The sequence below is a fragment of the Cajanus cajan genome, chromosome 7 (assembly GCF_000230855.2).
Source record: "Cajanus cajan strain Asha chromosome 7, NIPB_CcT2T_4, whole genome shotgun sequence".
Classification (NCBI taxonomy): Eukaryota; Viridiplantae; Streptophyta; class Magnoliopsida; order Fabales; family Fabaceae; genus Cajanus; species Cajanus cajan.
The window spans coordinates 39885192-39947086 of NC_138523.1; the positions used below are offsets into that span (position 1 = coordinate 39885192).

Genomic DNA, 61895 nt, shown 5'->3' on the forward strand with positions numbered 1-61895 from the left:
GTGGATTTATTTTGCAGGTGTTGAAGGCGTATCATTTTCCGGTGACTGTGACTCTCACGCAGTTTTCCGTTGGGACTGTTATTGTGGTGTTAATGTGGGGTTTGAATCTGTACAAGAGGCTGAAACTCAGTGGTGCTATGGTATTTTGGACTTTGATGTGTTGAGTTTTGTGTGTTGTTGTGTTCTGTTAGGTGTTTGTTGATGTTGGATTTTCTTGTGTGTGGCAGCTTGGAGCGATTTTGCCGTTGGCTGCGGTGCATACTTTGGGGAATCTTTTCACTAATATGAGTCTTGGGAAGGTGGCTGTGTCTTTCACTCACACGATCAAGGCCATGGAGCCTTTCTTTTCGGTCGTCCTTTCTGCCATGTTCCTTGGAGAGGTTAACTCGTGTTGCTTATTGTGATTGATCTAAAGTAAATTTTTATAATGATTGCTAGCTGCTTTTGTTGCTGTTTAAATTTAGATTGTATTTTTTTTGGCTAACGAATTATATTGGTATGTTTCTCATGTAGTTGTCTGTGAGTTGCTATGTATTGTGAGCAATTCCTTTGAAGGGGAAATAAAATTGGCTAACGAATTTTGCCAATTTCAGCTCTTGAATTTACTTGTAGTCTCATAATATGAGACAAAATCTAATCAAAATATTATTGGATATATAAAACTTAAATTAGTTTGAGTTTACTACAAAATGTATTAAAAGATTTTAAGGTCCCCAATGCAGCCCATTTCGTCCTTTTCTCCATAATATTAGTTTTAGAAAGTAGAAATGCACTATAAGTCTGCTTGGATACAAATTTAAAAATGTTTTTGAAGGTTTTTCTATTGAAAAATGCTATTTATTTTTTGGTAGAGAAACTCTTAAAAGTATTTCTAATTTATATCCAAAAAGACTCAGTTTATAACTTTGGTTTAAGTGTGTAAGTAATGTCAGTTTAGCATATAAACATCTTGATAGTTGATTCTTGTAGCTAGTGCCTAATCTTTGCCACATAAATTGCTTCTTGATATAAATCAAAATTTCATGCAGCCCATTAGATTTTTTTTCTTTCTTTTCTATCTGTGATGTCTAGTTCCTTGACATCCAAAGAACTCTTTGTAAATTTTTTATGTTGAAGCCTTGATGTTATTCAGTATCAGGCAGGCATTTTTACTGTGGGGGGTATTATCATAGTGAAGTTAGTTTGGTTAGTTAAATGAGTCATCTAGTTACTTACAAATACACAAGTGTTTAATTGTTATTCTTTTACTTTCTAGTCTTTATAAGCCATGTATTAGTATTGGATCACACGCCCCTTGTTAATTAGCTAACTAAAGAAGCTTTTACAATATATTGGAAATTTATATAGAAAGTTATTGATGTTTAGTTTGAAACAGGGATTAATGGGGGAAATTATTGACAGGACACCTTATTCATTGGTCCAAGACTGAAGGTATTCTCAGAATGGCTACTGAAATACATGGTTTCAGGTAACTTGGAAGCAATATTTCCAGCTGTTGCTCGTGAATATGCTCCACTGGTGGAAGAACTGTGGAGAGATGCAGCCATTCAGGCCACATATAGTAGGAGAAATGAAATAAAAAATTTACCAACAAATGTTAATTATTTTCTAGAGCGAGTAAGATTTGTTTTGCTTTCTTTATATTCATCATCGCATTATAATTCATTTGAACTCACATAACTCATTAATATTTAATGCAACTTTTTTTCTTTCTTTTTAAATTATTCTATTTTTACTTTGTTTCCATTTTCTATATCGTTCTGTTTGTCAATAGAGTTGGAATAACTGATTTGACACAATGTAGACTGTTTATAATGGTTTATCACTGTATAAAAACTGTTTATCTTTTCTTTTCTTTTCTTTTTAATCCCATTTGGATTCATGAAGTTTCTTCCAATAAGACACAGGATTTCCACCTTAATCACTTTAGTGGGAATTTTGTGTGGATATTTGTAACATAGGATTACCTCAATCACATCAGAATCTAAGTATTTATTCGGATGCAGGCTGTTGAAATTTCCAGCAAAGATTACGAACCCTTGGACATGGACATCTTGTATTCTGAGGGGATAACCTTATCCAATAGTCTTTCTTCTATGGAATTTTCATTTACTGTGTCAGGCCATGAAGACTCATTGGACCCTGCATATCAACATGATCCTTCACTCAGGTCACCTTTCATTTCATTAATTTTAAACATGATAATATATTACTTTTGAATTGAGCTCAAGTCTAGTGAACATCCAGTGATAACAATCTTCAGCTTTTAAGTAATGCATAGAATCTTTTTTTAATTACAAATCTTTGGTTTCTTGTTTGGATTATGTTATGAGTACCTCCTTATTTTTTTGTATACATGTTAAATGTAATTTAGATTAAAAAAATAAAATATATTGTCAAATAAAAAAAACATCATTCAAATTGAGGAGGTCAAAAACCCTCGCTAAACAAAACGCCGCAGAATGGAAAAGGTAGCAGAGGTTGGTAAAAATCGTCGTATAATGCTAGTGGTGAACGTAACTGCGGCGTTTTTATAAAACGCCGTTACTTATTTTGAGGGGGGCGAAAACCGCTGCAATATGAAAAAAAAACTGCCGCAAAATGACGAATTTCATGTAGTGTTTTCAACAAAACATGACAATGGTTGGATATGTTTTTACCTACAACTATTTGGATGTTGCTAGGCCATTAAGAGATCCATTCCCTTGTTAAAAGCACTCTATCAATGTGGCCTTTTGATTTTTCATTAGGTCTAAATAAGGTAAATTTTCTTCCTTCCATTGGAATATTATCAAGCCATATATCCAATAAAAATTGTTAAAATCCTTTATGTCTCCCTTATCGTATGTGCCTTTATACTATCTCCAATTCTCTCTAATGTTTTTCAGATACTATTAAAATCTCTTAGCACACACCAATAGTTGTTGTTAATGCCCAACAATTTTTGTTTTAAATCCTCCCACAATCTATTTTTGCCAGAGTTATCACAAGGTGCATGTATATTAACTATTGTATACTTCATAAGCTCCTATTTTCATTTTGTTCCAAGGATGTGAAACTTTGACTATATCCTAGCCATTCTTGCATGGATCGCACCATATATATACCAGATATATTAATTAAAAATTGAGTTAAGAAGAAAAAAATACATAACGTTCACAATTTAGCTCCAAGTGTACAAAGAAATTACCATATAGGGACACAATACTTATTCCTAAAATTACTTTTACTTACATTATATATACAATACATGTTAATATATTGTTAAAATATAAATATAGATTATAATGACACAAAATATTTTAATAAATCTTATTCAAAATCAATATTAAATTGTATGTGATTACATATTAAATAAATTTATATTTATATATATTGTATCTATAATAAAATTTTGTATGTCACTTTATGTAACATTTATTGCAATAATGAATTAGTTATATAAGATTATCCACCATCAAGACAAATTTGTTTTAATGATTAAATTTTCTTTATTTTAATAAAATAAACAGTTTTCTAATGTATTTTATTTTTATATATTTTTATGTTTAGCCATACTATTCCACACTTTGATAGGTCCTCTCAAAGCTCAAATCACGTGACGGATTTTATTTCTCTATAATAGTCGTTGGATGACACCTCAAGTACCCAAGGTTCTCAAACGTTCAAAGTTTTCATACTACAATTCATTATTTAAATTAGTTATTCTTTCTCATTAAATTCTAAAATCATTATTGACTAATCAGGACTGTTAGCGGGATTAACCCCTAACTGTTAGCGGGATTAACCCCTAAATTCTAACTAATTTGTTTTGGTTGAACATACTGTTACATTCCATGAAATGATGTAACATTAATGAACGAAAAGCTATACCCGGCCGAAAAGTAAGGAACGAAAACGAAATAAAGGAATGAGTGGGTATTATGTTGAAGAAAGTTCATACAAAAGCTTAATCTGCTGACTTCTGTGTGATGCTGATTGTTCAAGTGTCTAAATTGAAAACCGACTTATGATATCTTTATACGTAGACTTTGTTAATTTGGATACTGTGGTGGTTATATATTTAAATAGTCACTGCGTTTTTGTTTTATTATCTATTTTTATATATGAAGTTAGAATATGTAATGTATAAATGATATCTATGATTGAATATTTTAATTGTCAAGTGGAATAAAAGCAAGAACCGGACTTAATTAATTGAATTACAAATCCGATGGATTAAAACAGTAATTTCATTTCAAATCCAGCTGTTGAACTCTCAATTTACTATGTATTGCATAAGAGAATAATAAATTATGTAAAATTACTGTATAAACTATAAACATCTATAACACTAAACTAAGAAAGATAAAGTACGGGAAAAAAACTATGAAAGATAAAGATATTTTTATATATTTTTTTTTTATAAAAAATCCATTCCTATATTAGGTAACATCAATCAAACTAAAAAGGTTGAACCATATCACTCCTAGCTAGTTCAGCATACAAACCATACATACTAACTAATTAGTGAACACATTCACACCACCAATATAGGTATGCTATGAATTCAATCATCTAACATTCAAATTTGATCATCACCACCAAATTAATGTTCATTTCTTAGGCAAGTCTTTCTGGTAGGCATAGTCATCACAATCAAGAAGGTCCTCTAACAATTGGTCATCCAAGCACTCAAACTCAATAACTTGTTTACCGTGATCATTTTTAACCGTTGTAGAAGAAGAAGGTGCTAAAGATGAAGAGGAGTTCATAGAAGAGCATGAAGGATACTCATTTGGAAAATTGAGAACGGCTGAAGCACGTCTCATCTCAAAGGCAGCACGGTCATAAGCCCTAGCTGCCTCCTCCGCCGTGAGGAATGTCCCCAGCCACACCCGGGCACCGTGCCGAGCCGGGTCCCGAATCTCGGCGGCGAACTTCCCCCACGGCCGCCGCCGCACTCCTCGGTACCGTGGCTCTTCCTTAGTGTCCTTTTTCTCCTTTGACTCCTCTTCCATTGTGTACCTCACCAAAAATTGGTGCTATTTCTCCTCTATGTACCATTTATTTATACTTGCTACACATTAAGCACCTAAGGGTCTAAGACCTAACTTGTTAGTTAATTGGGTAGTGAGTGATGCAATGCCAAATTCACCATAGGTTCAATGGACGGGGAAATTTATGAATATGCTGATACCCCATGATTAAGATTGTTTTAGAGAGTTCAACGTATGTGGATGCATCACAAAATTTGGTGATGGCTAAAAGGCCTGCGGAGGGTCACCTCAAGAAGTTTTGTTTGGAATTATTCATAATGAATGTCGCCACATACAATTCTGGTTCTCAACCAGATTCAAGGTGAGGTCATAAGAATGATATATTGGATAAGGGCTTTTATTTTATATATCCATTAACTTGTTCGTAATTGGTAATGCTCACGATTAAAGACTAATCTATTTGCAAGTCATGACTCTTTGGCAAATACTTAATGAAATATTGGAAATAGAAAAATCAAGTAATCATTAATTCATCCTCTTTGTTGCAATGAATTGACGAACCAACGGTTCTAGACACTACAACATCTTTCACATTTAACAACATTTAAAAAATGTTACCAAATTAAGAAAAATGTTACCAATTATAATTAGTAACACTTTTACAAATGTAGTATAAAGTCCATGTTGCTAAAAGGTTTTAGCAACATTTTAACATACCAATTGTAACATTTTATAAATGTTACAAATTGACATCTTTTGTAACATTTTAGCATATCACTTGTAACATTTTATAAATGTTGTCAATTGACACCTTTTGCCACATTTATCAAATGTTACAAATTTGTTTTAATCATCTAAATCATAACAACTTTGAATCCATTACTTCCTTATTAATTCAAATAGTGAATTGAAAACTTATTATATTGTAACACTTGCAAGCATGAAGTTATGTATTTAATGAATTAAAATAAAGATAAACTTCTTATTTAAATCTTTTTTGTCCATCATGATATCATTCAAAAGGCAACACTAATTTGTCAAGTTTGCAATAACATGTAATTTCTTCTGTCAAAGATAAAACTAAAATCATCTAAGTTTTACTGTTGCATTTTTCTATGAATTCTCATTTTGAGTTGTGTAACTTCCATATCAAATAGTATGATGTTTCAATATACACACGATCTAAATTGCCACAACCACCACCACCACCATATTCACTCTAAAACCTGCAACATAAACAAAATAAAAGAAGCAATTATGTTCCTTGATCTAATTTCATAAAGAAGCAAAAATAGCCACCTAAATGTCTTGATTAATGTTTACTTCTACAATTCTTAATTTTAACATTTGTATGAGTGGCAGTACCTAATTATAATAAAATACATTGTAAAGGTAGAATTATATCTTGTAATTTTATTTTATTTTTTATTTTTATTTGTTGCTAGGTACGTGAATGTTTGCAACTTGGTTACTAGAGACAAGATTTGTATACTTAGAACAGTATCCAGCACTGTTGAAACTTAATTATTTCAAAGGACAGTGTAAGTCAAAATAATGTTAAGTTTTCTCTCTCTCTCTCTTTTTTTTTTTTTATGTGTGGCAATTAAGCTATTTATTTATTTATTATTCTATAGCTAGTTGTTTTAAAAAAATCAAATACAAAACTAAAAAATCAGAATGTGATCAACTAAATTGAAATTATTTTAGTTTTTTACTTGCGAAATGGACTAGTTTAGAGGTGCTTGAGTATAAAGTCCCTCTTTTTCTCTGAGTTTATCGAATATGCAAAAAGACACTTTGATGATAAAGTTAATAATAACTTCTAGAATCAATTGATTATCATCATCTAGTGAACGACCAACCCAAGGAAATTCAGCACAAGTTTAAGTAGTAGTTTTAAATTTAAATATTCAGCACAAGTTTAAGTAGTAAATTTAAATTTAAATAAAATTAGAACAAGATACTAACCTGAATGGTTTTAGCAAAATTTTCCTTATTCTGAATGTCTAAAGAAAAAGACAAGAATGAAATAAAAGAGAATAAGTTTCTTCATAAGTCAAAATAATATAACAAAATAAAACCACCAAGATGTAACTCTTTCAACTTACTCTGCTTATGTTGTTTCTTGTGAGTTTTTCCCTTTTTTGACTTATCCAAGTTAGTCATATCAAAATGAACTTTGGGCTTATGTTCTCTTTTCCCCATTTGTTTTACTTGAAAATCATTGATTGTTCTACTTGTGCCAAGTGGAGTGCATTTACCTATTTACATCATATATCCATATAAACAGGGTAAAAAAGAAAAACAAATGTAGTTAATTCTTATAATGTATACTAATGCAATTTCTTATTCTAGCTCACTTCATTGTTAAAAACTTGATACAAATTAAAAGTTAGCAACATACCTATTTGATTAGACTGAGCCAACCTATTTAGAATCAACAAAATCAAAATAAAAAATGTCATAAATCATAATTTATGTGAATAAAAATTATCATAAAACAATATATTATAAAAATAACCTTTCATTTAATGCAATATGCTGCAATTTCTTAGTCTCTGCGTTGAGTTTAGCTGCTGTATCAAAATAAGTCTTTTTTTCCTGATTCAATTGTCATAAAAAGAGATTTAATCAACAACAAATTACTTTAAAATGAAAATAAGGCTTAGACTTACCTCATTAGTCATGGACTTCCATGTTTTAACAGCCATTTTATTAACCTATATTTTTTAAAATAAATATCAATTAGTTTATGGCTAAATAAAATCAAAAGTAATTATATCAATTTAATAACTTTCACTTACCCTTTCAACATTTTCGGAATCAAGATTTGCTTCATTGTAAAGTTTTTTAAATTTTTGCCTGTAATAAAGATTATTGCTGAATAAAACAATCAAAAAAATAGAAAAATACTTTAAAGAAAGAAGATTACAAGAAAAGGGAAAACGCATTGAGTGGACACTCCGACGTATTAGGATCTTTTTCAACAGCAGCTTCTTTAGCCTTTTCTTCATTTGATTTGCTATATAAAAATAACAGCATATGAACCATACTATAAAAAAAATCAAACAAAAAAATATATATATATATAAATAAAAAATTCAAAGACTTAAGCAAGTGAGGTGCATGCATTTACCTTTTGACTAACTTCTCAACTTCAGCTAGATTTTCCACAATTTGAATTTCTAAATTAAGCAAGATAAGAAAAAAGTAAAATAAATCAATTATCTAAAAAGTAAAATTTGAATTTGATCATGACAAAAGGAGCAAGAGGTATCATCCAAAGCCAGGTTCCTACTCAAAGCATCAACAATACATTGTATGATATGCTCACGGCAATATATATAATACTAAGACTATATGCTTTTAATAGACTAAACTCATCAAACTAAGATAGATACATATTAACTAATGCACTATATGCTAATTTTACTAAATTATTGTAAAATTTGATCCATGTTAGTTACCCGGTATCACATTTCACATGTGATTTTTTCGTGCTAGTTAATTACTTTGAGCAATACTACGGCCAGGTTTGAGCAAAATCAGTATGAAAGGTCTAGATGCAATAAAACACTTTTTAGCAAAAGGTTAAAGCAAAAATTTAAAGCAATTGTAACAACATATTAAATGACACATTGCTCCAACCATGAAGATTCTTAATATGAAGTAGACGAACAATGATTGATAACTTGGAGAAATTTTTACAACCAGGGTATACTTCTTGGTGGGCATCATTTACCAATTTGCAAAACTTGGTAGTTTCTTTATCAAGCTCTTCATTATCTTCATCTATAATGTCATCAAATTGTTTTTCTCCTAAATCTGTCGACATCATAAAGGTCTCCTCTAATAGATCATCTAAATCATCATGCATACTAAATTTCTCACATTCATTATTATATGCTTTTTTTGAAGATCCACTTTCTCCATGAAAAATCCACTTGTTATAATTTCTATCAAATCCATCACAAACTAAATGCTCATGCACTTCCTCTCGATTACCCCATGAACAATTGTTGCAATTCTTGCAAGGACATAAAATTTGATCTCCTTGGGCAACATTTTGAAATGCAAAGTCTAGAAAATTTTTCAATCCATCCAAATACCTACTAGATGATCTAGGTTGTTGTATCCAACTCTTATCCATAATTATTCTCTCATGAAAAAATCAATATACCTAAAAGAAATAAGAAAATTCAATAAAGTACAATACAACAATTATTAGAAAATGAAAATTCTTAAAAAATTGAAGATGCATGATTTTGGTTAAAAAATTATTAGATCTCCTCCCACCCATTAAAGAGCACCAAACAACATTGTTAGTGGCCAAAAGAGAAGGGTTTTTGTCTCTGATGCAACAGCAGCTTTGATTCACACTCAGGCACAACAATGGCCTGTGACATGATGGGCTTCCACAGAGCAGCCCATGGCCACATCACTATGTGACGCCACTATAACAGTGTTATAACGCACAGATGACCAATCTGATTGATACCAAAATGGGAAAACCATGTCACAGAAGCTAGCTGTTGTATTTTGAGAACCCAAGGCCTTAAAAACTGCACACTATATTCTCATACTTCAAAGTGAAACTCATGTCAAATACTTTGCAATTGGAACCTAAAATCATGTTAACTTGTAGACTTCCACGTAGGACCAAGTCACTAGCCTAGATATAGAAGACTCCTACTTGCGACCTACAGTAAAAGTTAGTAACAGACTCTGGACAACAGAGCCCCTCCTAGACTAATAGTTTCTTCGTTCATTCCCCCGATAGAAGTCTGTCCTTTTATAAGGCTACATATAAGAAAGGGATCCTAATTGATTGGATCATAACTATAAAAAAATTAAAAAAACCAGAACAGATAAGGATTCTGTAACTTAGAATCTTATCGAGACAAAAAAACATAAACAAAATTCAGAAAATAAACTAATCCTGATCCTAATTATCAAAAATAATTTTAATTAGTTAAAAACTACGTTGTTTTTCCTCAGTTGATATAGTTTCCCCACCAATGCATCCACATTAATTGAATATTCCTTTCTCACATCATGTTGAAAATCATGAAATGAGTTATGAATCTATCAACAGGAAAAGAAACTTTAGCAAACTAATTTGCAGCTATATATATGGTCTTGCTGTATGCCTTGTGAACCTAGCAAACTATAATTACATATAGTACTAACATTCCAAGGAAACATTTATCTTCAGGCAACTGAAATCTAGCAAGCAATTGTCCATGGTGACAACTAAAATCCAAGATCATTAGATTTTTACGAAGAACAACATGAACATTAAACATTATATAGTTTACCAAGGTCCAAGGGGTACCTTGTCAGGGTTATTTTTTGTTAGTACAGCTCCAACTGCACTACCAAGTGATCGTCCAAATACAACTATTCTAGATGCGTCAATATCAGTCCTTTGAGAAAGATGATCCAATGCAACCTGGGAAAAAGAAGTAATAAAATTGGGGGGAAAATATTAGTAAATAGTTTGACAACCGAAATCAGGGATTAATGACATGTTTTTGTTAGTAAATAGTTTTCAAAGAAATGTTTTTGTGTTAAAAGATAAAGCTTTTAGTGAAATTCATCTTATCACTAAATCAACATTAATACTTATTAAGAGGTAAATGTAATACTGAAAATAGAGAAAAAGACCTTACCACAGAACCAATCCAACTTCTTCCAACAGAGAACACACTGATTCTTAACTTCAACACAAGTACTTCTTAGGCGCAGCAGAAATAGCGAGACAGCAATTGTATAGTTCACATGACAAAATGTTTAGACTTTTTTCAACTATATATGAAAGAAGAACTGGACAAGAATCGTAAGATGTAAATATACTGTTAATTTCATGCTCGTTTATGAGAAGTTTAATATGCCATAATTCTTTTGACTCATTTCTTTATAATTTCATGCACTTTCTGAGAAGGTTCTTCCTAATGGAGTCTAAGATCCACATACCAACACGCTCCATTAACTATATTTTGACAACACAAAAGCTTGAGTACTATGCTTTTTCAAATCACTTCTTATTGCTAATTGAACTATGTACACCTCATCAAGACATACACCATCAATGGGTAAAGCACACCAACAATCAAACATATCAAGATCCAATCATCCTAGCTTAGTTAAAGACCCTGTAGACACACCCGTTGCCACGATGTAAAGTGAGCAACTGAGCATTACTTGGCCTATCAAATTTGCCTAACTTAGAAAATTGATGAACTTAATTGGCTAAGAAAAACTTGCAGGACTAAAACTGCACATTCTAAATTTTAAATTAAAGGATCAAAAATCTCTTTGATATTTATGTTTCTTTGATATTCCATAGCATAGCATTCAGATTAAGTAAAACTAGAAAGGGATTTTGCTAGCTATCAATATTATTAGTTTGTATAAAAATCGAAAATAATGAATCTTACATGGCTTTGAATCAAAAAGATAATACAAAGAATAACACAATAAAAATCCAAAATCATAAGGATAAATATATTTCAAAACTCCTTTCTCTCCAACCTAAATGAAAAGTACAATGAACTCCAGTTACTAGTTGTAAACTAAGAAAATATCATCCAAAAGAAATAGTACCAAAATTCAGGCAAGCAAATTATCCATTCTAGCACATAGTGATAACCCGCTTCAATTGTAGCAGTTTCCCCCTCACCTTCTCCAAGCTGTATAGAACAAACAATAGGGAAAAGGAAGCAGAACCAATAAGATATCTCGCTCACATCCTTAATTCAATGAACAACATTTGGGAATCAAAAGATCCTGGTTACTCTAAATTAAAAATCGTAAAACTTACTTTAAGGTTTCGATAACTAGGTCAAATGAGTATGGCTTCCGATTTTGAAGAATAAGAGAGTAGAATCAGAGATGAAAAGAACAAGGTCAATAGAAGTGTTTGTGGCTTCTGAATGTGAAGCATAAGAGAGTTGAATGAGAGAACGTTGCCATTGCTCAGTCTTCCGATTTTTCTGAATGATGCGGAAGGGCTCTGTTTATCTCTCTTGGTGCGAAAGGGCTCTGTTTATCTCTCTTGATGCGGAAGGGTTGTTTGCACGTTTCTGCTAGTTTAAGCAAGTATTTTTTTTTAAATAAGAAAATAGATTTTAAATAAAAACTAATTATTATTTAAAATTAGTAATTAAGCAAATACTAGTAAAATCTATTATTAAAAATGTTTAAAATGTTAGATAAGTTAATAATATTTAATGTTAGAAAGTAAAAAAAAATATATAATTTAAATAAAATAATAACATTTATGATTAAAAATGTTACTAAAGAGTATAATTCAAATTAATTGGTAACATTTATTGTTAAAAATGTTACAAAATATATAATTAATAGAAATTAGTAACATTTTATTACATGTTAGCAGATAAATGTTACTAAATGTGATATATGTAGTAGTGAGAGGATTAATATTGCTGTATTGTTCTGATTGGCTGACCTGATTATCATATGTATTCTTTGGTTTTGGTAAATTAATTATAACTGATATTATATTATTGGGAAGTAGATGGACACAGACCAAGAAATTAAAATATTAACTTTGGTCCATCATCTGGGTAATATTATTCTAAGGTGAAACATTGAACTTCGTTAGCTGTAGCATCATGCCTTACATAATCATTGGATTTGGGTGTCGTGGTGGTAGCTTTCATCTGCGATCGATATTTTGCTGTCTCTAAAGTAGCTTTACACAAGCAAGCAAATGCACTGACAAATAAACTTGTCCTCAATTTTAAGCAATATGGTTTGTGTCTTTTGATATCGAATATGAGTGTTCATTTATCTGAATAAAATTATTTTCCCTTGTGAGAGTCAACATTGTAAGTCAACTCAACTCCCTAGCTATATGCAAGTTTGAACAGTGGAAAATTGAGGATTGAGATAAAGGGTGGTTCGTGTGATAAAGGATGGGCCATTTACGGAAGAAGTACATTGTATGGTCCTTGCAAGTTTCAATATTGTCCACAAATTTGGCCTTCATTTTCTATCGTTCCTGGCCCACTAGAGGCGACAAGAAAGCCCTACTATAGGGCTACTCAACCAAGTATGCCACAAACTTTAGTCAAAAAGAATCGGGAAAATGATTATAAGGAGACCATTAGAACACAAAAAAAAAAAAAAAAGTGATAAGAAAATATTGAATACTAGTATTTTAACTTGTACAGTACATATGATAATCATTTATTTGTTGTATTTAAAATTCATAATATATATTATATAACATGGTAAATAAAAAAATATATAATAAATTTATTTATTATATAAATTTTATTATAATTAGAATTTATAATAAATAAAAAAGTTAACTTATAAATTATATTTTAGAACATTGTAGTAATAAGGTCGCTGCACCTAAACTAGAAAACAAAAATTGGAAGTTGGGGTTGTTCGGATATGCAAGTCAAAGTACACACAACGACACACAACGGCAAGGTAGTTGTTAAGCAATTTATATCATAGAAAATTCTACTTGGTGCTGGTAATTAATGTTATATTTACAAATACAACTACTTTTGGAGACAACTCTGAAGCAACTTTGACCTAATCCATTAGTGTCACTTATTTGATGTATTTTTTTTTTATTTGATGAGTTATTATCATAAGGAAACTCGATAGATTAAAAAAAATTACTCTTAACTTTGACTACTAAATCTCTTGTTAGTGTCAATATTACGATAAGTTTATTGACAATGTTAGAGTTATCGCATTTTGATGTTCGCTTTGATAGTTGATGAGTTGTCACAATTTTATTTTTAAAATATTTTTTAGTGAATTAAGGAAAGAAAGTATTTAACTACATTTGTCCAATAATGTGAAGTTTTTTGACATACCAAAATACAAACAATTATTGATAGCTTGATTGTAGTTAATTAAATAGAAAATACTCTCTCCAGCAATTAATCAAATTGTTGATAAATGATAAAAATATCAAAAATTCAATTGTCAAGCTATCGACGACTATCTTGTTGATAAGGATTTACCAATTACTACCAAGAAAACTTTATACAAAGGATAACCATACATAGATTTGCAATCAATTTCAATGCTTAATACTCGTTTGAATTGATTAGCTAATTGAATCATTATCTCTGATACTAATATTGTTGAAAATTTTAATCTTTATTTCACTATTCTATATTTTTTTATGCAAAATCCAAAAACAAAAAATTGCAAGTCTATATCCTAGAACAATTCACCAAAGACTTGAGATCTACACAAACATGTTTGGTTATTAAAAATAGGATAAATATGTAGATTCATCATTGATTTCTAATATAAGCATTCTTCCACTGTTGCAGAATCTTACTTTGTGCCGACAATTGATTGAGAGCATGAACAAAGGAACTAATATGATTTTATGATTTTTTCTCAATCAAATCTCTTGAGTTAACCTTAGCCTCTTTGGATTGAGAGAAAGAAGTATGAGTTTTCTATAATTTGGTATATCGACTGTCATAATTTTCTTATACTGTATTAACTTAAAATGATTGTCATTATCTTCTAATCTACTAACATTGACATCCACTCATTTAAATCTATATTATCTATTTTAGTAATCTAATAGACTTGTTTAATTTGATTACATAAAATAAAATTTTACTAGTAATAAATAATACTAATATGATTGTTTTACCATATTCACGTTAATTATTTATATAAGATTCGTTGATGCTTGTAAATAATGTTTTGAAAAATATTTTGCTTTGACAACTCTCAATGTAACGATAATCGTAAGGTTAATTATATAATCGTAAAAAACTAATATTTTGGTGAAACTTAATTCACAGTATGCCAAACGGGGGAACTTAAGTGAAGCCAAACAATTAGAAAGATGAAGGTTTCTCATCATTACATCATGATAAAGATAAGTAAACTTGACATATACATTTTGAAAACATTATTCGGTTTTGCAAGTTTTTTTATTTATGTTACTGAATACACACATTTCTATTTAAGGTAGGACTTGTCACTCACTTGTAGACACAAACACTTTTGTTTTCAACATTTCACTTAACTCTTTTGTGCTTCAAATGATTTCAGCACCACTCCCATATCATCAAGTTTGGCACGGTAGTAATAGAGGAACTCCTTGTATTTGAAAGACCTAAAAATGGGAGGGTGATGTTCATCAATGAGAGCTTCTGCTGGCCCTACGATACAGTCATTTGAAGGACCTACCAAGAATGCAGCAGAGGTGCGAGCATCACTTGAATTTGTCACAGCCCTGTGTGCAGCACTTTGTAGCTTCCCATTACTGATTACCTGCATCCCAATATCACAAAATCACATCCTTCTAATTAAATTAGTACAATTATAGTACTCAGTAGACAAAATTTATGAGGAAAATGAACAAAAATATTTCTCCATGGCTCAGAACTATGCTGTTGAAAGTAATTGGAATTTGGAAATTAGCAATACAATTGAAACATCTAGAACAAATGAATTCAATTGATTAATTTAGTTCATTAATTGAAACAAAAATCCATATAAAACTCAATAAGGGAATTGTACCTGCAACTGGCAGCCTATGTTTACCACAAATGCATTAGGAATAGGCTCAACAGTGGTCCACTTTCCATCCTTGAATATTTGAAGTCCACAAACATGATCTTGGAGTAAAATGGTTATGAGATTTGGATCTGAGTGCTTAGTTATTCCCAGTGTCAAACTGGGTTCAGGGCATGGTGGATAATGATTAACATTCAAAAGCATTGATTCAGTGAGATCGTTCTCAAAATATCCATTCTTGAGACCAAGCCCTTCACTAATCAAACTCAAGATCCTCGATGCCAACTTTTTAACTTCAATTGAACACGCTCCAACACACTCTCTGCCAAAAAAGATATATATGTTAGAACTGAAGGTGTAGAGCGCATTAAGAATGTCGATCAGGTCTTTGGCCAATTGATCGCAGGCTAAGTACTTAGGCCCTTTGTATCTATGGCATTTGAGCTTGAAAGGTTATGTATCATCCAACCTTTGACGGAAAGGTATTCAATAATTGAATCATTAATTGTGTCACTATTAGAATTTAGAACAAGGCTCAATTGGTAGTGAACTATTTTCCAATATGATAAAAGTGTTGAGATTTACTAGATCATATATAATAATAGTTATAATGACATAATTTGTGGGATAATAGTCATAATGACATTATTTATGAGATTATTAATAGTAATGAGTAATGTTTTGTGGTTTACACAATCATAACAAAAAAATAAGAGATTTGGATCTATAATATAACTATAGTATAAATAGTACTTAGATTCTTCTCGTCTATATTACTTGAGTTTAGAAAACTTTACATATACTGTTCAGGCTTTTGGTCCTTAGATTAAACAATCGAACCCTTGTGTCACTATTAAAAACGAGGTTTGGTTGGTGACCGACTACTTTCCACTAATAAATGAGATAAGACATTGAGATTTATAGGATCATACATGATAATAGTTAGAATGACATGATTTGTGAGATAATAATTATAGTTACATGATTTATGAAATTATTAATGATAATGAGTAACGTTTTCATGATTTACAAAATCACGACACGAAATAAGTGATTTATGCTTAGAACATAACTCTAATATAAATAGCAGCTTCCGACTTAGAAAAAAGATAGTTTGACACTCGGAATATTTTGGATCTAGTACTCACCACGACTTTTTAGATAATATTCCATACTGGAACATAAAAAATATGATGAAAGTAGAGTCTTCACTCTTCACCATGTGTTAGATTTTTATATTCACTGACCAACGTTATTACAACTCGTTAATAAGACATACATGTTTTAAAAATTCTTTCATACCTGTATCTAGTTGGATTTTGAGGCCATAGGTGTTGCCACTGCTCCAAAGGATGACATGGGTGCAAAAAATTGTCCCTCCACCGATGAACGTTTTCAGTTGCATAATTGATAGTGCTAGTATACATCCTGCATGCTTTCAAAGGATCATCTGAATACAGTTTTTGTTTTTCCTCAGCTGGCATCTCAAATAACTCCTTCAAAACACTCCTTACTTCATTCATTTGATTCACCGAGATTCCATGATTGATAACCTGCACTCATCTCACGTCAATTTCCATTTAACATTACCATAGCAAAAAGCATGTTCTAAAATCTATAAATGTTTACCTTGTGCATAGGAAATCTTATTGTTTACCCAAAAAAGATTTATGATAATAATAATAATAATAATAAAAGTAATAGTATGATCACTAAACCTGAAAGAATCCAAACTCCTCAGAAGCCTTGATAATTTTTTTAATTGTGTTAGTTCTATGATCACCATTCTGTGCTTCATCAAGATCAATCACTGGGATGTTGCTGAAGGGGATTTTGTGGTTTCCAGGTCTTAATTCTGGTGGAAATATGTAGTCTTCAGGGACAGATCCGTTATTGAACCCATTTGAAAGAAGTTTATCCATCCCTTTTTAGTAGCTTGACTCTGTTTCTTCACTAGTGAGACTAAAGGCAAAATTGGATTGGTGTCTTGATCTTGAAAGAGAAGGATAAATATATGTTGGGAACAACTAGTATATCACTTTGATTTAATACTATAATCATGAAAGTGTTGATCCTATTAATTTAAGACATGCTTACGCTGATGTGATAAATAACTATATTAGTGTACGGATGATCAATAATGTAGATGTTGTTATATTCGTGTTTGAAAAATGAATAATTAACACTGGCCTGTTTGGTTGATAATGAGAATACTATAATTTTTTTTGAAATTTTTGGATTCTGTATATTTTTATCGTTATATATACAAGATAGGAGCCGTATGAGATGAAATTTTCATGTATGATTTTGGAGTGGAGATTTAATTGCTCATTTGGTTTATATAATTACACAAATTTTACATATATTTCAATTTTTTTTTGTCTCATTTGTGAAAAAAAAAAAAAGTTAACGTGGTTAACCATAGACGACGTGGCGCTGACATGTAAGTGATATGGTATTGGGTGTGTTTCGTTTTACGATCTGGTCTACATACTTGCATAATTTTTACATATTGATCCCTATAGTTATATTCTTTGCCATTTTAGTTTTTATACTAAAAAAGTTATTTATTTTAATTTATGTGTGGGCCTGTGTATATGTGAGTAAGAGAAAGAAATGATTTATTTATTTTAAAAATAAGTCTTGATAATCTTACTTTATTCAATAATTCATATTTTATATTAAATTTCGATGATCTAATTATTAAATTAAAATTTTTAAATACATAATCAAATTTATAAATTTTTTTAAAATTTTAAAATTATTTGATACTTTGTTTAATTAATTCAAATTAACGAATAATCTTTAAAACATTTTATACGTTAATTTGAATATATATAACGAAGTATATATCATATGATTTTTAAATTTTTAAAATTTGTAAATTTGATTTACACTTTATAACTTTTAATTCAACGGTTGAATTATTAAAATTTGATGTAGAATATGAATTATTGAATGAAGTAGGTCTAACAAAACTTACTCTTGAAATAAATAGATCATATATATATATATATATATATATATATATATGAGCAATTATTTTTTATTATTTGTAGTTTCTACTAATATTTTCTCTTCCGTATCTTCCCTCGTTGTTTCCTTATCAACATCATTTTCCTTTGTTTACCTTGAAGCACTTATTGCAATGGCAATGACTTGCTACATCATTTTAACTTTATTTTGCACAAATGCTTGAAAACATGAAAGATTATATTTAATAAATTTTATACATTATGTTAAGTCAAAAGACGATCTAGATCTCTTAAAATTAGAGTTTTAATATTAACAAACAAAACATTTATATAAAGAAGAAATGTTTGCAAAAACATCTATGAACATATCTTTGAAAAACTTGTTAGATGAAGTGTAAGATACAAATTGTATATAAGATATTGTAAATCAAATGAAACGTATAGTCTGTCTTATATACATTAAATATTTATCATTTATTGAGATTAACGATAAAGTTTGCTTTAAATATTTCATTTCTTAATAGATCGAACCAAAAAGTCATCTTGAAACTCACAATTCTATTAAATAGAAGAATCATGCTTTCCGTCAAAACCAAATCCCTAAAATCATGGAGAAAAGTAAATAAAGTTACTACTATAGTTGTTTTACGCTGACATTACTTCTACAAACTCCATTTGATATGGAAGTTGATTATTTGTTTCCTTGATCAAATAAGAGATATTATTTGGTGAAATGTATTTAATATTCGTATTAAATGAATTGAACAGTCACCTGTCAACACAAGGAAAGGCGATGAAGACAGACGAAACAAACTTGTGAGTTGAACTCAAAGTGTTGCAACAATCATCTTCTCCAAACTATTATATAAGAAGATCCAAAACTCAAGAAAGATATATATATATATATATATATATATATATATATATATATATATATATATATATATATATATATATAGGAGGGTTCAAACGACACCGGTGTAACTTTTACTAAGTGTTACACCGCTCAATAACTTTATATTAAATATGAACACTTTGATTACCTTCAAGTTGTTGTTTAATTTTAACAAAATTTAATATAAATATATAAAATGATATGAACTTTCAATCTAAAAATTGGATTTACAAAATTCACATTTAATATAAAGTTATTGAGCGATATAATACTTAGTAAAAGTTACACTGGTATTATTATAACTCTCCTTTCTCTCTCTCTCTCTCTTTATATATATATATATATATATATATATATATATATATATATATATATATATATATATATATAATTTATGAAAAAGATGTAATATATACATTTGTACAAAAACACTATTTATAAATCTATTCTTTCTTGTAAACAATCATTGTTCTGTATTGGTTATAATATCTAAGTAAGATGAACATAACACTTGTGTAACTTTCATAACCATTGTTATAAGGTAGAGCTTGGAGAAACTTGTCTGAAAAGGAATGTTTGTTTTGAGCCTGGAGAGGCTTGACCATAAAATAATACTTAATTATTAAGTTTGAAGAATCTTATTGTTAAAACAATACTTGGGTGATTGCTTAAGGAGGTAAGTAAAAGAATACTTACAGTATTGAGTCAGAAGTGACTTGTTAAAAAAATACTTGTATCTTTGTTTAAAAATAGTAGAACTCAATCAAATTGAATTGAGAACGGAACGTAGTCTCGATGGTTGAGACGAACCAGTATAAAAATACCTATTGTTCCATCTAATTGCTTTGTGTGCTTCATCTGACTATTATAACTACTTCGCTGCAAAAAAAAAATGTGCAAATTTTTATACACACCATTCACCCCTCTTCTATTATTTATCTTTTCTTCACACATCACATAATTTTTTCATCATGCATAAAGTGCCAAAAATTGTCTTAGGTAACAATGTATGACAAAAGCATTTTAATTCATTTTTAAATTTAAATATATTTTTAATCTCTCAATTATTGTAACTGTGCAATTTTAGTTTTTAAGTTTTAATTGAACAATTTTAGTCCATCAAATATCTCAATAGTACAATTTTAGTCCCTTCCATTAAAAGTTTAAAACATTTTATAAAAGAAATTAAATTTCTTCTATTATATATATCTTATCTAATATATTTATAGTTTTTTGCAAAATTATATTAATATATAATAATTTATATTTATAAAATTATTAATCTATAAATATTCTAATAAAATTATTGATATTGATTTATCAATAATATTATAATACTATTAATGTATATAAATTTTATTTATTTAATAATAATAAATACAATATATATATATATATATGATATAATATAATATCATTTTATACATTAAATATTATAATATATGTTAACTTAAATAGGTGAGCAAATGTATAATTTTAAAATTATTATATTTTTAATGGAAGGGACGAAAATCATGCATCTGCATCATACAATTTTGATGCTTAAGAGTTTAAAATTATTCAATTAAAAATTAAAATATCAAAATCACACAACTACAATATTTAAAAGAATAAAATTACACAATTAAAATCTTGAAGACCAAAATTATACAATTATAATACTTGAGTGATTAAAAACTTAATTAAGCCTAGGTTTTTAAATTTATAGCATTTTAACAACCCTCAAATTTTCAATTTCTTGGTATTGTTAGAGAATATAGAAATGACACGTTTACATGATAATTGATGACGAATATTAAAAAATAAAAAATTGTCCACATAATAGTGATATAAATATCCAAATATTTGATGTAACAAAATTAAAATGATTATAATGACGCACCAAGGATTTGATGCATACCTAAGCATTTTAGCTATTATGATTAAAATAATGCAAAAGTTTTAACAGTTGTAAAAAGTGTTAACACAAATAATCACTTCCAAGCATTATAAAAAAAAATAATGTTATATAACAACACAATATATATTAATATATTATTAAAAAGTGTAAGTATATATTATAATGATATATAATATATATAAATAAATTTATATCTACATATATTATATAGTAATATATTTTAGTACGAGAGGATTTAAGAAAAAATAAAAACAAAACCCACAAAATAAAAGGATCGAGAAGGGAAAAAAGGAGAAAAAGGATTAATAAAAACTAAAACATAAAAATTAGTTGCATAAAAACTAAAATCAGCAATTTTTAAATGTAGATAGTAAAAGAAAAAAAATTGTGCAAGTATATAAGAACCAAATTGTAAAAAGAAAAATGTTAAAAAGGAAAATGTTAATAATGTCCTAAGGGTGTCAAATAAGAAATCAAAAGTAAAAAAAAAAAAAAAAAAAAATATATATATATATATATATATATATATATTAAAAATATATTTACACATTCTTTTATGTGATTTTATTATAATTTTTAATAAAATCTTTCTAAATATTGATTCTTTAACCAATGATTTTAAAACATTGGTTAGCAAGACTCTTCTAAAAAAAATAGTAAATATGTGAACTAAAGCATAAAACATAACGCATGTCAATATCACGTCATCCAATGTTAATATCAATAACTCTCTTTTTTTTTTAACCTGACCAATATTAAAAGGAAATTGGAAGTGTTTGTATAGAAACTAATATGAATAATTTTTTAAATATAAGACTCATTGGTAAAGTTTATATAAACTATAACGATCAAAAGAAGTAATTTTTAATATGTATGTTATTTAATTTAACTAATATTTTAATTTATGTAATATACAGGATAAATATTTATTATATACAACTATTTTTTTAAAAAAAATATGTACATAAATAAATATTATGTTTGAATATATAAATTATATTTAAAATTTGAATAAGTAGATATATTTAAATATATGATTATATTTATGATAAATAATTTATATTATAACATAAAATTACTTTTATTTATTGATAATTTATTTTAAAATATTAAAATTTAATTTATAAATAATTATTATAAATAAAAAAATAATTAGATATGAAGTTAAAAGAAATTTTAAAATCTTTTAATAAAAAAAAATTATTAAAACTTCTCTTATACAAAAATAGTCATTCATATATATAAGAATTAATTAGTATGAGTTAACTTTTAACCAATGAGATATATTTTAAGACCTGTGCAGTATTATTTTATTATCTTTTGTATTAATATGATTTATTCTGTATGTTTGAGAGACTATTGTCATCCACCTGCTCCCTATTGTCTAATAGTGAACAATTATATTATTTTGTCATCTGCATGTTTCATTGTTACGTAATTCATTTGTGGGATTAATATATTAATCCTTGATGATGTATATATGCTTTGTAATTTAGGTGGAACGAGCATTTCAACGGTTGGTGATGCTTTGTCTCTTTCTCTGTCTCATTTTTTGTGTTCCTACATGTCAATCATTGATGTGGCATTATAGATTTTCAGTGTTTGATACATCAAATGTGAATCCATAATATCAATCGTTATCAAAAGAAAGAAAATTATCCAAATGGGATGAAAAATTTACTAATTTTATTTATTAGACGATAAGTTAAGTATAACAAAGTAAATAATATACAATATTAGTATATTTATTATTTAATATATATATATATATATATAATATTAAAATAAATAATAAAACATTAGTGATGTATTAAAAAATGAAGAAAAAAAAATAAAGACAATAGTGATTGTATATTTATATTTATTGTGTAAAAAATATAGGTTTAAATATATTCTTGGCTTATTAAATATCATAATGTACAAATTTAGCTTTTTAAATTTTAATCGAATAATTTTAGTAATTTAAGTAATATATTTATATAACTTTAATTTGTTTCATTAGAAATATAATTTTTTATTGATGTGATATTAATGAATGACATGTCAAACAATATGACATTAATGTGATAAGTGATGAATGCAATAAGCCAATAATGCACTAATGATATGACATAATGATAAGAATGTAAAAATAAAAGAAAATTTTAAATATCATATGTAACACCCCAATTTTTATAAAATTATATTAATAATATATAGTATCTATTTTAATGTTTTAATGTGTTCATTAGAAATTTTTTTAATATTATTTAGTTATTTGATATGAACTTTATTTTTATATAAAACATATGTTATTTTTATTAAAAGAGAGAAGTATATTTTATATTATTTATCTATTTTATGCCTTGAACCATGAGAAAGAGGTCACCAGGGAACTGTACGGACTTCATCTTCTACTTATCAAGGTAAGGGGGAGTGAGAAACCTTGCTCAAGGATGTGAGAATAATTGTTGGCCAGCAGGACTGGCCCACAATCCTTGCCTAATGCATGCTTTAAGAACAGGAAAATTATATAAAAAAAAATTTGTTTTAATATCTGAGTTTTCTGATGGGTTTTTGGTTGGATGTGATGTGTGAATATGTGTTTGATTTCAAAATTAGATAAGTTCTGATATGAATTAGAGTGTTATGTGAGTTCCTGTGGGAAACCCTGTGAGGAACAAATAGGGGCATGATCTTTTGACGAGAATTGAGGTATTTTATGTAAAATTGAGTATCGATTTATGTCCTAAGTTTTATTTGGAGGATTTTTACCAATTGATTTATATGATTACATGTTTTTTGTGAAAAATCGTTTGATTGCAAAGTGTAGGATCGCACTAAGGGCCCTGGGCACAATTCTTTGCACCCGGCGCAAATTAATAGTTTCCCAGGAAAATTGAACCGGACTTAGGAAAATTGAGCCAGACTCAGGAAAATTGAGTCGGGCTTAGGAAAGTTGCACTAGGCGCAAGAAAGCCACACCGAGCGCGTGTGAAGCTGCATTGGGCGGGATTCTTTACTTTAAGCACGACATTAAATTCGCTGAGTGCGTTCAGGGCACATTGGGCATGATGCTCCGTTTTTGGTACGGAAATTAATGCATCGAGCGTAAGTTGGGGTGCGTCGGGCATGATCCCTATGATATTTTATATGTTTTATGTCTTATTTGATGGTGCAAATTGTGTGGGAATTGCCCTATTACTGTGTTAATGTAAGTGATGTGTTTTATGAGCATGATAAGGACAAGAATCTCCAAATGATGATCTTATGAGTATGAATATGAGAAATGTGAAATGTGAATAAGTGACATGATGTGAATTACGTGCTATTGTGAATATTTTGACTATGAGAATGTGAAACATGATGAAATGAGATAATGAAATTCCATGACAAGTAAAGTGATGAGTCCATGAAGTGTAAATGTGTGTGACATGCATCATGTGCATCTATGTTATGGGTACAATATGGAGTACACCGTTAGGGAAGGCCCCCCTTGTGTAATAGCTTGAGGGAGTCCTAGGGGATAATGCAGTTTGGATGTCTCGATTCCACTCGTTTGTGAGCACGAGACGTAACTTGCACAGCTTCGCTATCCCTACCAGACCCTAGCAGTACACCCTTCTAGTTGAGAGTGTATGGGTAGCTCCCTACATGTACTCTTAGACTACCTTAGGTGTGTTGTTTAGGCAGCACACCAGTGATATGTGATATGTGACTGGCGCCACATGCATGCATTTGTGAGTTGAGTCCATGACATCATTGTATAATAAGTGACTGTGTATGTGCTACCAGTATATGTATGACTTGAGTTGTGCTTGATTAATGTATGCTTTGTGTTGTACTTTGTTATGATTTGTGTATGTGTTGCCTGATTGTTATTTTTACCTTAACCTGAGTGAGATGTTTCTCACTCCCCTATTTGTTCTATGTGTGTCTTTTACTATGTTGTAGATGACCATCAAGACGAGGATGTTGGTGATGAAGATTAGGCTTCAGTTGGGCGTGCTCTGATAGGATATGTGACATCGGGGCGTAGTTAGGAATAGTTTAGGATGTTATTTCCATTGAACTATTTTGAAAACCTCAATTTCTTTCCTTTGTAATTGTTGCATTAGAGATATTGTTTATGAGTTTATGAATGTGAATCCTCTACATAAGATATTTGAGATTCTGGTTTTATTTATGAAGGATTTTAATTATTCTTATTTATTGTGTAATTATGAATGTGGGGTAGAGGGTGACACATCTTACTTTCAATAACACTTTTTTTTATGAGACTTGGAATCCTTAGCCATTATAATTTCTTTAAAATATAAATGAAAGTTATAAATAGGAGACAAAACTTTACATATATTTATTACTATTAAATAAAAGGTTAAATTATACTTATAATTTCCTTATAATATCAAATATGTTATTTTGATCCTTTAATTTTTAATTCAACGATTTTGATCATGTTATTACATGATAATTAATATTTAATAATATTTAGATCAAATTGGGCTTTTAGTTCTCATTTTTTATCTCATTTTACTACTTTTATGAGATAAAAATGATAACTAAAGGAATTGTATTATAAATTTATAATAAGCTTAAATATGTTTTTAATCTATTAAATTTAAGGTAAATTTGTTTTTAGTCCCTCAAATTGAAAATTAATCTTTTTAGTCCTTCTAATTTCAAAAAATCTTATTATACTTAAATTTTGTAACATAGTGAGTAGATTTCAGAGTTTAGTTAACTCTAGAGAGAAGAGTATATAAGGATTTATCTAAGAAGGGAACTTCATAAGTTCATTCTCAAGAAAAATTAGAGAGAAGTTTTAGAGAGAAGGACTCTAGGTCTGTGAGCTCCTTTCTCTCCCAAATTTCTCTGTTTAGTTCCTCTTCTCTCCTAGATTAATCTCTTCTATCTTCTCTTGGAATTCAGACTAGAAAGCTTATTTTTGGAGGATTGAAGTCTGCGAGTCGAGCTTCAGAGGAATTTCTTTGCTTCTTCTCAGTTCTTGTCCATTTTGAGCCAATCTTCAGGTGAAGGAAGCTAGAATGTATGTTGTTTAGTTGCATGTGAGTTTAGGAACTCAATTGATGCATGGTTGGATTGGAGAAACTTCTCATTTTCGGGGGTTTGGGGAAAATGAGGGTTTTTGATGATTTTGATGTATATGTTAGATGCATGTTGGATCCGAGGTTGTTTTTGAGTTGTATGGAGCCCATGCATTGTATTTCTTGGTTTGCATGTGGTTGGATTTTTCTAATTTTCAGGTGTTGGAGGAAATTTTTGAAGTTTTGGAGGCTGCTATTTAAATTTGTGCTAGGCGCAGTTTTTGACGCCAAGTATGCATTCATTAGAGGCAGCCATTTCAAACTCATGTCAGGCACGAGGCTAGTCGTGCCAGGCGTGAATTGGAATGGAGGTCTCTGGATGAGTTCGCGCCGGGCGCGATATCAAATAGTGGCTGAATGAGGAATTTTTACTGAGATGGCGTCGGGCATAGGGTTGATGCGTCGGGCGTGGAGACCCTTTTGAGGTCTCTATCTGAGTTGACGTTGGGCGTAGAATGAGCGCACCGAGTGTGGAGACTCTTATGAGTCTCTATTCCAAGGACGCTAGGCGTGAGAACTTCACGCCGGGCGTGGATGAGTTTTAGGACTCTCTAGTTGGGTTTAGGTCGGGTGCAAGTTGAGCGCGCCGGGCGTGGAAGAGCTTAGGACTCCCGGGTTGGATGTTAGGCCGGGCGCGAATTAGTTGCGCCGGGCGTGAATGTGCTTGATGTGTTTGATTGAAAATGATACTTATGCATGTTAAGTTGAAGATTTGATCATGTATGTATGTTATATGATGTATGGTGGGGTATGATTCATATGTATGCTTGGTAATGATATGTATGAATATTTAAATATGATATGACATGAGTATATGCTCATATGAGTATGATTATTGATCATGATGTATGATGCATTATTGCATGTGATGCCTTATGGCATGTGTTTAGCCTAGGACTTGAGGAGAGGGAAATATTTTTGAACTGGAATAGCTCACATAGAATCTCTTGAGAGTGGTGCTTGGATAGGCCACTGATATAAATGAGAGTGGTGCTTAGATAGGCCCCTGATTTTGGGTGAAAGTGGTGCTCAGGTAGGCCACTGGTTTGGGTGAGTCTCCTCTAAGTCCTTAGCTAGTGTTGGAGCGAAGTATGAGGTCGTGAGTTATTCCCTTAACCCAAGTACTAGGGAAGGTGCGTGGTTCCTTGCGGATAGTCGGTGGGTGAACTCCACAAATGACTTGGTAATGCATGTCAAGGTCGTGGTAAGCTTGTACACAGTTGTGCTATACTTGACGGTGGAACTGGACTTCTAATCGTGTAAGTGACATCATCTGAGTAAACCCAAGTGAGGATTTATATCCTGTTTAGCTATGACCGAGTGGGCGCATTGGGCATGAAAACGGTTGGGGTAGTTTCGGTAGGATTGGTATGTCACTTATACTGTTCTGCTGTTAGGGAGATCTCCTAGGTGTATACATGACAACGCATTAGATGATAGATATGCATTTGATATCTTTCATGTGTTGCTTAATTGCATGAATGTTGTATGACAAAGTGTATGGTATTTGACTTCATGATTGGATGATTTGATAGTTGAGTAGCATAGATATTTATTCTTATGCTTGTATGACTATTTTTGAACTCTAGCTTACCCTTCTGTTTCCATGTGGTTGGACTGCGATGATCATACTTTGTATGGGAGCAGGTCAGGGCCAGCTTGGAGTTGAGGTGACTATTGCTAGCTGAGGAGTTTTGTCTTAGTGTTAGAGTTACCTTCTTAGGTAGCTGTTGGTTGTGCTTGACCGACACTAGGGTGATGTTATTTTGGATGACTTTACATATATGATTTTATATTTTTGACATAGAAACTTAGTTGTTTTTTTTTTAATTTATTCTTATATATATGTTAGTATGTATGAGTTGTCCAATTTTAATATTCCACTTGGTTCACTAGTAGTAATGTGATTCCACTAAATGTAGAAACCATGGCGGATCGTTACAAATTTTGTTAAAGAATCTATCAAATATTGTCGCAAAAAATCTATCTACTAGTGTTCATATCAATAAAAACATCACATTAAATCCAGTTGAAATGACATTATTAATATCTTAACCTATCACTCTCTGATATGTTATCGGTAACTTGAGAGATTAAAAAAAAATTTTAAAAAATTACATAAACTAAAAATAAGAGTTTTAAACTTGAGAAACCAAAAAAAAAATTATACTAAATTTGAGAAACTAAAAATATATTTAAACTTTAATAATATATATTTATATATATATATATATATATATATAAACTAATTAAATATAGAAAATGTTATTGGGGCAAATGCCCCCATTATAATACATGTGAATCCTTCATTGCTAATAATATTAACTATTAATAATATTATTATTATATTAATAGATAAATGAGTAATTTAATAAATGTAAATATATTAGAAGATGGTTAATTAAAAATATATGTTATAAGTATTAAGCGTCTAATTTATATATTTTAGCCACTAAAATTTATATTTGTATTATATATTTTTAATTAATATATCATTAATATTATTTATACTAATGATATAACATAATATATATTTTATTTAATATTAATAAAGAATTTTAGTTCTTAATGAAGGTATTATTTAGTGATCATCTGTTGAATTTAATGTTTGATGTTTTGATAGTTTTTTCTCTTATTTTTACATGTCACACAACCAAGTTTTGCTATCAATGCATGTCTATCTTATCCTCTATTTGTTGGTCATCCATCAATAAAAAATCGTTAGATTCTTAATAAGATGAAGTTAAATTGTAAAATTGTTACATACGATGCGTTGAAATTTCTCAATTGATGACCAAAATTGAATAAATATGATACTTTAAGGATAAAAAAGAATTAGCCAAAAAACAAAATAATAAATAATAAATAATATAATTTATTTACTAAAAAATTATGTTTTATTATATAAATTTAATATCTAGTAATTTTAAACTATATTAATTTAATATTTAATAAAAAAATTTAAAAAACTATATGTTCTCGAAATCTTCTTTAGGAGTATTTGTGAATCATTTTGATTTAAATTTAGAATAAGTTAAAGTTCGAACCAATCAATTTTGATTAATTTGATTTAGATCAACAATAAATTGGTTTAGTCCAAATTAATCGATTTTCTTGGGAAAAAAAAAAACAATGGTAGATATTTATTTTTTAAAAACATAAAAATACATTAATTTATCCTGAATTTTAAATAAAAACCTATTAATAAATGAGTGTAAATAAAATTTTAAAATGTAAATAAAAAAATTAATATAGGAAATATGAAATCAAAATAGTTTAATATTTGAAATTAAAGTATTTCAACATTTAAAATTAAAGGAATTTCTCAAACATATCTAAATTATATAAATTAAAATTATTATCTAAGAAGCTTTCATATTGTGACACCCTCTACCCCAACATAAATATATAATAATGATAAAAAGAACGTCTTATTGAGTTAAAAATCTTTAAAATTAAAAACAACAATTCTAATAACATGAGAGTAGAGAATTCACATTCATCAACTTTAAAACATGATCAAATGCGGAAAAATAAAACATGAGTTCTTCCAAAATATAATAATAATGAAATCCTAATTACGCCTAACTATGTCCCGATGTCACATATCCTATCAGAGCGTGCCCAACTGAAGTTTAAGCTTCATCACCAACATCTTTATGTTGATGATCACCTGCAACACAATTTTAAACACATACAAAGAACAACAAGGGAGTGAGAAACATTTGACTCGGTTTCAAGTGTAAAATAACAGTTAGGTAACACACACACATCATACAAGCATAGTCATAACTACACATTATTTAAGTACAAATTCAAATTATACATACAACAATAACACATGCACAGTCATTCATCATGCAATGATCTCATGGACTCGACTCATAAATGCATGTGGCGCCAGTCACGTATCTCATAATCACATTTCTCATCATTTCATCACTGGTGACCCAAGGTACACCTTGTTAGCTTGTTACATCACTTGGTGACCGAAAGGTACACCTGATTAGCTGGTTACATCACTTGGTGACAAAAAGGTACACCTGGTTAGCTGGTAAATGCAAATGATGCATGTCACACATTCACGATTTCATTGACTCAACATTTCACATTTCACATCTCATCATATCTCATGTCACATTATTTCACAATGTCATATCACAGATCATACGTTCACCTTTCACATTCTCACGTATATTCACATAGTCTCATACAAGAAACTTCTCGTCATCATATACATCAAAATAGTACATAAATCATACCAAGAACTTATTCAAAACATGAAGCCATCATTAACTTTACATATAATGCCTCAAATCATTCATAGATCATATTCCTAATTTTACTTCTTAGGGTTTCTCAAAAGAACCCACAGAACACTCTAATTCATATCAAAACTTATCTATTTTCAAAATTAATCACATATTCATACATCTCATTCAATAGGAGTACAACAGAAGAATCAGAAATCAAAATAGAAAACATTCCTATTTTTCCTGTTTCTCATATAGGGTTCTCTCAAGAACCCACATAGCACTCTAATTCAAATCAAAACATATTTAATTTTGAAATTAAATACATATATTCACACTCTACATCACATAAGGGACGCAACAGAACATTCAGAAAGCAAAACAGAAAACATTCATATTTTTCCTGTTCCTAGAAGCATGCATCAGGCAAGGGATTGGAGGTCAATCCTACTATCCAACAATTATTTCCACACCCCCGAGCGAGGTTTCTCACTCCCCCCTTACCCGGATAAGCAGAAGAAGACACTAAAATTGGATCTTGCTGGTCTCTTCCTCTAGGCTTCCTTTGCTCTTCAGAGAGTGTAGAAGAAAAAGAAGTCAGAAATGAAAAGTGTGCTTTTATTAGGAGTGGTAGAATGTGCTATTTATAGACTTTAGAAGTGGCCAGAACGGCCCGTCTCAAATCCGAAACGGCCCATTCTGGACTCATTCGTCATATTCAAAATTCACATCTAGAACGACCCGTTCTGGGATTACATTCTAACCCATAACGACCATATTTGGAACGGCCCGTTCCAATCTTTAAAACGGCTCGTTCTCAACTAGGGTTATAAGATATTTTAATAGTTTAGAACGACCCGTTTTAGACTACTAAAATTCAAAATATTAAAAAATAAGTTTTGTAAATATTTATTATTAAAAATCTCTAAAATATTCTATAAAACCTATTTAATTAATTAAAATAATTATAAGAAAATAATCTCTATAAATATAAAAATAAATAATAATTAACCATGGTATTAGTAGAAAATTTTGGATGTTACACATATGTTCTTTTCCCAATTTGAATTCCAATCTAAAAAATAATATATTAAGTAAAAATAAATGTTAATTTCTTTTTAATACTTAATTAGTCTAATGGTTGGACTAAGACTGAACAATAACTTTAAAATTAATTAGAAAGTGACAAAATTATGTCATCTTTAATTATTAAAAAAAACTATATATTTTTCGTTAAACAATACAATATATTATAATAAAAGAAATTAAAAATATATAATGTTGACAACAAAATGAAGCCAGTTGTTTAATAGAATAAAAAGTGAGTAAAAATACTAATATTTAATTAAAATATTTAAGAATTATAAATATTTATGAAGTCAACTATAGTGTTATGTTTGGTTTTTAACTAAAATTTAAATCTTGTGTTTGTAAGAGTAGTTAATTTTTAATATTATTTTTTATTATTTAAAATTAAAAAATAAAATTATCTAAAATAATAATAATGAATTTCACGGTGAGGGTCATGATTCGTATCAAAATTTTATACATTTATACAAATTACTATATTTTTAAAATTAACCTTAAACAAGAACAATTTTAAAGATTTTTTTAAATTTTTTATCTATCATACTTATTTATAAATTAAAATATATTATTTTGAAAATAAATGATCAATAATTAAAGATAATTTTGTAAAACAATATAAATTATTTATCTCAAATTTAAAATATATTTTTATATTAAAAATATTTATTTATAAAAATTTCAGATATTACTTATATATTCAAATATAATATTTAGTTATATATGATATATTATAAATTTTATTTATATAGTATTAGTTATAATGAAATCACTTTTGACATTATTAAATCTTATATCTCTTTTTTCATGTCAACCCTATATCACTAATTACGTGTCGGTATTACGCGGCTGGCACGTCACAAATAATATTAATATTTAGTATCTATAAATTGCAGAGAGTGGAAATATAGTGCTTCAAAATAGGAGCAATTATTTCATAGTATACCATTTATTTCTTGAAGGATACTATTTTCTACGGTTCTACCACAAAAGAAGCCAAAGTTTCCCTTTATTACATCATGGAATATATATACCTTTTGCTTTCCACGTTTCACTTAACTCTTTTGTGCTTCAACTGATTTCAACACTGCGTCTGTATCACCATATTTGGCAAAGTAGTAAGAGAGGAAGTCCTTGTATTTGAAAGACTTAAAAATTGGGGGGTGATGTTCATCAGTAAGAGCTTGTGCTGGCTCTATCATACATTCATCTGTAGGAGCTACAAAAAAGGCAGCAGAAGTGCGTGCATCACTTGAATTTGTCACAGCACGATGCTCAGCACTTTGTAACTTACCATTACTGATTATCTGCATCCCAATGTAATTGGAATTACTCAAGAGACAAAATTCATAAGAAAATAAAATTTGTCTGTTGCTAGGAAATAAGCTGCTTGAAAGTAGTTGGAATTTGGAAACGATACAATTAAAACTGAATAAATGGGTGTAATTGTATTAATTTTGTTCATTAAACCAAGTTTATTGACCCATTTGATATAAGGTTTGTCCTGAGATACAGAAAATCGACCTGGTACTCTCAGGATCGATTTTCAGTATTAAAATAATGTTAAACTAATAGAAGTCACACCTTGTAAAAACAAAAGATACTTACGTGGATCATATAGACAAAAAAAAAATTAGTTTATTGATTGTGATGAAAATGTTCCATAGAAAGAAATGTACCTGCAACTGGTGGCCTATGTTTACCACAAATGCATTAGGAATAGGTTGAACAGCGATCCACTTTCCATCCTTGAATACTTGAAGTCCACATACATCATCTTGGAGTAAAATGGTTATGAGATTTGGATCAGAGTGCTTAACTATTCCCAGTGTCAAACTTGGATCAGGGCATGGTGGATAATGATTGATTGAAAGAGTCACTGATCCAGCAAGATCGTTCTCAAAATATCCACACTCGAGACCAAGCCCTTCACTAATCAAACTCAAGATCCTTGATGCCAGCTTTTTAACTTCAACTGAACTCGCCCCAACACACTCTCTGCTAAAAATGATTTGTTAGAACTACAGGTGCAGATTGCAGACTTAAAATCATGTATTAGAAGAGTCTGCATATTGGATCAAAGTATCAAACCAATAAATCTTTTCAAGTTGAATGAAGCAAAATAACTATTTAATTTAAATGAAGGATTAAATGCTCATCTCAGCATAAACTTTATACCGTCAATCAATACAAAGTCATTGTTGATATAATTTTTAAGATAAACTGTAAAAATCAACAAACTTACTATTGATAATTATTTATGATTGATTAAAAATGTAAAATTATTTTACACTATTAATTATTAACGTATAGCTTTTTTTTTTCTCTCTAATAAAGAGTTTAATGATTATGTATTATCGGTGTAAATTTTTAAACTAGTGTTAATAAAAAAATTGTTGCTATAATTTTTAAGATAAATATTATAAACTAATTTACCAAACTTACTGTTTTGAATGAAAACAAGACAATTCTTCGATTCAAATGAAACAAGATATATAATTAATCTTTATTTGAATGAATCAAAAGAATTTTTCATATTGAATAAAGAAATACAACTTGTAAAAATTCCACATGCATTTTTACCTGTATCTAGTTGGATTTTGAGGCCAGAGGTGTTGCCACTGCTCCAAAGGATGACATGGGTGCCAAAAATTGTCCCTCCACAAATGAACCTTCTCAGTTGCATAATTGACATTGCTAGTAAACATCTTGCATGCCTTCAAAGGATCATCAGAACACAACTTTTGTTTTTCCTCAGCTGGCATCTCAAATAACTCCTTAAACACACTCCTTACTTCGTTCATTAGATTCTCAGAGATTCCATGATTGATAACCTGCAATAATCTCACTTCAGTTTCCATTAAACATGAGCATAACATAGCACATGTAAGGCTCAATAATCTATAAATGTTTAACCTGTGCAGAGGAAATCCTTTTTACATATTGTTTGCCCAAAAAAATTTGTAAGATAAATTTTTTGTTGTCAGTTTTAGAATGTGTGAATTATGTCAATAAACAAAAAATAATAATAATAGAAAAAGAAATAAAATGAACTATGAACCTGAAAGAATCCGAACTCCTCAGATGCCTTGATAATTTTCTGAATTGTGTTACTTCTATCACCATTTTGTGCTTCATTGAGATCAATCACTGGGATGTTGCTGCTGAATGGGATTTTGAGGTTCCCTGGTCTTAATTCTGGTGGGAATATGTAGTCTTCAGGGAGAGATTCGACATTGAACCCATTTGAAAGAAGTTTCTCCATTTTTTTTAGTGGTTTGCCACTGCTTCACTTGCGAGACTAAATATAAAAATGGATTTGGGACTTGGCTCTTCATGTTGAAGGAGAAGAACTATATATATATATATGATGAATTTCTATTTCTATGACTTTTTAGGATGAAAGTGCCTTGACCCTGTTAATTTAAGTACTTTACATGCTGATGTGATATAATGTAAAATAACTAAATTAGTGTACCAATGTTAAATGTAGATTTGATTATATTAATCCTTGAAAAATGACAAATGAAAAATTATCTTGGAAATTTTTAATTATGTTATTCAATTAAATTAGTCGTTTGAGTTAATAGTATTAACGATTAAATTAACCATTGAGCTACATATTTAAAGACCTGGTGTGTTAATTTCTATCTTTTATGTACCAATATGATTTATTTTGTATTTTTCATAAACTAAATTGAGCGTTTGTACGCTTGTCATATGCCGGCTCCCATTGTGAAATACTAAACAATTGTATTATTTTATGTTTAGAAATTAACTAGCGTACGTGGTTATGTTATGTCATTTGTGAGGCATGTTTAATTGATTGAAAATTAGTATTACCCTCGATCCTTTTATTTGGGTGCACGATTGATACTGTCCCTAAAGTAATATATATTTTTTTCAATAAAATAATATAAGTAAGGTTTGAAAATAATCTGAAAATGTTTGTGAGGCCATCAGACATATTCAGTTGAAGCTGGCCGGCGCAACCCATGTAGAATTGAAGAGAAAAAAACAAGTGCGGGTTGTAAGAGTGAGGGATGGATGATATATAGAGACAACCTTGGACTTCTTGCTGTCTATCGCAACAAATAAGAATTAACCTTGTTATATATATATATATATACACACAAATAATTTTTAAAAGAAAATATTATATATGTCAAAATATAATGCATTTCATTTCTTTGATTTACACATTTCACGTTAGCACAACGATGTGATTTAATAAGAATTGCTTTAAAATTTAACTTTTTTTTTTAAGAATTTCAAATGTTTTCGGAAGAAAGGGGTTTTACAAAGAATTTTAAATTTAATTATTTGTAACAAATTTTAAAATTTTAAAACTTTAAATTCTTCCTTTCAAAAGAGTTAGAATTTGAAATTCTTCTTTTTCTTTTTATTCTTACCTTCTTCTCCTCTCTTTTAATTTTTTTTTTTTGGTACAACAGGAAATTAAAGAAAGAAAGTAAAGGAAAGAAATAAAATAAAAAACAAATCACGGAACCCCAAGACATGCAGATTACGTGATGGACAAATTATCTAACATCAGAAGATCAAGTACGTTATTTGGTGGTATATCCCAGTTCTCATCCCAGTCAGTTTTTGTTGTGTTCCAACTTGCAAGTCTATCTGCGACCTTATTGGCATCTCTGTTTATGTGAACTATGGTCGTGAACCAGCTTTTCCTCAAGAGAATACGAATATCCTCAATGGTTCCACAATGTTTATGACAGTGACTATGGTCCTCCTTCTCTAAGGGGAGCACTTTAGTAATTTCCAAGCAGTCTGATTCACAAATAATATGCTTCCAACCCTTTTCCCAACATCTAGAAAGACCAGTCTTGATAGCAAGCAGCTCGGCTAGAATGTGGTCTCCCTTCCCAGCTGTTTTGGAAAACCCATAAAGCCATCTTCCAGCGCAGTCCCGAACCACCCCACCAATACTCATCCTACCATTAGATACATTAAAGCTGCCATCCACGTTCAGTTTCAAAAACTGATTCTTAGGAGGGGTCCAGGGAGAGTGATTAAACTCATGTTGCAGCATTTTATTCAAGTAAGGGAGCTCCGCAAGTGAATTATAAATGCCACGAATAACATTATTGATGTTCCATTCATCCTTTCCAGCAGCAAATATGCTGTTATTTCTCCACTTCCAAGCCCACCAGAGAACCGTGATAGTTTTAGGTGAGTCTTTAGAATTTATGACATTTTTGAACCAGCTAATAATATTATCGGGTGATAGAAGAGGTCCACTACTGATACCCATCCTTGACCAGATTTCTCTAGCATGCGGGCAGTCTCTTAACACATGGAGGATGGTCTCGGAAGACCCAGAGCAACGCGGGCAGGTATCAGAAGTTGAAAGATGACAGTCTTTCCTCTTGCTATTGGTTGGTAGGGCATTATTAAGAATTTGCCAGCAGAACAGCCTCAACTTTTCTGAAACTGGTAGCTTCCAAATCTTATTCCAGATAAGATGATGATATTGACTAGTATCACCTTGCAACCATCTATAAGCCGAAGATGAGGAGAAAATACCTGTTATATTATTCTCCCAAATGAACGTGTCAGTTCCAAATGTGATGCACGAAATCTTAGTGTTCAAAATTATCTCTTTGATATTTGACGGGATGAGGGTGTGTAGCATATCAAGGTTCCAATCATTGTTCTGCCAAATATCAGAAACAATCAATTGGGTATCAGATATGTGGACAAAAGGAACATGTTCACATAGTGGACCAATGCCAAGCCAGTCATCATAGAATAACGAAGAATTCCCCCTCCCTAGTTTGGTTATAAACCCAGGGCGTAAGATTTGTACTACCTTCATAATGCTACTCCAAACATAAGATGGAGTGTTTGGCCTAGGGGGAGCTAAGATGGAATGAGTTCCTAGGTATTTATGCTTAAGGACTCCCACCCAAGGAGTCTCCGGTTTTTCTATAAATTGCCAAATGAGTTTTCCAAGTAAAGCAACGTTGGTTTTTCGGGCATCTCTAATACCCAACCCTCCGTCTTGCTTAGCTTTAATGACCTGGTCCCACCTAACAAGGTTCCATCCTCTCTTAGAACCATCCTTAGACCAAATGAAGTTGCGACAAAGCTGATTGAGTTTGTCACAAGTATTTTGTGGAAGCCAATAAGATTGCATGGGGTAAATTGGTATAGATAACATCACAGACTTAGCCAAACAAATTCTTCCAGCACGATTGAGAAGTTTACCCTTCCAGGCAGCCGTTCTGTTTCGAACCTTTTGCACCACGTAGTCAAATTCTCTAGTAGTTACCCTTCCAGTTATGAGATTATGGCCCAAATACTTACCTAAAGATGAAGAACTTCTAATACCCAACTTATCTTCAATCTCCACCATTTTTTCATTGTTGACTCCTTTAGAACAAACAAACTTGGATTTTTGGAGATTGATTTTAAGGCCCGACGCAGTGCAGAACTCAGTAAGCGAGTTCTCGACTATGCCAGCTTGGGCAGCCGAGGCCTCGCAGAAGAGGAGCAAATCATCTGCGAACATAAGGTGCGACAAGGGAGGCCCACCTCTAGAGAGTGAGATTGGGTTCCAGATGCCCTCCTCAACTAACTCACTGATTTTTAAGGCCAGCCGTTCCATGCAAAGCACAAAAAGATAAGGGGAGAGTGGATCACCTTGTCTTAAACCTCTCGAAGGGGAAAATTCCTCTAAAGTTGACCCATTCCATAATATAGCTAATCTAGATCCAGTCACTCCCCACATGATGAGTTTAATGATAGGGGCGGGAAACCCGAATAAAACTAAGGATTCTTGAAGAAATTTCCAGCTGACCCTGTCATAAGCTTTTTCTAGATCCACTTTAATGGCAAGCATTCTCTTCTTCGACTTTGACTTGTGGATGTAGTGAATCGCTTCTTGAGCCATAATAACGTTATCAGTGGTACCCCTTCCAGGAATAAAGCTACTTTGGAAGGGTCCGATCAAGTTGGATATGAAAGGTCTGATCCTCTTCACCAGAACCTTCATGATGACTTTATAAGCCACATTACAGAGGCTTATGGGTCTAAACTCCTTTAGGTTAGAGGGATGGTCCACCTTTGGGATTAGGACAATGAGAGTGTCTAAGAGGTTTGAATCTGCAAATCCATATCTGAACGCATTTTGTACCATTATATATAGGTCCTTACCAACAATAGGCCAGTATTTCTTGTAGAAGAATGGTTGGAACCCATCAGGCCCAGGGGCTTTCATGGATTTCATGCCCAAAATCGTACTATGAACTTCCTCCATTGTGACAGGCGCCATCAACAGATTAGCTTCATCTTGCCTTAGTTGGGGAATGATTCTGTTATGGAACGTATGTGAGTTAGACATATTTTCATTTGAGAAGAGAGATAGAAAGTACCTACGAGCCTCGAACCTAAGCACCTCCTGATCAGTGCTCCATGTCCCATCATCAAGGAACAGACCATGAATCTTATTACGCTTGCGACGAACAAGAGTTTGTGTGTGAAAGAATTTGGTGTTCCTATCTCCAAAGCGGACCCAATTCTCTCGAGATTTCTGATACCACAAGAATTCTTCTTGGAGACGAATCTCATTATATTCCTCTTGTAGACTTTGTTCAAGACGGTTGAGGCTAGATGAATAGCCTTTTTCAAGAGCTAACTGAATCCCTTTCAGCCTAGCAATTACTCTTTTCTTTCTTTTAAATATATTTCCGAATAGATTCTTATTGAAGAGGAGGGAATCTTCCTTTACCTGTTTTAGGCAAAGATGAATATTAGGGGTTTTCTTATTCCAGGCTCTACTAACAACCATGTTGTAATCCTTGTGTGTAGTCCAAGCTGCTTGAAAACGAAAGGGCCTATCACGGAGCTTATCACTAATCCCGCCACAGCGAATAAGGATGGGGCAGTGATCCGAAAAAACACGACACAGATTCTCTACAAAAGCTTCAGGGAAGGCTATCCTCCATGAGCTATCCATGAGCGCTCTATCCAGCCTTTTAGCAATTCTATACTTTTTATTGTTCCTTAGCCACGTGAACTTCTGGCCAGTACAACCAAGGTCAAGGAGTTTACACTTGTCAATGGTTTCATTAAATCGAGAAGCTTTTGCAGGAGAAGAGTGGCCGCCTTGCACTTCTGATGCACACGTGACCTCATTAAAGTCCCCAAGAACCAACCAGGGAAGAGACACCTCTTCACGAACACTATCTAAATGGTCCCAGAGTGCTTGGCGGATATGACGATGGGGATTTGCATATATTGCAGTGCAGATCCAATGAGAAGCTTTTGAAGAAACTTTGAATGTGATAGCTTGTGAGAACATTTTCACCTCCAAAGTAGTAAAATCTCTGTACTTGGGAGCAAGGACCCAAATGCCGCCAGCATGCCCAGTGGCCTCCACAAGGTGTAGGGCTTCATAGTCAATCGAATGCCAGAAGCGAGATGTGGAAGCAAATTTACAATGAGTTTCAAGCAAAATAATTAAAGAAGGGTTAAATTGTCTGACTAACTCCTTAATTCTGTAGTGACCCTTTGCATTAGCTGCGCCTCTAATATTCCATGCTAAGATATTCATATCTTTGAATCTGTTCATCATAAACAAGAAATGACTATTAATTGACACAAAACTAGGTCATGTCAGTATCCATTACCCTGAAGGTTGTATCATTCCTTTGACTAGAGGGTAAGGTATCTATATGCATTCCTTCATGAGTTTCCTTAGGTGACAGCGATCCATTTGAGGAATCATCAGACCAGCTCTCGACCTGTGAGGGTTTCTCAAACTGGAGAAGATAACGAGGGCCACCCAGTGAAGTAATATCATGGGTTGTCTTAGAGCCATCTGCTAAACTCCGAGGACCCTCCAAAAAAGGGTTCAACCCTAAACCTATCGTCTTTGCTAATGGGGTTTCACTCCCTCTGGGTATTATGGCTTTGGGATTTGGATTCTTGTTACTATCCAATCTAGATCTTTTCCTATCATTCTTAGCACTACCACCTATGTATTTCACGCTAGACTTACCTTCTTGGGTAGTTAAATCCTTAAACTGGAGATTTTTCTCCTTCTCCTTATCACTGATTATACCATTTTTGCTGGGGTTTCCAAAAGAACTACCTTTGTGGATTTTCCCTTGTCCAAGAATTTTTCTTTCTTGGGGAGTGTTTCTTTTCTTGCGAGTTACTATCATCCATTCTCCATGCACGTCTATGGGAATAGATGATTGTGCTTTACTGTTTCCTTCTGTCTTTGATATGGGCTGGGTCTCTATTTGATTTGATGCCTTATGTATTTCTTCCTCCTTCTGAGTGTTTTCGAATCCATCTTCATGCTTCTTTGTTGACTCAAAAACTGTTTTTGGGCATTCACGTATAAGATGTCCGTAACATCCACATCCAGTACATAGGAGATGTAGGCCCTCATATTCGACCTTGTGCCATCGATCATTCAAGCAAAACTTCCCCACCACGGGAGAGTTGAGATCGATCTCTACGCACACCCTAGCGAATCTTCCTCTATTCATATTCAAGGTGTTTAGGTCAACCTTTATTGGTCTACCGATTGCTGCCGCGATGGTGAGGAGCACGCTCTCGTTGTAGTAAACCATGACGAGGCCCGGGAAGCGAACCCAGACGAGAGTTTTATCCACTTTGGATTCAAGAGCGGAGAATTCAGGATCCCATTGTCGAACTATTAAGTAGTGGTCAAAGATCATCCAAGGTCCTCCATGCATTATCTTCTCTCTATCTGCATTCAGATCAAAATTCACCAAGAAAAAACCATTAGAAACATCTATAATGTCAAAGTCACCTTCAAGTTTCCAAGAGGCCCTTAATCTGTCTTTCATAGTTAAGAAGCCAATGTTCTTCCCCAAGAGTTTTATTATCAAGCATTTCTTCCATGGTCCGCACAATTCTTCATACTTCGTTGGTGCAATGCTAAACTTTGGAAGGAGGCGGTTCCCTTCCACTAGTTCCAGCGACATTGAGCCATCTTTAACAAGATCACGAGTTTGGGAAGGTCGAGAGGTCTTCCCCAAGACTTTGTCTTTAAACGACGTTGGGAGTGAGGTGGATGAGCCTTCACGATCCGGTGGTTCCGGTTCAAGTGGGTCAGAGAAGAAATCGCCTTGCTTTTTCTCCGTCATGGCGCATTAATTGTCCTCTCTTTTAATTAAAGTGATATAAAAAATATCAATAATTTTTTAAATTATTAAATATTTAAAATTATTTTTAAATTGTTAAATACTATATCTAATATTAAAAATTGATTAATATTAAGTTTTATAAAATTTAATAATCTTAAAATTTCATTTTATATATATGTTTAAAATTAATTTTGCTTAGTGAAAATCAAATTATTCTATCAAAACTAAAAATTTAAAATTTAAAAATTTAAATTAATTTTTCCAAACAAAATTTATAGAATAATGAAAATTGAAATCAAAATAATTTAAATTTTTGAATTTTAAAAAAAATTTGTCCAAACACATTGTAAAGTGATTGGTTCCGATGACATTGACCTAACATGATTAAAGTTTTGAATCTTAATGTGCGGCGCATGTGAAGAAAACATTTTTTTTTAGTGGATTGTCATTGGTACTATCAATATAAATACTAACCTAGTAGGCCCTAAACTCAATTTAAAAATTGATGTTAATAATAATTTATAAATACTCTTTTTTTTTTGTCCCATCAAAATGTCTTTTAAAATAAAAAATCATAACAATCTAATGAACTACAAAACGGACAGATATAGTAACATTTACTATAATTATATAAAGATAATGATTATTTAAAAATATTCGCAATATTTCAATCACAATTCGTTTAATTTGATGTGAATTTTATGACAATTTATAACTTAGTTCAATATTACACTATTCGAACATTTTAATTTTTTAAGAATTTATTCCACCTATTATCCTTTTGAAATTGCAATTTAAAAGTAGGCTTCAAGCCGGATTAATGATAGGGAGAGAATTGAGGATAAATAGCTATCATTGTACAGATGGATAGTACGTATAGTAATAGTAAATATATACCATGCATGCATGGTTAATTAATAGTCGTCAATAATATTAATATCTTGCATCTACAACTTGCACACAATTTCAAAATATGAGAAATTCGTACTACACCAAACTGGGAAACTTCATTTATTTCTTGAAGGATCTTTTCTACTAGGGGTGAGCAACGGGTGGGTTTGGTCGGGTTCGGGTGAAAAATGTCCAACCCATTGTAAACCGACTTTGAAAAAATGTGACCCATATCCGACCGACTGAGCTTTCGATTTGAGGCGGTTCGGGTTGAAACGGATTCGGATTTAAGCGAGTGGGTATAATCGGGTTTGAATTTTTTTGTAAACCAATTTATCTTAAGGAAGATGAAGCTTAAAACGATAAAAAATATTTTTAAAATAGTGTATAAAAATAGAATGAAGGTGACAATAGATGGTGTAAGTAGATTCGTAGTTGAAACATTTACAAACTAAAGAAGCAAAAATAAAAGATAACAAAATTCATAGTTGTTACATGGAAAAGAAATATAAAGTTAGATTACAAAATCATAAGAAATCACAGTCACACAAAATGTACTCAAAATGGAGATAAGAAGATGGAAAAGAAAGACAAAGAAAGAAGTAAAAAGATAACTCTAAAAATGAACTAGTGTGTTGAAAAGTTGAATGAGGAAGGAGAAGACAAAATAAATATCTAAGTTATGAGAAAAAAGAAAAAAATAAGTTACAAATTGATGGCTATATTATACTTGAAATAAAGACTTTTAAGTTTGGACCATTGTTATTTAGTTATACAAAAGTAATAAAAATTTAAACTTATCTCATTTTCGGTTGGGTTCGGTTTTTGGCGGGTTTAAAAATTCAAAACCGAACCCGCCCAATATAACCCGTATAAAATCAAAATTTTAACCCGATTTACCCATAAGACCCGCCCGAACCCACCCAAAAACAATATTTTTTATTGGATTTTTCGGGTTCGGTTCGGGTGTCGGTTTAATGCTCACCCCTATTTTCTACCATGACATTAAGTAATGCCAAAGTAATTCCCGACTACATAATGGAATATATATATCACATATATATACCTTATTATGCATTCCACACAGATCACTTAACTCTCTTGTGCTTCGAATGATTTCAGCACCTCGTCTGTATCACCATATTTTGCAAAGTAGTATGAGTTGAAATCCTTGTATTTGAAAGACTTAAAAATTGGAGGGTGATGTTCATCAGTGAGAGCCTGTGCTGGCTCCACGATACATTCATCTGAAGGAGCCACGAAGAAGGCAGCAGAAGTGCGACTGACACGTGAATTTGTCACAGCCCGGTGTTCAGAACTTCTCAGCTTACCATTACTAATTATCTTAACCCCCCACAAGTCCACAAAATTTTCCGGTTAATACATTTATCTATGCTAAAGAGACAAATTTGAAAAAGAAAATAAACAAATTTAATTTAGTTCATTATTAATTGCAATGAAAACAATCCATAGACTATAGACTAAATAATAAGAAAAAAGGGTCTTGCTAATGGATGTCTTAAGCACCGGTTAAGAAGTTAATGTATAGAAGTTTTTATTAAAAATTGTGATAAAATTATAAGGAAAAATGTACAGAAATAAATTTCAATAAAAAAAATATTTTTGATTTTTAAAACAGTGACCTAAGAAAACTGCTTAACATTTTTCATAAAAGTTTGTTTGGCTTCTCATTAAGTCAACTAAAATCACGTTCATATATATCAAAGCTATTCTATGTAGTTTCAGATTTTCATGTTCATTTTAGCCAGTTTGACGTAAATATAAGAGAGACTGTGAATCACAAAGATCCAAACACAAACTAAAAAAGTTGTACCTGTAATTGGTGGCCTATGTTTACCACAAATGCATTGGGAATAGGTATCAACAGCGATCCACTTTCCATCCTTGAACACTTGAAGCCCACAAACATCATCTTGGAGTAAAAAGGTTATGAGATTTGGATCTGAGTGCTTAGTTATTCCCAATGTCAAACTTGGTTCAGGGCATGGTGGATAATGATTAACATTCAAATGTATTGATTCAGTAAGATCATTCTCAAAATATCCACACTTGAGACCAAGCCCTTCACTAATCAAACTCAAGATCCTCGATGCCAACTCTTTAACTTCAACTGAACACGCCCCAACACATTCTCTGTGGAAAAAGGAAAAATCTTCAATTCAAATAATATTTGAATGAACCAAAACAATTTGTTATTGTAAATAAAGAAATAAAAGTTTTAAAATTTCTCACATTAATTTACCTGTATCTGATTGGACTTTGAGGCCAGAGGTGTTGCCACTGCTCCAAAGGAAGACATGGGTGCCTAAAATTGTCCCTCCACAGATGAACCTTTTCAGTTGCATAAGTGGAACTGCTAGTGAGCATCTTGCATGTCTTTGAAGGATCATTTGAACACAATTTTTGTTTTTCCTCAGCTGGCATCTCAAATAACTCCTTGAAAACACTCCTTACATCATTCATTAGATTCACCGAGATTCCATGATTGATAACCTGCTCTAATCTCACATTACTTCCCAATTTCCATAAAACATTAACTACAAGTTCTACAATCTCTAAAGAGATGTTTGGTACACGAAAGATTTATAATACTAATAAATTAAAAAGTAATAGTATGATGAGTGAATTAACCTGAAAGAATCCAAACTCCTGAGAAGCCTTGATAATTTTATGGATTGTGTTGGTTCTATCACCATTCTGCGCTTCACTGAGATCAATCACAGTGATGTTGCTGCTGAAGGGGATTTCGAGGTTTCCTGGTCTCAAGTCTGGAGGGAATATGTAGTCTTCAGGGACAGATCCCACAATAAACCCGTTTGAAATAAGTTTATCCATCTTTTATGCTGCTTTGATTCTGCTTCGCTAGGTGGGTCTTGGATGTTGAAGGATTATATAAGATGAACATTTTTCTTTTAATATAATATTTTATATTGAAGATCAAAATTAGAATCTGCACAATTTAATTAAGAAACTCAAGTTGGTATTACATATAATGATGAGAGTTGGTTGATGAGATTAGTCAAAATAGAAGTAGACAGATCAAGGAGAGAGAAGACTCATGGATCAGTCTTAGCTATGGTTCCATTTCTTTATTAAGTCAGCCAGGCTGCCAGGCAGAACTGGAAAATCAAATAGAGTAGATCCTACTCTAGATGAATTAGATAGAAACCTTACCTTAGCGTGATTCCTATTAATTTAAGGGTGTACTTTAGTTTGAGTCATTGAGATAGTTGCAAATTTTTTATTTTATTTTTAAATATAATTTTCAAAATAAAATGTTAAATTAAAATGGAGTTTTTATAATTTTTAATACTAAAAAATTATATTATGTTATGATTAGAATTTAACTAACCTGATTATCTTATGCCATTGTGACACATGTTTGATTGATTATAAATTAGTGACACCCTACTTTTATTTTTGGGTTCAACGCATATGGAATTGAAGAGAAAAAACAAATTGCCAGCGGTAAGAACAAGAATGAGGAAGGAAGCCACGTGTTACTGACCCAAAGAAGGCTTTTTTTTTTTTTTTTTTTTATATATATCTAAAACAGATGGATCATGGATGACCTCGAATTATTAACAAAACTTAAATGTGTTTTTAATTTTTAAGTGTCACTACTAGAAAAATATTTTTATTTTCTTACAAAATTTTCTTAAAAAAATATTCGTAAATTTTTTTTTGAGAATTTTCTTATAATAATAATTTCATAAAAAATATTTACGAATTTATTTGTGAAAAATAATTTACAGATATTTTTTACAAATTTTTTTATAAAAAATAATCTACAAGAAATTTTTGCAAATTTTGCTACAATTTTAATGATCATAGAAATTTTTTTCTATGGTAAAAATTTGCAAAAAATGTCGTAAGAATTTTATTTTTTTCTTGCAGATCTTCTTGTAAAAATAAATTCGCAAGTAATGTTTACTAAATGGTAAAAATTTCGCACATAACTTTTTATGCGAATTTTTCTGCCAATTTCAATTTGCAAGAAAAATTAAAAAAAATGTTTAAATTTATAATTTTAATAATTAAAATATTTTTAATTAAAAATGTTATTTTACTAAATTATTTATAAATATATCATTATAATTAATTTTAATGTTAATTTTAATTTAAATTAAATTAAATTAAATATATAAATTTTATAAATATGATAAATTAATGATAATGTGTTTTAATTTAATGATAATTTATAAAATTTTAAAATTAAAATTATTTACTTAATAAAATATTATATTACTAAATTATTTATAAATATTTCATAAAAATTAATTTTAATTTAAAATATTAATAACTTAAATATTTATTTTAATTAAATGTATAAATTAATGATGATGAGTTTTAATTTAATGATAGTTTTAAAAATAAAATTATTTAATAAAAAACTAATTTTTTTATAATATTAAATATTTTAAGAGTTAAAATAATTTATAATAATATAATTTTGTTGTTCAATATAATGAATTAATTATTTTTCTGAAGACATAATCTAATTAATATTTAAAAAAAACTTCAAGTCCCACATCGATTGAAAATAAAACAATTAAATAGTATATAAGTTGAGGCAATACTTACCTTACAAGTTGATTTGTATGGTTGAGTGTTAGGCTTATAATTTACAATCTTAGAGTTTAAAATGTTATGTATCACATGTTGAAGGTGAGGAAGCAAATACTTCGGATGAATTCATTGTGAGCATGATAGAATTTGTAGTAATTTCTTTGATTTTTTTTAAAGAAATTTTCTTGCAGAATTTCTTGCGAAATAATTCGCAGGAAACTTTCATACGAATTTTTTTTTGAAGAAATTTCATGGGAAAATTTCTTGCGAATTTTAAAATTTGAAAAATATATTATCTACGAAGGTATTACCTGCAGATAAAATTTCCCAGAAAAAATTTGTAGGAATAATGTTAGCTGCGAATTTTAATACAAAATTTGCATGAAAAGTTGCATGTAATAAGAGAAATTCTAGTAGTATGTATTAGCTGTGTAACTTTAGTCTCTTGATTTTTAATTGAGTAATATTAGTCACTCAAGTATTATAATTATATAATTTTAATTTTTTATTTTTAATTAAATAATTTTAGTTCCTCAAATATCGTAATTGTATGATTTTAGTATTTTAAGTGTCACAATTTTACAAACTTTTATCTATTTAAGTTACATATATAAGTAATTTTAATAATAATAAATATATATCATTTAATACATAAATGAAAATTAATATATATATATATAACTTAAATGGATAAAAAAATGTATAATTTCGATACTTGAAGGACTAAAATCGCACAATTATCATATCTAAGAAACTAAAATTGTTTGATTAAATTTTAGAAGACCAAAACCTCACAATTACAATATTTAAGAGACTAAAATTATTTAATTAGAACCTTAAAAATCAAAATCACACAATTGTAATACTAAAAATATTAAAACATGATTAAACTTTTAAAAAAATCTTGAATAATTATTTTAAACCTTAACTACATTTTCCGTAAGAGTTTTATAAGTACAAAGGGTTCTATTGAAATTTTTCAAGTAGTCTATCACGTTGCTGGTTTAATTATTCAATATGTCTTTAAATTGTTTTAAATTATTATTTTAATATGTATAATACACGAGTTAAATGTTTACTATATGTTATTAAAATTTAAAATAAATTATATACAATAAATATTAATTTAAATATATAAATTATATTTAAAATTTGTATAAATAGATACTTTTAAATATATAAATTATATTTTAGTTTATGATAAATAAATTATATTGTAGCACAATATTAATTTTATTTATTGATAAATATTTTAAAAAAATATTAAAATTTATGATAAATAAAAACTTAATTAGATAAGAAGTTAAAAAAAATCCTTCAACACCCTCCCGTGGAAGAAAAACTCCACTCTTATGCAAGATAAGAGTTTGTGTTTAATATATAGGGTTAACAAATATTAGCTTGAATATATAAATCATATTTAAAATTTATATAAACAATTTAAACATATAAATTATATTTTATATTTATGATAAATAATTTATATTGTAGTACAATATTATTTTTATTTTTTGATAATTTATTATAAAAATATTAAAAATTAATTCATAAATAATTATGATAAATAAAAACTAAATTTGATAAGAAGTTAAAAAAAATCTCTTAAAATCCTCTCGTCGAAGAAAAAATTCTAAACAAGATAGAGGTTCTTGTTTAATATATAAGAGTTGGTTGATATTTTTATTTATTAATAATTTATTTAAAAATATTAAAATTTAGTTCACAAATAATTATGATAAATAAAAATTGAATAACATAAGAAGTTAAAAAAGAATCTCTCAAAATTTTCTTGTCGAAAAAAAACTCCTAAAAATATTATCGCACAAGAAGATGTTCGTATTTAATATATAAGAATTGATTATTTTTTTTATTAAGTTGTTTTACTTAAGCAATGTTATACTATGTTTGGTTTAGTAGTAAGGGTGAAAATGGTGAGAGGTAAAGGAAACATTTGAAGAGAGAAGTAAGTGAAAAATAAAGTAAAAATTGAAGTTGTTTGATAGGAAAGAAATAGAAGAGAATTGAAATTATTGGTTTATATTAAATTAAATAATTTTTATTTTTGAATAATATTATAAATTAATCTATAGATATATTTCTTCATAATCACTTTTATGGAAACTTTCAGAGAACACCCTAAATACATGTGAGATCCATATAATTAATTGTGTGGTGTGTGACACCCTCTACCCTAACATACATATACAGTAATTATAAAATAAAAATAAAAATTTTCATCATTAAAAACCAAATTTCCAACCACGTAAAGATAAAGAGCTCATATTTATAAACTTAATCCAAATAACGTGCCGGTAAAATTACAAAAAAAATAAAATTGAGTTTTTCAAAATAATTTAATAAGAATATCTTAAACTAATCTTATCTATGTCCCGATGTCACATGTCCTATCAGAGCAAAGTCTAACATAGAAGCCTAAGTTTCATCACCAACATCCTCAACCTCACGCTAATGATTACCTGTATAACAGTCAAAGAAAAACAACACGAGAAAAAGGAGTGAGAAACATCTCACTCTAGCTCATAGTGTAGGAATATACACGAATAGCCAAACACAAACAAAACATATATAACACAGATAAATTAATAATAATATCACATCTCACTCATTCAAGACATAAAAATATCAATTTATCATATAACATTAAAATGCACATGGATGGACATGGACTACATTTTATCATACATGTGGTGTCAGTAACATATCACATGGCATATTGCCGCTAGCAATACACGAAGAGTAGTCCAGGAGTACATGTCGGGTCACACCCTCTGCGCACTCTCACTAGAAGGACATACTACCAGAGTCTCGTCGGGCTAGCTAAGCCGCGCAAGATACATCCCATGCACACAATGGGCGAGACTGAGACTTACAAACCGAGTTATCCCCAAAGCTTTTACACTAGGGGGTCTTCTCTGGCGGTGTATTTCATATCGTACCCTTAAAAACATTTATGCACATGATGCATGTCAATCAAGACTCTATGCATCCTCATATCACATAATCATCATCACATTTCATCACCACATTTCATCATCATATTTCATCATCATATCTCATCATTATATTCACATTTCATTGTCATATCACATTATCACATGTCATTCACAATTTTCACAAAGCACTTTAATCCATATTAAAACTTATCTATTTTTAAAATAAAACACATATTTACACTCCATAAATATCAAGGAACACAACAGAAAACTCATAAGATAAAACAAAAAATATTTAAATTTTGTCATTTTCCCATAGGATTTTCATAGGAACCCACAGAGCTAATTCATATCAAAACTTGTTTATTTTCAAAACTAAACACATATTCATTCATCTCATTCAACAAGGAACATGATAGAGTAATCAGAAAGCAAAACAGAAAACGTTCACATTTTGCCGGTTTCTCATAGGGTTTTCACAAGAACCCACAGAGCACTCTAATTCATGTCAAAACTTGTTTATTTTCAAAACTAAACACATATTCATTTATCTCATTCAACAAGGAACACAATAGAGTAATCAGACAACAAAACAGAAAACGTTCACATTTTTCCCGTTTCTCATAGGGTTTTCACAGGAACCCACAAAGCACTCTAATTCATATCAAAACTTGTTTATTTTCAAAACTAAACACATATTCATTCATCTCATTCAACAAGGAACACAATAGAGTAATCAGACAACAAAACAGAAAACGTTCACATTTTTCCTATTTCTCATGGAGTTTTCACAGGAACCCACATAGCACTCTAATTCATCATTAAACATTTAAAACAATACAATTAACTCATACAATTATCTTTTCAAACCATCTCCTCTTACAATCACCAATGCATTCCCTTAGGATTTCTCATAAGAACCCATAGAGATCTCAGATCATACAATTAATTACATATAAGAAGAATAATAGGCAAAACAGATACAATTGGAGGAAATTTCTCATACATGAGCATACAAAAAATACAATAAACACAGGATTGGGAGTCAATCTCACTACCCAACATATATTTCCAAACCCAAAGTGAGGTTTCTCACTCCCCCTTACCTCGATAAGCAAGAGCTGTAACCAAAACAAGACCTTATTAATCTCCTCCTCTTAGTTCCCCTTGGTCTTCAGAGAGTATAGAAGAAAAGAGGTCAAAAGTGAAAAATGCGTTTTGTGAAGCTTGTGGACTAGCTAGCTTAACAATAACGTTTCATTTTTCTTTTTAATTAACACACTAGGACTTTAATTTAGGTGGTATGTTTGAACTTTTAAATTTTCAAGATATTAAGATTTTGATGTTAGGTTGGTGTATTTGAAAATTTAAAATTTTAAGACATTAAAATTTTGATATTTTTGTTAAAATGTGTAAATATTAATATGTTAAGACTTTGATATTTTATTTAAAATTCTTGATTTTATTACAAAAGTAATTATATTTCATATATATATATATATATATATATATATATATATATATTTCTTTTTCTTTTTCATGTTTTCATAGTTTAAAAAATGAGAGAAAATAAATCTCCTTCAATTTGATAAAAAATATTTTTTAAAAATTTTCATATTTTCATTGGACTCGTGAGCTGACGTGTTTGTTTATATATCATTGACTAGACACGATCAAAAAAATTTTGACCATTTATTTTATGAACCAAACTTATCTAATAACTAGTTAAAAATGTAAACTTTGAGTTGAGACCTTAAACCGATCGGATCAATCCATATATCCACCCCTAAATACACACATATATATAGAAGGGATCTGTTTATTTCAGGAGTAAGTCTATCTAAACTTATTCTGTTCAATAACTCATGTTCTATACCACATTTCAACAATCTAACCGTTGAATTTAAAGTTCTTAATACATAGATCAAATATACGAATATTTTTAAAAAATTTAAAAACTATTTAATATTTCATTTCATTAATTCAAATTCATATATAAAATATTTTATAATTATTTATCAATTTGAATTAATAAAATAAAATATCAAATAATTTTCATATTTTCTAAAAATTTGCAAACATAATCTATGCAAGGATATGAGAAATTCGTAGTACACCAAACTGGGAAACTTCATTTATTTCTTGAAGGATCTTTTCTACCATGACATCAAGTAATGCCAGAGTAATTCCCTACCACATCATGGAATATATCACATATATATCTCATTATGCATTCCACACAGTTCACTTAACTCTCTTGTGCTTCAAATGATTTCAGCACCTCGTCTGTATCACCATGTTTGGCAAAGTAGTAAGAGAAGAAGTCCTTGTATTTGAAAGACTTAAAAATTGGAGGGTGATGTTTATCAGTGAGAGCCTGTGCTGGCTCCACGATACATTCATCTGAAGGAGCCACGAAGAAGGCAGCAGAAGTGCGACTGACATGTGAATTTGTCACAGCCCGGTGTTCAGAACTTCTCAGCTTACCATTACTAATTATCTTAACCCACCACAAGTCCACAAAATTTTCCGGTTAATACATTTATGTATACTAAAGAGACAAAATTGAAAAAAAAAATAAACAAAAATCTTTCTCTACTACAACAAAATTTATTTTTACCAATAATTATTTAACAACAATAAATTAATTGCCTTTATTTTATTATTTAATAAAAGTATTAATGACTAATATATAATGGTCACTAAAAATGTATTTATATCACACCAAAATTTACTATTAGCAACAATTATTTATTAAGAAAAATTTTAGTCCCACATCGACTAGAAATAAGATAATTAAAGAGTATATAAATGGATAATAATTCTCACCTTACAAGTTTGTTATGTTGGGTTGAGTTAGACCTTTAACTTACTATTCTAAGTTGGTATGAGATTACTCACTATTATCAAACTCAATAGTCCTTAAAACTTAAGGGGATCAACTATTGATAAGATAATTAAATATATATATATATATATATATATATATATATATAAGTAGAAGACAATCTTCATCTTACAAGTCCCACATCGACTAGACATAAAGTAATTAAAGAGTGTTTGCACTCATTTTACAAGTCCTACATCTACTAGAAAGTAAAAAATGTCACAAAAAGTTATACACTTTTTTTTATCATTATAAGAGTTTTTACCAGCATTTAGAATAATTGCTACTAAATGTTTTAGCAACACTACATACAATGGCTAATATAAAAATGTAGGTAAAAGATTTTGTAACAATTTTTATTACCACTAAAAGTTATATTAAATGCCACTAAAAGTCTATTTTATTGTAGTGATTGTTTAGATACAATTTTGTTTGAAAGTAACTGGAATTTGGAAACAAATACAAGACTCGATCGATTCAATTGCATTAATTTAGTTCATTAATTGGAATGAAAACAATCCATAGATTATACACTAATAATAAGAAAAAGGGTCTTGCTAATGGATGTCATAAGCCCCGGTTAAGAAGTTAATATATAGAAAGTTTTTATTAAAAATTGTGATAAAATTAAAGGAAAAATGTGCAAAAATAAATTTCAATAAAAAAAAATTGTTTTTGATTTTTAAAACAGTGACCTAAGAACACTGGTTAACATTTTGCAAAGTCTATTTGGTTTTTCATTAAGTCAACTAAAATCACGTTCATATCAAAGCTATTCTATGTAGTTTCAGATTTTCATGTTCATTTTAGCAATTTGACGTAAATATAAGAGAGACTGTGAATCACAAAGAGTATCCAAACACAAACTAAGAAAATTGTACCCGCAATTGGTGGCCTATGTTTACCACAAATGCATTGGGAATAGGTTCAACAGCGATCCACTTTCCATCCTTGAACACTTGAAGCCCACAAACATGATCTTGGAGTAAAATGGTTATGAGATTTGGATCTGAGTGCTTAATTACTCCCAGTGTCAAACTTGGTTCAGGGCATGGTGGATAATGATTAACATTCAAAAGCATTGATCCAGTGAGATCGTTATCAAAATATCCACACTTGAGACCAAGCCCTTCACTAATCAAACTCAAGATCCTCGATGCCAACTTTTTAACTTCAACTGAAAACACCCCAACACATTCTCTGGGGGAAAAGGACAAATCTTCAATTCAAATAATATTTGAATGAACCAAAACAATTTGTTATTGTAAATGAAGAAATAAAAGTTTTAAAATTTCTCACATTAATTTATACCTGTATCTGGTTGGATTTTGAGGCCAGAAGTGTTGCCACTGCTCCAAAGGATGACACGGGTGCCTAAAATTGTCCCTCCACTGATGAACCTTTTCAGTTGCATAACTGGCACTGCTAGTGAGCATCTTGCATGTCTTTGAAGGATCATTTGAACACAATTTTTGTTTTTCCTCAGCTGGCATCTCAAATAACTCCTTGAAAACACTCCTTACATCATTCATTAGATTCACCGAGATTCCATGATTGATAACCTGCTCTAATCTCACATTACTTCCCAATTTCCATAAAACATTAACTACAAGTTCTACAATCTCTAAAGAGATGTTTGGTACACGAAAGATTTATAATACTAATAAATTAAAAAGTAATAGTATGATGAGTGAATTAACCTGAAAGAATCCAAACTCCTGAGAAGCCTTGATAATTTTATGGATTGTGTTGGTTCTATCACCATTCTGCGCTTCACTGAGATCAATCACAGGGATGTTGCTGCTCAAGGGGATTTCGAGGTTTCCTGGTCTCAAGTCTGGAGGGAATATGTAGTCTTCAGGGACAGATCCCACAATAAACCCGTTTGAAATAAGTTTATCCATCTTTTCTGCTGCTTTGATTCTGCTTCGCTAGGTGGGTCTTGGATGTTGAAGGATTATATAAGATGAACATTTTTCTTTTAATATAATATTTTATATTGAAGATCAAAATTAGAATCTGCACAATTTAATTAAGAAACTCAAGTTGCTATTACATATAATGACGAGAATTGGTTGATCATTAGTCAAAATAGAACTAGACAGATCAAGGAGAGAGAAGGCTCAAGCATCAGTCTTAGCTATGGTTCCATTTCTTTATTAAGTCAGCCAGGTAGAACTGGAAAATCAAATAGATATATAGAGTAGGTCCTACTCTAGATGGATTAGATAGAAACCTTACCTTAGCGTGATTCCTATTAATTTAAGGTGTACTTTAGTTTGAGTCATTGAGATAGTTGCAAATTTTTTATTTTATTTTTAAATATAATTTTCAAAATAAAACGTGTTAAACTAAAATGGAGTTTTTATAATTTTTACTTTAATTTTAAAATACTTTTATGTCATTTGCCGCTCCCCATATATTATTTAATACTAAAAAATTATATTATTTTATGATTAGAATTTAACTAACCTGATTATCTTATGCCATTTGTGACACATGTTTGATTGATTATCTTATGCCATTCGGGTCCAACGCATATGGAATTGAAGAGAAAAAAACAAATTGCCAGCGGTAAGAACAAAAATGAGGAAGGAAGGCACGTGTCGGTGATCCAAAGAAGGTGTTGTTTTATTTATTTTTACTAGTAGGTCGAGGCACTTTGTGTTTCTATTTAAAATAAAATAAAATAAAAATAAAATAATAAAAATATATTGATCTAATTAATATTATGATTAATTCATTAGTTTCATTGATTAAATTTTTTTTTTTAAATAAAAGGGTATAATGGTCAAAAAAAAGTGAAGACCAAGATTATTGAAAAGTGTATCCCTTTTATATATATTAGTATAGACTAGCTAGAAAAAGACATTATGTATCTGCATTGTATTAAAAATAATAAATAAATAAGAAAAAAAAATGAGAAGTTACTCATAAAAAAGGTAGTTATTGAAAAATAAACAAAGGATAAAATGGTTCATGTAAAAATGAAAATTAAAAGTAGTTATTGAAAGTGGTATCTCTTTTATATATTAGAATAGATTCATTAGTTTCAAGTTCTTAAATTTGATTAAAAAAATTTCTAATTTTTTAAAATAAAAGGATATAATGGTCAAAAAAAGTGGAGACTAAGGTGGTTACGGAAAAAAGTATCTCCTTTATATATTAGTATAGATTTTTATATATCTAAAACAGAGGGATGACCTTGAATTATTAACAAAACTTAAATGTGTTTTTAATTTTTAATTGTAGTAGTTGTGTAACTTTAGTCTCTTGATTTTTAATTGAGTAATATTAGGCTCTTAAGTATTATAATTGTATAATTTTAATTTTTTAATTTTAATTTTTTAATTTTAATTTTTTAATTTTAATTAAATAATTTTAATTCCTCAAATATCGTAATTGTATGATTTTAGTATTTTAAGTGTCACAATTTTACAATCTTTTATCTATTTAAGTTACATATATAAGTAATTTTAGTAATAATAAATATATATCATTTTATACATAAATGAAAATTATAATATATATATATATATATACATATATAAATATATATATATAACTTAAATGGATAAAAAAAATGTATAATCTCGATACTTGAAAGACTAAAATCGCACAATTATCATATCTGAGAAACTAAAATTGTTTTATTAAATTTTAGAAGATCAAAACCTCACAATTACAATATTTAAGAGACTAAAATTATTCGATTAGAACCTTAGAAATCAAAATCACACAATTATAATACTAAAAAAATTAAAACATAATTAAACTTTTAAAAAAATCTTGAATAATTATTTTAAACCTTAACTACATTTTCCGTAAGAGTTTTATTATAAGTACAAGGGTTCTATTGAAAGTTTTCAAGTAGTCTATCACGTTGCTGGTTTAATTATTCAATATGTCTTTAAATTGTTTTAAATTAATATTCTAATATATATAATACACGAGTTAAATATTTATTATATGTTATTAAAATTTAAAATAAATTATATACAAATAAATATTAATTTAAATATATAAATTATATTTAAAATTTGTATAAATAGATACTTTAAATATATAAATTATATTTTAGATTTATGATAAATAAATTATATTGTAGCACAATATTAATTTTATTTATTGATAATTATTTTAAAAATATTAAATTTTAATTCTTAAATAATTATGATAAATAGAAACTTAATTAGATAAGAAGTTAAAAAAAATCCTTCAAAACCCTCCGTGGAAGAAAAACTCTCCTCTTATATAAGATAGGAGTTTGTGTTTAATATATAGGGTTGACAAATATTAGTTTGAATATATAAATCATATTTAAAATTTGTATAAACAAATATTTTTAAACATATAAATTATATTTTATATTTATGATAAATAATTTATATTGTAGTACAATATTATTTTTATTTTTTGATAATTTATTTTAAAAATATTAAAAATTAATTCATAAATAATTATAATAAATAAAAAATAAATTTGATAAGAAGATTAAAAAAAATCTCTTAAAATCCTCTCGTCGAAGAAAAAATTCTAAAATCATTCTAGTACAACATAGAGGTTCTTAATTAATGTATAAGAGTTGGTTGATATTTTTATTTATTAATAATTTATTTAAAAATATTAAAATTTAGTTCATAAATAATTATGATAAATAAAAATTAAATAACATAAGAAGTTAAAAAAAATCTCTTAAAATTTTCTTGTAAAAAAAAACTCCTAAAATTATTTTCGCACAAGAAGATGTTCATATTTAATATATAAGAATTGATTATTTTTTGATTAAGTTGTTTTACTTAAGAAATGTTATACTATGTTTGGTTTAGTAGTAAGGGTGAAAATGGTGAGAGGTAAAGGAAACATTTGAGGAAAAGGAAAAGAGAAGTAAGTGAAAAATAAAGTAAAAATTGAAGTTGTTTGATAGGAAAGAAGTGGAAGAGAATTGAAATTATTGGTTTATATTAAATTAAATAATTTTTTAGTAATATTATAAATTAATCTATAGATATATTTCTTTATAATTAATTTGTTCATTTGAATGTCTTTTTATTAAATAATTTTATATAATTGATTATGATGACCATAATCAATTTTATGGAAACTTTCAGAGAACACCCTAAATACATGTGAGATCCATATAATTAATTGTGTGGCGATCATAATTAATTATATGGATGTCCAAAGAGCACTAAAATGCATCTTCATCCATATTTTTTGTCCAACTATATCCAAAGATGCATGAAGTTTGCACACTTTGTGAACTTAATTTGTGAAGCTTGTGGGCTAGCTAGCTTTAACAATAACGTTTCATTTTTCTTTTTAACACACTAAGACTTTAATTTTAGGTGGTGTGTTTGAACTTTTAAATTTTCAAGATATTAAGATTTTGATGTTAGGTTGGTGTATTTGAAAATTTAAAATTTTAAGACATTAAAATTTTGATGTTTTTGCTAAAATGTGTAAATATTAATATGTTAAGACTTTGATATTTTATTTAAAATGCTTGATGTTATTACAAAAGTAATTATATATATATATATAGTATTCTTTTTCATGTTTTCATAGTTTAAAAAATGAGAGAAAATAAATCTACTTCAATTTGATAAAAAAATATTTTTTAAAAATTTTCATATTTTCATCGGACTCGTGAGTTGACGTGTTTATTTATAAATTTCATTGACTAGAGACGAGCAAAATTTTTTTGACAATTTATTTTGTGAACCAAACTTATCTGACTTGTTAAAAATGTAAACTTTGAGTCAAGACCTTCAATCGATTGGATCAATCCATATATCCACCCCTAAATACACATATATATAGAAGGGATCTGTTTATTTCAAGAGTAAGTCTACCTAGACTTATTCAGTTCAATAACTCATGTTCTATATCACATTTCAACAATTCAACCGTTGAATTTAAAGTTCTTAATGCATAGATCAAATATGCGAATTTTAAAAAAATTTAAAAATTAATTGATATTTCATTTCATTAATTCAAATTAATATATAAAATAATTTTATAATTATCTATCAATTTGAATTAATAAAATAAAGTATCAAATGATTTTCAAATTTTCTAAAAATTTGCAAACATAATCTATGCAAATATATGAGAAATTCGTAGTACACCAAACTGGGAAACTTCATTTATTTCTTGAAGGATATTTTCTACCATGACATCAAGTAATGCCAAAGAAATTCCCTACTACCTCATGGAATATATCACATATATATACCTTATGCATTCCACACAGTTCACTTAACTCTCTTGTGCTTCGAATGTTTCAGCACCTCGTCTGTATCACAATGTTTGGCAAAGTAGTAAGAGAAGAAGTCCTTGTATTTGAAAGATTTAAAAATTGGAGGGTGATGTTCATTAGTGAGAGCCTGTGCTGGCTCCACGATACATTCATCTGAAGGAGCCACGAAGAAGGCAGCAGAAGTGCGACTGACACGTGAATTTGTCACAACCCGGTGTTCAGCACTTCTTAGCTTACCATTACCTATAAAGCACCGATACTTCAATTTGTTTCACATATCCGTATCCGATACGATATTCTTGAATACTTCACCGATATGCGTCAATGAAGTATCCTAACCTTTAAAAATATTAAGAAAATTTTATTCAATTCCGATATTCTCATATGTACTTCACCAATACTTATTAGTGATATGTATCGATAAAGTATTCAAATTTTTAAAAAATTATGAAATATTCATTACAGCTAAATAAGATATATTATAAACATGTTTAATACAGAAACATAGAAATATTGGTCCTTGATGAACTGTAAATGAAAATTTTCTATATATATAGATAATTTAAAGAAAGGAATGAAGTTGGTAATATTAATTCTATTTGTAAATAATAAAAAGTAATTTATGATGAAATGATTTATAATTTATTTATTTTTAGTAATGTACAATAAGTATATTTTTAATTTTGATTTGCAAAATAACAATTATATATTTAATGTTTATGAATTTTTATCAAAATTACAAGTACACAATTAGTATATTATATGAACATTGATATATATAATAACACGTATCTTACAAGTATCATATCCTATATATTTTAAAATAATCGTATCGCCGTATCGGATACGTGTCGTATCCGATACGCATATCGTATAGGTGCATCAAAGACCACTATTTCTATGTTTCCATATTAAACATATTTATATTAACCGGTTCAGAACTTCTCAGCTTACCATTACTAATTATCTTAACCCACCACAAGTCCATGTTTCCATAGATATTACTTATGGAATTTCTTTTGTAGATAATGTTTAGTTATCTACAGAATATTACCTACGAAATTTTTTCTGTAGACAATGTTTAGTTATCTACATAATATTACCTACGAATTTTTTTTCTGTAGATAAGTTTTAGTTATCTACGAAAATTTTCAGTAAATAACATATGGTGGGTGGATAATGAAAAAATTCAAATTACCTACGAGTTTTTCGTAGATAACCTTGGCGGGATGCAGGAAAATTCTTTTTATGCTCTAAGTAATGTAAAGAATATTTGGTAAAAAAATAAATATCATTAAAAATTGTCATTTTAAATATTTTTTTTATAAATTAATGATAATAAAAAATAATATAGTAATTTTTTAAATAATATCAAAATATTTGATAACATTTAATTTAAAAATAAGTACAATATTTAAAAGAAATGAAAATAATAATAAGTATAATATTTTATTTTTGTATAACTAATATCTAGTTTTAAATTTGATATGAAAATCTTATGATATATAAATTAGTATTTTATTAATGGTTGATAATTAAAAAATAAAACAAGAATAAATATAATTTTTGAATTTTATATCTTAGATTTAAGATGAATAAATATATTAATTTAATTAATAATTTATTTAAAATATTAAAATTTAATTTATAAAAATAATATTTTAAAAGAGAAAGGTTATAATAACACCGGTGTAACTTTTACTAAGTATTACACCGCTCAATAACTTTATATTAAATGTGAATTTTATAAATTTAACCGTTAGATTGAAAGTTTTTTACTCTTAGCTCATATATACAAAATTTTATATTAATTCAAGATGATTTGATACTTCATTCTTGTAAAACAAAATTGTCGTAATATATACATTTCAAAATATACTAAAATATGAACTCTTTGATTACCTTCAAGTTGTTGTTTAATTTTAACAAAATTTGATATAAACATATAAAGTGATATGAACTTTCAATCTAACGGTTGCATTTAGAAAATTCACATTTAGTATAAAATTATTGAGCGGTGTAATACTTAGTAAACGTTACACCGGTATTAATATAACCCTTATCATTTTAAAATATAAGAATTATTATTCAAAATTTAAATTTATAATAAATAATTTAAATTGTACCATAATATTAATTTTAAATAGAAATAAGTAGATTGTTAATTATAAAAGTAAGTATATATATAAATAAAGATTAATTAAATATAATATAATTATTATTATTGGTAATATAATTATTATATATATTTTTATATTTTTATAGCAATCCAGACACACTGAAATGAGAGGGATCCAAAGATAGTATAAATATGAGATTGTATAGTTAAAAATGACTTAAATGAATTAATTTGTACTACTTATACCGGCAACATGAATCTGCTTTTCGATTATAGCTTATCTCATCAGAACTCCACAATTAAACGTGCTTGACTTAGAGTAATATA

The 61895-nt window shown here is 29.4% G+C and overlaps 5 protein-coding genes and 1 pseudogene across 9 annotated transcripts; all 6 read right to left on the minus strand.

Annotated features, from left to right (window-relative positions):
* Nucleotides 1-4595: 4595 nt before the first annotated feature.
* LOC109812048 (ethylene-responsive transcription factor ERF096) lies at nucleotides 4596-5000 on the minus strand. Its single transcript, XM_020375912.3, has one exon. It carries the CDS (start codon nucleotides 4998-5000, stop codon nucleotides 4596-4598), a length of 405 nt encoding a protein of 134 aa, XP_020231501.1.
* Nucleotides 5001-5911: 911 nt separating this feature from the next.
* On the minus strand, nucleotides 5912-12076 carry LOC109818511 (uncharacterized). Of its 4 annotated transcripts, none has more exons than XM_083059613.1 (13): nucleotides 11803-12076; nucleotides 11586-11671; nucleotides 10652-10713; nucleotides 10315-10431; nucleotides 8116-8164; nucleotides 7912-8001; nucleotides 7784-7812; nucleotides 7655-7699; nucleotides 7501-7580; nucleotides 7384-7406; nucleotides 7088-7240; nucleotides 6948-6985; nucleotides 5912-6205 (listed from the first exon to the last, which is right to left on the minus strand). In XM_083059613.1, exons 6-13 carry the CDS (start codon nucleotides 7991-7993, stop codon nucleotides 6194-6196), a joined length of 462 nt encoding a protein of 153 aa, XP_082915739.1. In that variant the 5' UTR covers nucleotides 7994-8001; nucleotides 8116-8164; nucleotides 10315-10431; nucleotides 10652-10713; nucleotides 11586-11671; nucleotides 11803-12076; the 3' UTR covers nucleotides 5912-6193. The 4 variants fall into 4 exon arrangements, with proteins under 4 accessions (XP_082915739.1, XP_082915740.1, XP_082915742.1 ...); XM_083059614.1 differs by having other exon boundaries at nucleotides 10652-10716; XM_083059616.1 differs by having other exon boundaries at nucleotides 7784-7841; nucleotides 11803-12074.
* A 2737-nt stretch (nucleotides 12077-14813) lies between these two features.
* LOC109812088 (protein DOWNY MILDEW RESISTANCE 6) lies at nucleotides 14814-17544 on the minus strand. The gene is made up of 4 exons (XM_020375959.3): nucleotides 17240-17544; nucleotides 16824-17074; nucleotides 15525-15843; nucleotides 14814-15275 (listed from the first exon to the last, which is right to left on the minus strand). The coding sequence occupies exons 1-4, from the start codon at nucleotides 17441-17443 to the stop codon at nucleotides 15024-15026; spliced, it is 1026 nt and encodes a 341-aa protein (XP_020231548.1). The 5' UTR covers nucleotides 17444-17544; the 3' UTR covers nucleotides 14814-15023.
* Nucleotides 17545-32411: 14867 nt separating this feature from the next.
* On the minus strand, nucleotides 32412-35021 carry LOC109812070 (protein DOWNY MILDEW RESISTANCE 6-like). The gene is made up of 4 exons (XM_020375940.3): nucleotides 34779-35021; nucleotides 34301-34551; nucleotides 33397-33715; nucleotides 32412-33024 (listed from the first exon to the last, which is right to left on the minus strand). The coding sequence occupies exons 1-4, from the start codon at nucleotides 34980-34982 to the stop codon at nucleotides 32773-32775; spliced, it is 1026 nt and encodes a 341-aa protein (XP_020231529.1). The 5' UTR covers nucleotides 34983-35021; the 3' UTR covers nucleotides 32412-32772.
* Nucleotides 35022-42515: 7494 nt separating this feature from the next.
* LOC109812067 (protein DOWNY MILDEW RESISTANCE 6-like) lies at nucleotides 42516-46270 on the minus strand (annotated as a pseudogene). Its single transcript, XR_014427810.1, has 4 exons — nucleotides 45409-46270; nucleotides 45020-45270; nucleotides 44591-44910; nucleotides 42516-44100 (listed from the first exon to the last, which is right to left on the minus strand). The product of XR_014427810.1 is annotated as a protein DOWNY MILDEW RESISTANCE 6-like (transcript).
* A 5799-nt stretch (nucleotides 46271-52069) lies between these two features.
* Nucleotides 52070-55442, minus strand: LOC109812066 (protein DOWNY MILDEW RESISTANCE 6). Its single transcript, XM_083061172.1, has 4 exons — nucleotides 54888-55442; nucleotides 54499-54749; nucleotides 54069-54387; nucleotides 52070-52800 (listed from the first exon to the last, which is right to left on the minus strand). Exons 1-4 carry the CDS (start codon nucleotides 55089-55091, stop codon nucleotides 52549-52551), a joined length of 1026 nt encoding a protein of 341 aa, XP_082917298.1. The 5' UTR covers nucleotides 55092-55442; the 3' UTR covers nucleotides 52070-52548.
* Between the last annotated feature and the right edge of the window lie 6453 nt (nucleotides 55443-61895).

Excerpts from the sequence above, each read along its gene's own strand:
- LOC109812048 (XM_020375912.3), bottom strand. The coding sequence starts at position 5,000 with ATGGAAGAGGAGTCAAAGGAGAAAAAGGACACTAAGGAAGAGCCACGG.
- LOC109818511 (XM_083059615.1), bottom strand. The coding sequence starts at position 7,993 with ATGAAGAAAAGGCTAAAGAAGCTGCTGTTGAAAAAGATCCTAATACGT. Across the intron at positions 7,813-7,911 it reads AATGCGTTTTCCCTTTTCTT|CAAATCTTGATTCCGAAAAT; the intron begins GTAATCTTCTTT and ends TTTACAATGAAG. Across the intron at positions 7,700-7,783 it reads ATTCCGAAAATGTTGAAAGG|GTTAATAAAATGGCTGTTAA; the intron begins GTAAGTGAAAGT and ends TAAAAAATATAG.
- LOC109812088 (XM_020375959.3), bottom strand. The coding sequence starts at position 17,443 with ATGGATAAACTTCTTTCAAATGGGTTCAATAACGGATCTGTCCCTGAA. Across the intron at positions 17,075-17,239 it reads AGGAGTTTGGATTCTTTCAG|GTTATCAATCATGGAATCTC; the intron begins GTTTAGTGATCA and ends AGATGAGTGCAG. Across the intron at positions 15,844-16,823 it reads CAAAATCCAACTAGATACAG|AGAGTGTGTTGGAGCGTGTT; the intron begins GTATGAAAGAAT and ends CTTTTTTGGCAG.
- LOC109812070 (XM_020375940.3), bottom strand. The coding sequence starts at position 34,982 with ATGGAGAAACTTCTTTCAAATGGGTTCAATGTCGAATCTCTCCCTGAA. Across the intron at positions 34,552-34,778 it reads AGGAGTTCGGATTCTTTCAG|GTTATCAATCATGGAATCTC; the intron begins GTTCATAGTTCA and ends AGATTATTGCAG. Across the intron at positions 33,716-34,300 it reads CAAAATCCAACTAGATACAG|AGAGTGTGTTGGGGCGAGTT; the intron begins GTAAAAATGCAT and ends CATTTTTAGCAG.
- LOC109812066 (XM_083061172.1), bottom strand. The coding sequence starts at position 55,091 with ATGGATAAACTTATTTCAAACGGGTTTATTGTGGGATCTGTCCCTGAA. Across the intron at positions 54,750-54,887 it reads AGGAGTTTGGATTCTTTCAG|GTTATCAATCATGGAATCTC; the intron begins GTTAATTCACTC and ends AGATTAGAGCAG. Across the intron at positions 54,388-54,498 it reads CAAAATCCAACCAGATACAG|AGAATGTGTTGGGGTGTTTT; the intron begins GTATAAATTAAT and ends CTTTTCCCCCAG.